Source organism: Ochotona curzoniae, unplaced genomic scaffold (genome assembly GCF_017591425.1).
Source record: "Ochotona curzoniae isolate NIBS_2020 unplaced genomic scaffold, NIBS_Ocur_1.0 scaffold_2587, whole genome shotgun sequence".
NCBI lineage: Eukaryota > Metazoa > Chordata > Mammalia > Lagomorpha > Ochotonidae > Ochotona > Ochotona curzoniae.
In genome coordinates, this window is record NW_024467096.1 from 19,039,939 (window position 1) to 19,112,027 (window position 72,089).

The following is a 72,089-nucleotide window of genomic DNA, read 5'->3' on the forward strand; positions in this document are numbered from 1 at the left end:
TCTAGCTCCCTGGGAAAGGAGCAGAGAATGGGTAAGTCCCAGCATTTACACCCACGTGGGAGACTCAGGAGAATCTCCTGACTCCTGGCTTTGGCCTGGCCTAGTCCAGCCCTGGCAATAGTTTTAAAACTAAATTCTCAAAAATTGAGGGGGAAATAGCCTTGTATGCTTCCTCTGGCAATGGTTCACAAGAAGAATGACACTCAGCAGTTATTTTATGTTTTATTATGATCAGTTTAATTTTAGTAAGGCCTTCAGCTCATCCACACTCCTTAAAGTCACCTGTTCTTGTTCCTTTGAATGGTTATGAAAAGGAAATTCTCAGAGTACCTGACTAAATCTCCAAACATCTTCTTTTTTTTTTTTTTAAAGATTTATTTTTATTATTTTTTCATTGGAAAGGCAGATATACAGAGAGGAGAGACAGAGAGGAAGATCTTCCGTCCGATGATTCACTCCCCAAGTGAGCGCAACGGGCCGATACTATGCCAATCCAAAGCCAGGAGCCTCTTCCGGGTCTCCCACGCGGGTGCAGGGTCCCAAAGCTTTGGGCCATCCTCGACTGCTTTCCCGGGCCACAGGCAGGGAGCTGGAAGGGAAGCGGGGCTGCCGGGATTAGAACCGGCGCCCATATGGGATCCTGGGCGTGCAAGGCGAGGACCTTTAACCACTTGCGCCACGACGCCGGGCCCTCCAAACATCTTCTAAGTGTCATATAATACCACAGCCTAGTGAAAGTTATGTGTTGTATCACTATCATTGAATACTAACATGCCAAAACGCTACTGAAATAACACAAGCATGAGCTAAAGATGGTAGCTTTTTAAAGACTCATACAGCAAATCCATCCTCCTAGGTATATGGCTCTACAAATTTTGACAAACACGTAACAATTGTGTAACTACCACCATGGTCAAGATGAAAAAGAGTTCTTAAAAGTTTATGTTTGGGCTCATGTTTTTTTAAAAAAGATTTTATTATTTTGCTTGAAAGGCAGAGCCACAGAGAGAAAGAGAGGCCTAGAGACACACACACAGAGAAGGAGCTGGAGAGAGACCTAAGGAGAGAGAGAGAGGGAGAGAGAGAGAGATATCTTCCATCTGATGTCTCACTCCCCAAATGGCAACAGCAACCAGACTTGGGTTGTTCTGCAGCCTGGAGCTAAGAGTCTCTCCTGGAACTCCCACATGGGTAAACTGGCACAAGAACTTAGATCACTCTCCACTTCTCTCCCAGGCACATTAGCAGAGAGCTACCCATGGAGCTGTGGGATGCTGGCACTAGAGGCAGTGGACTTACATCCTATGCCATAGAGCCAGTTCCTTGAGTTAAATTTTATGTGAATATTCTGCAAAAAGCTTTTTAACATTAGAAATCCCTGTAAGCACAAGTGGATTCAAGATTTCAAACATACTATGAAAGTTGGGTAGCAGATTTTTATTTACTAATCTATTCATTAGAAATGTATTTGCTGAGTTCTTCATATATATATTATCTTGCTCTCAGGAGAAGTAGGGAAGAAATTTTGCCAAATTTTCTACCCTCGGAAGTGGAAAAAAATATTTTAATTTTACATTTCTGTTAACAGACAAACCAGGAGAGGAAAATAACTTGGATTTTCTAGAATTCACTTTTAAAGTAGGGTGTGAAAAGAACAATAAGAGTGTCAGTGCCTGTTTAATTAGCATGTAGTAACCAAACAATAAAAACAAAACAGTATCTCTTGCCTACAAAACCTACAACTCAATTTAATTCTTCAAATATCCATTATACACACAGGATACCACTGGGTAGCCAGTCTCTGTCTTTCAGCAACTTATAGCATATGAGGCTCCTATAGAAAGCTTCTGGGAAAATGGAACTAAAAGATAAGATTGTTTTGATGCAAAATATTTTGAGAAGCATGTGTACTGTTAGTAGAGCTGATAACTATAATACAAGAAGGAAAATGAGCATTGATATTCAAACAGTGCATATTCTGAGAAAGGGAATGTAAACGTGGGCAAAATCAACGAAAGTTCTATCAAAGAGGGACTGTTTAAACACCATCTTGAACAAGAGGTAGAATTTTAACAAGCTGTTGCTAGGACAAGTTTAGTATGTTATAGGGGGTGCTGCACTGTCCAATATGGTAACCAGTAGCGACATGTGGCCATTCAAATTAATGTTAGCTAGAATTAAATAAAATTAAAGATTCAATTTCTCAGTTATATTTATCATGTTTCAAGTGCTTTATAGCCACATGTGGCTAGGGACTATAGTGCTGGATTGGACAGCTTAGAACATTTCCATCCTAACAGTAAGTTCTATGGGGCACTGCTGCTACAGAAGGAATGGGAATAAAGAAAGGTCAGGAGGTGGGAACAATGAATTATCCCAATCTCTGTTCAAGCCCTTGGACAAAATACCAGAAATAATAATATGTCCATGTATTTCCTCCTCAAATCTAAATTGGAAATGCATGCCTATGTAAGGATCAATGACTCAATTGTTTCACTGGCTGGTTTGGTTCAATAATCATGCTGAGTTCATACTATAAATCAATAATGAAGACATAAGATTTAACAGGCCTATCTAATTGCTCCATCTAACAGGGCATGCAGATCGCAGTGGCTGAAAGCCAGGCCTTAGGGCACAGCCAAGTGAGGGTGCTGCTGTTTCTTCTGGCAAGGACCTGCTAACAGACTGGCTCCAAGCTCAATGGCTTGGGCTGTCACGGTGGCAGATCCCAAAGAGCATGCTCATTATTAAACCATTTACTTCTTTAGAAATACTGACAACATCCACTCAAAACTTAAAAGGAAGTTAGGGATTTGAGGAATGATAACTCGGAGAAACAAGTCCTGTTACATGAATATGGATGAATCGAGTGATGTGTGACCGCAGTCATTGATAAAGTTGTGAAGTGCAGACTTCATCATTTTGATCAGAGCTGCTGTCTGTTCTGTCCGGATGGTGCTTTGTCTCAACCATCTAAATGAACTGTGGTGGTATTTTTCAAATTCAGGTCAGGCTGGCAAAAACTTCTCTTCCTTTTGAGTTCAAATGCATAAAAGTATGTAGAGCAGGGAAACCATGTAACACGATTTTCTAACTCCATGAGACTCTAAAGTATGTGCTTTTATTGGTTAAAAAAAGAGACAAGAATGCCTAGAATATCAGATCATCTGGGGTAATTAAAGCCAGCCCAAAGTGTACTTCGTTCTTACTGTTTCATTAAATAGTTATATAATAATTTGGTGCCTCATCATTGCTTACAACTTGACTTTGGGTCCTTAAAATAGTATTCAATAAAAATTGACTTTCAATGTGCAAATGGGTTTTTTTTAAAGGGGGGAATATAATTCTTTGGCAATTTATTAGTGTATCACATTAATTAACAGATAATTATTTCCTCTGGAAAGAAACTAAGAGTACCAGGGAAAGAAAGAAGCAAGCAGTAAGTTGCCAACTTTAAATAACCCTTTAAATGTAAGATGCATTATACAGGTAATTTACATAATCTACATCTATCATCTATATCTACATCTTTTTTTTGTTTTTCTTATGAAGAGAGCTTATTAAACTATATTCTTCCTCTCCAAAGAATGACATTTAGAAGTCATCTAAGCATCTTTATTGTTTCATAATGCTGTGAACTTGTGTCTCCTGAAGAAAGCAATTTCTTTTTCATAAAAAAGTATTGCAATTATGGTAGCACATGAACAACTATTTTCATGTAAGTTAACCAATAAAACATTAAATGAAAAAAGGCAAAAATAGTGCATACCAATGAAACCTAAACAAATACAGATTTAATCTCTTTTAATTTATTAGGTTGTGGGGGAGTTGTGTAATGCCTATAATTAAAGATGGTCTTCAATGATTTGATGTTTCCCAACTTCAGAGTCGTTTGGGACTGTTCCCTCAACAAATTTGGCATTTTCAAAGGATTGAAGGAAAGACTTATTTTTCCTTTTGAGAACACAGTCAGATGAGGGAAAAAAATTAATTTCAGCTTCCTTTATTTTCTGATGGCTCTGTGTGCTTCATAACCAGGAAATGACACTAATGACTCAACCATTCGCAGCAATATTCTGCTGGCTCATGCTATCTCAGCAGATGTAACAAGCCTAATTCTTTTCCTAAGTATGACAAAAATCTATTATAATTATTGGGGGGGGGGAGGTCTACCATCTTATAGGTGCTTGTTTACTTAATCTAGTAAACAAATCTAGTTCCTGAAATACTGTCAATGACATTTACTTTCAAACTATACTGCAAGAATGAAATATGCACAAGTCATTTTTTTCCCAGTCTCCTGATTTTGACCTTCATTTATTATTTAGATTAGGTTAGTCTGCCTTGTGTTGCCTAGGATAGGAATTTTAGAATATCTCTGACTCATGAATATAAACAGTTGTGCAAAAATAAATTTCATAAAACCAGAGCTGGTAACAAAAATCACCTGGAGATCAACAACCCCGAAAGAATCTAGTGTCACATTCTTTAGAATGTCAGATTAAACTAACATGTGCCAGTCAATATTGCTACACTGCGACCCTTGATGCCTTCTAAGCAAAACTATTAAGTGCAACATTCTCTCCTGTAAGCACTTATCGGTAAGGATGGCTAACATGTCCTCTGAAGCAGATATTGAAACTGATTGGACAATAGGTAGATACCAGACAGGGGCCTGGGGGCCGACCTCTAGAAATAGGGGGAGAAAATCTTAATCTGCAACACAATGCCGTTCTCTTGAAACCCTATCATTTTCACTTCCCATGTGTCTGCTGCCTGACTGTGAATGGATTTGAAAAGGAATGGTTAGTGCTGAAAATTGGATCAGAGCTAACATTCTCTCATTTTTATCAGCAGCTGCCAAAGGTCATCTGACATAATAGCTGATGAATTCAAGCCCAGTGGATTTCATTTGCAATTTTCAATTTACTGAGGCCTCCAAACCCCACGGTGATAAAAGCTTCCCCTATCGTGGCCTGTCACAAACATCAAGAAACTGCACAAACCCACAAGAAAGAAAAAAGAGAAAGCTGTGCATCATCGCAGCTACAGATAAGCAGAACTGGAAGAAACGGTATCATGCAGGACGGTGGGGCGCAGCCTGTGTGGCTGGTTCTCTAAATGCCAGTTGAAAGGGAGAGACTATGTAGAACAATCAAACAACTTCCACAGAATAACATCATGCTTCTTTAAAGCTTCTTGGGGAAAATTGCCCACTAATCTCTGACTTGACATGCCCCCGCAACAAAACTGTGACTGCAAATATGCAAATAAATAAATAATGCTTGTTTGGTCTGATGGAAAGCACACTCCTTATTTTTCCCTGGTTCTGTTATACACAATATATACTTGTAGAAGCTATTTTATCATAGAAATGTCGGTCAGGGATGAGGAATCATTTGTTTCCTTGCACAGAAGTGGTGGATTCCTTGATTGATTTGCCAAGCAGTCAAAGGACTGACACAGCAACTACATGTAAGTGGGCCTAGACACAGTGTGTAGCAAAGATGTATTAGCAAAGGGAGGAAAGCTATTTCCCCCTTTGTCAAGCTATTTATTTATGGTGAACTTAGGGAAGATCCTGTCCCCAGCAATTTTTCAAATTGAAGAAGCTATCTGCCTGTTTCTTGAAGAATAGCAAGATAAAGAACGAAGCAGGCCATATTCATCTTATCCCGCTCAACTTATACCATAGCCCTGCAAAACAAAAAGTGAGAAAAGATGAGCAGTGCTTGATTTATAAGTGTTGTAAGAATCTATTTAGGGATGTAGATATCTGAATTGCATTCCTACCAAATAGATTCAGTAAGCCGAAGAGCTCACTGTTTAATGACCAAACTTCACAAACCTTGGCAAGAAAACTCAGGAGTGACATCAATAGGGCCAAGTTATTGGCAACTGTTTGATAATCATAGTTTGGAAAGGAAAAGATGTGCATTTCCGATTGAGTTGATGTGGTTGTGAGCGGTTGTCTACTGTAGAATTGCTATTCAAATAAAATATACAGGTGATTTGTCATAATTGAATCCTCAGTTTTTGAAATTAAACTATTCCTTAAAACGTTCTGTTAGCAAAAATTTAATAGCCACTTAATTTTCCATTCAGAAAATGGTTGCTTCAGCAGATGAAGATGACGAGGCTTGCCATTTTGAAATAAGAGCGGTAAAACTATTCTAAACCCGTGGAAATATGGAAGGTAGTCATATTTCTGCATGTTAGAATTTTTATCTTACACCAAATTCTCAGGATGCCATTTTCAAAGAAACAAAAATTTCTACAGATTCAAAGACACCGTCCTCTACGTTGCAGCTTCTGTGGCTTCTTCTTGAATACTTAGCATAATTCTGAAACCCCAGTCACGGTAAAAGCTCATTTAATGGAATCTTAATTTAATCAGGCATCTAAAAAATACATATACATTGCTGAGGGTTTTTCATAATCACTGCTCTTCTATTGCACTGATCTAAGGCAACCTGAACCAGCTGATCGACCATTACACAGCAAAGAGGTTAATCATTTTAATGTTCCTTTGATTAGACAGAGTGAATCTTTAGGGCACAGTCCTAAACTGTTCTTGTGGAGTGATTGGTTCGCGGAGCTTGTTCTGTCTTTTGCCCTGGGGCGAATGCCATTGGGTGAGGCCAGAGTGCCCACTGTACTTTGCATAGTGCCACGTGGCATTTCCCGTTTTGTTAATCAATTCTTTGCCTTCTTTGTGAAGCATTTACTTGGGGCTTACTACATGTAGTTATAATGAGACCTATGAATAAAATAAAACTTCCCCACTTTGAAGTAGATCATGGAAGAGGGGAACAAAGAATATTTTATATTTATTTTCTTTTGTTGAAATGAGTTGATATCTTGTAAATGTGCAAACTAACATAATAGAAACTATCAAGGAAGTCTGGTCAATGGAATGACACCTCTGATATCTGGATTTTTTAACATCTTATTTTGGCAAGTTTTATTTCTTGCTTGGTAATACATTCATCATCAAAACTTGCTGAGTCCACAAATAATCTGTACTTCCTTACTAAATGCTTTGGTTAACAAAACACAAGTTTTACAAAGTAAATTTAGTTAATAAGAGATCATGAAACATACAGACATAGATAAAATAGAAAATCTGTATAAGCCATGAATAAAATCATTCTAAATATAAATATGTAACTGTTATTGTGTTAACGTATGTACCACCTCTAGGTATCACTGTATTACCTGTGTGTGTTACCACCTGTACCACTGTGAATTACCTATATGATCCACTCATTTTCCATGAGTGACAGATCACCATCCTTCGGAACAGAGTGGATAGGTGCAAAGTGTTATAGGTTTGATGTCTTTTGGAATGGAAATTCCATGAGAACATAGTCTTGGCTAATTTATTTTTTCTTGTAGTACCCTTAGCTCCTTGACCGATGCCTAGAAGAACATTTTACGTACTAAAATAATATTTGCTTAACAAGTAAGCAAAGGTGAATTAGTTTCTCAGCAATCAAACTGTTTTACGTAGTTGTACTCATCATTCTTATCATAATTATTTAAAAACCCTTTCTTGTTCTTGTATGTCCCTGTAATAGTCATCAGTGCCTAGAATCATGTCTGGCAGACAATAGGTGCTCAGTAAATATTTGTTGAATGAGGAAACTAACTAACACAGAGGAAGACCAGTTAAGGAAGTGCAAATATGACACAAATTAGAACATGGGTCTAAAACTAGTCAATGGGACTAAGAGGGAAATTTCCACAATATAAACTAAACAATATATCATGATACAACAATTTAAAATTGGATGTATTTAAATATGAGACCTTTGACATATGTAAAGCAAAATCATAGAAATTTAAGTACTGGGGCCCAGCGTGGTGGCATAGTGGTTAAGGTCCTCGCATTGCACGCCCAGGATCCCATATGGGCGCCGGTTCTATCCCAGCAGCCCCACTTCCCTTCCAGCTCCCTGCCTGTGGCCCAGGAAAGCAGTGGAGGACGGCCCAAAGCTTTGGGAACCTGCACCCAGCTTTGGGATCCTGCACCCGCGTGGGAGACCCAGAAGAGGCTCCTGGCTTTGGATCGGCATAGCATGGGCCGTTGCGCTCACTTAGGGAGTGAATCATCGGATGGAAGATCTTCCTCTCTGTCTCTCCTCTCTGTATATCCGCCTTTCCAATAAAAATAAAATAAATCTTAAAAATAAAAAAAAATTTAAGTACTTATTTTAAAGCGCACATCCTATTGGAATAGCTTAGTATAGCATTTTAATAATTTAAAATAATGTTTTCTAACTAAAGTGCCCAAAAGAATATAATAATATTTACCTAATTTTGTAACTCATATCCAGCAAATAAAAAGTAAATATTTATCCCACAGAATGACATTATATATCTTTTTTAACTTTTCATTTTATTTTAAAAATTGTTTACATCCCTGCTTGTAAATCAAGGATGGATTCCCAATGAAAGTGTTGTAAATGTGTAGACAATGGGATGCTGGACTAGCTGACACTGTCTGTACCAGCAATGTCAGGGCACACCTAAATAACAGACTGATGGAATTATGACTCTTTATGAAGGACTATACTATTGTAGCAACGTAGGGAAAATCTGTTGGGGGAGGGAGTTTTTGGGGAATCCCAGCCTACACAAAATTGTACCACACATTTCAAAATTCAAAATAAACATTTAGCAAAAATGATAATATCACTAAATGAAAAAAAGTTATTCACATGTTCGAGAGGGATGCAGACCTACATGGGTCTCTGATTAGGGTGGGGACGTTCAGGTATGGTGGAAGCGGGTGGGATAAGTTTGTTTTTTCCTCCTTTGTCTGCAGGGGAGGTGGAGGAGGGGATTGCTTCTTTAGGTCAAACTCCATCAGCAGCCAGGGATGGGGATGATCATTTGATGATGTCTTAGAGACCCTGATGTGGGGAAGAGGGTGTTACGTAGGTGGTCTTAATAGCTCTGAGAAACTGCTGGTTTCATTACTCAAGATTTGAGAAAACCTTTCCAAGGACTGTTGGCTGACAAACTTCACCTTAGTGCAGATACAAACAAACTCAAGAACATGCTGAATAGCTTGGCCCGGAGAGTGGTCCAACCTGTTCTTCTTTCCCTTCTTCTGACATGGCAATGATGTCCCCTGCTGGCCTAGATGAGCTGGCAGCCATGTCTCCATGTGAACCTGGACATGCCGTCCACTGCACAGGCCTCAGCAACTGAGGAGGCCCGGTCCTGATACATGCACTCTAATGTCAAACCACATATTCTGTGATTTTCCCTGGGATCTGGCTCTGAGTCCAGTGGTTTACTCATGGAGTTCCCTAAGAAGCGTTGCTTGTGATGACCTCAGACTTTTGTATGAACCAACCAATGCAAGGTCATGTTCGGTACGTCACCTGCACTAGTCAGTGCATACACTGGTGGATGCAAGTTGCCTTGTCAGTTGTGCCGCAGCCTTGTCTCTCACATGAATTGACAGATGCTGCGGCCTAGCCCGGGCATTATATATAAACACAGACACACACACACACACACACACACGTAAAACCATTCTGGTATTATGTCTCTGGAAATAATCTCAATATATTTCAAAGAAAAAAAACTTACACCCATATGCTGTGGCTTTTGTTCAACAGAGCAATAAATCAACAAGCTAATGGCTAAAAACAATGCAAAATACTTACAATTTCTTTTTAAAACATTTGAACAATTCCAATATCTATAATAACTAAGGTAGAAAAATACTGACCAGTCATGGATAGAATGTTTCAATAAAATAAACCTGATAATTCTCAAATCCACACGTATTTCAAACAATGCCAAACAAAAGCTTAAAATGTTAAGAAGGCAAAAAGAATAAATCAAGTACAAAAATGAGAGTAAAATATCTTGGAAGCCATTCTACAATACTGCTTAGGTAATTTTAATTAGTGGCATTCAATTGACCAACATTGATCTAGAGCTATTCAGTAATTGGCACATTTTTTAAAATTTGTGGAATAAATGAGCATTTTTGTGACACCAGAAAAGGAGTCAATTCCATATATGAAAAATGGAACTTGAAAGGAGAATGAACAATCATTTTTCAATGCTTAATGTAGTGGCAATTTTCAACTTTTGAGTAAGTTGCCCTGGCAAAGATTTGTTACAATTTTACAAATTAAGATTACAGTAGCATTCATGTGTTTTTAGAAAAACTGACAAACACTGGGGTTAGCAAATTACACCAAATGATACTATGCAGTAACCTGATGGTATATTTTCATTTAGATAGCTTTTTATGAATTCCTTGACTCACTTAACAATCAAATGTTCCCAACTAGATGAATTACATTTACAAAATCTGAGTTCATGTTTTTCGATTACAAGGACACCCATGAGAAGAAATAGTTACTGAGGAATTAGCTGCATTTCTCTGGCCCCACCTCCAGCAGAATATTGTCAATCACTGCCCCAAACACAAGCTTTTGTAGGTCTTGAATGCTTTGAACTGGAAAAATGACTATTTTAGTGGATAATTAAAGGGTGTTAGGACTGATTGAGCTTGTGTAGAATCAGGAAAATTGGTGGGACTGGAATGGCCACAGAGGTCACACCACTTTTCTTTTGTAATATTTTCTACTACAAAGGATTCTTCTGTTGAAAATCAAACCTTAAACTAAGATACCAAAATGAATTGATAAGCTATGTCTTAAAAATTATGAGACTGACGTGCTGCCTACTGTGCTAAGGAGGCATTCCTTATGTCTTAAAAATTAAACACAAGTATTACTGTGTTATTTGAGATGCTAGATTCAGCTTAAACAATGAATTATTTTTTATAAAAATATTCAAAGTTAACTAATCTCCATTTTATTTGAAAGGCTTAAAGTGATTAGACAGAGATCGAGCTTCTGTTAGGTCACTCCTCAAATGTCTGTGACAGGTGGGATTGCACAAGACTGAAGGCAGATCTCAGAACTCCATCCATCATCCATGTGGCTTGCAGGGACCTACATACTTGAGCCATCAGTTGTTTCCTCCCCGAGTGTACATTAGCAGGAAGTAGGTCTGCAAGTGCTGATCTGGATGCTGACATCACAAGAGGTAGCTTGAATGGCTTCACCACATCCTTCCCCCAGGAATGATTATTTCTTGTAAGTTTACTGATTGAATTATGCATTTCCTAGCAACTTACCCGAGTTGATCATCAGTGTGTGTGCTATAAGAAATGGGATCCAATAAGACGTTAATAGCTATTTTATTGAAAAAACAATCTGGTTCAAAGAATTTGGGAAATTTTGAGTGGCACAGATTTTTGAAGTCATTACATTCACTTTTCAAAATACGCCGATATATGAAGGTACTTGAAAAATTTGTAGAAAAGAAGAATTACAAATATAATTTTTTCCCAAAACATTCAAAATCCATGCACTTTTTCCGCAACACGCATTCTCCACATATTAAGTGAAAAATATTTTACACCAGTAATTTTTTGCTCCCCAAATTCATGCTTTTGATTTCACTTTTCAGTAACTTTTTTTGTTTAAATTTGAGAAGAAAAAATAGAAATAAAATCTTCAGTTTCCTCCTTCATACCCCAAATGCTGGAGTAGGGTCAGGGGGAAGCCAAGCATTCGGTCCCTACTTGTGTCATGGCAGCAGGGACCCAACTGTTTCAAGCATCACCCGCTCCCTCTCAGAGTCTGCATAAACAAGAAGCTGGAATTGGGAGCTAAACCTGGAATTTGAACCCAGGTTCTCTCATACGGAATGTGAGTGTATAAAGTATCATATGCTTGCCCTTTAATTAACTACTCACTTTTTTAAGGATTTATTTACTTTTGTCAGAAAGTCATATTTACAGGGAGAATATACAAAGATCCATCTGCTGGTTCACTTCCCACGTGGCTGCAACAGCTGGAGCTGAGCTGATCCAAAGCCAGGAGCCAGAAGCTGCTTCCCGCCAAACAAGGAGCTGGAAGGGAAGTGGAGCAGCCAGGACATGAACCTGTGCCCATATGAAATTCAGTCTCGTGCAAGGTGAGGACTTTAACCACTAGGCTACTGCACTGGGGCTTTAACTACTCTTTTGTAAACATTTTTGAAATATCCTCTGCTACTGTGATAAAATTATAAAAAATAATATTATGGACATTTGAGTACATGTTACTCAATTCAGTCAACCGTTTTACATTTTTGTGAGGCCTCTTAAGAAGTAATAAAATATTATGTTACGTTAAATTACCCTGTAAGCCTCTTCCCAACCATGTTCTCATCTTACTCTTTCCATGAGTAACACTTTGAAGTGACATATTTTCTTACGTATTATTACCAAATACATTTGCAATAGTACTTTATGTCTTAAAAGTTGATATAAATTACATAATCTTGTATGATAGTTCTGCTATTTGTCATTGAAAATTTAGGAAGAGTTCATTTTAACTCTTGCTTAGCTGTTGCATAAATATATTTACCTTTTTTTTCCATTAGTGAAATCTCCTTTTTATATTATAAACAACATAGCAATGAACATTTTAAAATCCCTTTCTTAGTTCCAGGATATTTTTGTTCTATCTTGCTTTGGGCTGCTAGGTGGTTGTACTTTTGTACATCCCGTGGAGCTCTATTCCAGTAAATTCCAGAAATCTTCCAGCCCCTCAGTCCCCTTGAAGGTGACTTTCAGCAAATACTGCAGCTGCTCTAGGAAGCAGGCTTCTGCTGAATTTCTCCGGCACCTCCACCTGAAGCTTCAGATGCACACCTCACGGGAAGCTTCCCCGTGGGCTCCACGTGCAGGCTCATTTGTGAACCAGCGTTGGTCCAGATCAACCTGGCCATTCTGTCCTCTTTGCAGTTCCTTTAAACACATCTCCAGTGGTGTCTGGAGCACAGTTCTGGGCACGTCTTCCTTTCCACTTCAAGTTTCTTCTTTCCCTGCAGTGATCTCTCTCAGCTTAAGAGTATTCCTTAAAATTCCTTTCATTGTAGTACCTTATCTTCTGTAAATTAATAATCCCTCTTATTAACCTTCCTATTGCATGGCTCCTGTGTCCTGACTGACCACCACCTTTAAGGTTGATCTTCCTCTTTTCCATTCCTTAACTTTGCTTAGATTAGAGATAATTTATTAAAGATTTGGTAAAACTATCCCATAAAATTTTTCTCTGCCTCCATCTCCATTTCATTCTATTTTCTTCTCCCTTTCTCTGGCTGTCCCTTTTCTTCACTTTCTTTTCCCCTTCTTTTACTTTTCTGCCTTGAGATGTATATAAGAACTTTTACAAACACATTTAATTTCTTTAATGCTTATTACTTTATTAAGAGTTTTGAGGCATCATGAATTTATTTTTTTAAATATTTATTTATTTGAAAATCAGAGTTACAGAGCAAGATGGGGAGAGAGATCTTCCATCTGCTGGTTCATTCCTCAAATGGCCACAATGGCCAGAGCTGAGCCTATCTGAAACCAGGAGCCGGGGTTTTCTCCCAGTTCCTCCGTGTGAGTGCAGGGTCCAGGCGGTTTGGGTCATCCTCCACTGCTTTCCCACGCACATAAGAGGGAGCTAAACTGGAACTGGAACAGATAGGCCTTGAACTGGTGTTCAACTGGGACGCCAATATCACCGGCAGAAACTTTACCAGCTGTACCACAGTGCTGTTCCCATGAGTTATGAAACCAAAGAGATTTAAAAGGCTAGTTTGGAAGCTAGAACTGCTATTTTTTCCATCCCAGAATTCTTATCCAAAACTTCTTCCAGAAAAACACTTTTATAACTAATGTATATGTCCTATCCAATACATGCAGGTAAAGTGTGCTTAAGCTTAAAGTATACATAAAGGTAAAAATGAGAATATCAGATAGAAAGAAATAAATACATGTATTTGAACAAACTCACTCTTCAGCTTAGAATATCTCTTGCCTGTTAGTTCCTTGGCAAACCCTTGGTTGTCTTTCAAATTCTATTATGGCATCTTTGAAATCTGAGCAAGCTTACTTCCCACACAAGGATTAACACTTGGTTTCATTTACAGGAGTATTAGTGTGCAGCATCAGGGACAAGTGCCCTGGAGTCAGACTCTGGGTCTACCTCCTTGTTCTGACACTTCATAGTTACTTAACTTTGCCCAGTATCTCGGTTTCCTTATTTGTAAAAAGGGTTAATAAGTATAGTATCCACCTACTAGAACCGCCGCAAACATTAGGTAAGTTAATATCTGCAAAATGCCACAATAGTGCCTAGTACAGAGTTAGTAGTAATTGGGTGAAAATTACAAAGAATATCATTCAAACTACTAATCGAAAATCCACAGGATGCCAGCGATGTATTAATGGGCAGAGAGGAAAATAAATAATAGCAGGGAGACAATCACCCTTCTGCCTTGTGGCAGGGGAGATATAAGTACACAACCAGACAAGATAACCTCATATTTACACATTTCTATAAAGGAACTAGAGAGAGGGATGTAGCAGTAGCAGGGGTGCATACTGTTTCCTTTAAATAGGATGGTTGGGAAACTAACACGTAAGTGATCTGAGAGGAGTGTAACTCTTCATTGTTAATAATGTATAATGAGAAGAAATATGATGAAATCTAAGTCTCAGGCAGGGGAACACGGAGTGCAGAGATGCAAAGATGAAAAGGTTGATGTGTCTGAGAATGGCAACAGGATCAGTGTGGCAGAAAGAGGTAAAAATCACACACCAGCAACCCCTCTCCCATCATCTTGTGTCCTCAGCCTGGGGCAGCTGCAGTGCCAGCATGATGTGTGGGTCCCCGGCCGGGAGCTCGTTCATGCTCACGTGACTTCGGACTTTCAGGGAGTCTCTATAAAGGGAAGAGCACTTGACAGTCGCCTGTAACTGTGGAAGTAAGGCAGGTGTTACATAAATGTGCCACCTAGGCTGGAGCTGCCTGTCAGGATCTGGCCTTGGGCGTACCAGGCCCCGATGCCTCTCCATGGCTGCCTGGGTGTTTAAGTGCACACGCTGTGGCCTGCCCAGAAGATTCCAGGGGGCTGTGCAGGTGGCATATGCTGCCCTAGCATGGGCTGCTTTTACTTCCTGCCTGTGTGTTTGTTCTCCCCCCGTTGTGGCTACCACTGCTAGCCCATACTCCCTGTTTGAAAGGCCCCACCTAGGAGCTAGGAGGCACTGGGCACTGTGGCCTTGGGTTGACAGGGCAGGGGCACACTCGTCACGTTCCCACTTCACCTCGGCAGATGCCCTCTCGCGCAGCTCACTGACCCCCGGCATGCCTCAGCCCCAACTCATCAAAGGTGGGCCATGGAAGCAGTGGCTTGACCCTGTCCCCAGCTGCTGCTGTCCTCAGGGCCTGGTTCACTATTTCAGAAACTCTGCCTTCCTTGGGGACAGCTGGCGGGATGGCCGGTGGGCTAGAGCCACCACCAGCCCCAGGTGGGATGCCATTGTCCACTGCCAACATTTTCGGGCTGGCTTTACCAGGAGAGTGGGCACCCTGTTGGTGGGCGATCAGGCTGTGCTGCCGTGGGGCGGTGGGCTGGAGTATCCCCTCTAGTGGCAGCCGCTGCACCTCCTGGCATAATGGCTGGGCTGGCTTTTCTGTCAGCCTTCGGGGAGTCCAATGCGGGCACCTGGCACTCAAGCCCCAGCCAGCCCCGGAGTGTGCCGTGCCTCCCTCAAGGGGCACTAGGGTGATGGGGTGCTCTGGAGTGCAAAGCACCTGCCATTGTCAGATGAGCCCGTGAGGAAGGGAAGGTGTTAGAGGGCTAGAGGACGGGTCCTTATCACACCCCAGCCCTGGAGCAGCGCCTGGTTGTGTGAACTGTAGTCCTCAGTTTAAAGCAAAACTTCAGAAATTGCTCATTTTTCAGAAATTCAAAGAATCGGTAAATTACTGCTGCTTCTTCAAAAGCAGCAAATCAGGAACAGTGGAGTGAAAGCACGTCCTGTGGCCCATCCCTGTCCCAGCCCACAGGGCCCTGCTGTGCGGATGTGGCCTCTTGCCCCGTCCCCACTCGGCCTGCAAAATTATCGTGTTCTTCAATGCTGCCTCAATCTGCTCGAATAAACACACACATTTCCATCGGGCTCTAAGAAATGAAGGAGAACCTCTTGGCGGCCACGCAGAGCATGCCTTTTTTAGTCGCTAGCTAAAGAGCCAGCTCCAAGATTTCCTTAAAGTTTCTCACCTGTGACTGAAATTCCCCAGCAAAGATTTAGCAAGTGAGTTTCAACACGCGTCGTACATAACCCAGCCTGGCTGACCGAGACTGACGGCTCGCTGCAAAGGCATGGCCCGAGCAGGTAGAGCCAGTGAGCGGCTGGCGTCAAGGACGCCGGCTTTCACAACGGAGGGGTGATGGAGGACAAGGTCTCAGAAGCCAGGTTTGTGGGGATTCGTGACCCCTCCTGCCCTGTGAGTGGTGCTGGGTGGCCTCCTCGCCACGGGTCCCTGCAGCTGAGCTCTTGCCGAAGCTGTCAGGATCACTGCCATGCTCCGTCAGCCTTGGGTTCTGGCATCCCAGGAGATGCCCTCTCCATCCTCCCCGAAACCTTTGCCTCCAGCCGCCCTGACGCAGCTCACTCCTGCCAAGCCAACTCCATCCCCTGTCGCCTGCTGTCTTCGGTCCCTTATTTCTAGCGCTCTCGCACAGCGGGACCTCGAGGTCTGCCCAGCGGTCCATGGTCGTCCATCCTAGTCCTTCAGAGTATGCCAGGGTTGAGGTCCCCGTCACACCTCAGGGCTCTCCCCTAGCATCCGGATCACCTACTCTGCCCCTGTTGACCCTGATAACCTTGAAGGTGGCTGCTTGCACCTCTAGATTCTCTAAAACCTGGTGGGGACTTGCGCATTCCCACCGTAGTAAACTTCAGGATGCTCTGTCAATAGTTTCTTTCCTCCTATTAAAAAAATTTTTTTTAATTGAAAAGAGTTAGATATACAGAGAAGAAGAAGACCTTCTGTCAGTTGATTCATTCCCCAAGTGGCCATAACAGCCAGAGTTGAGCCAATCCAAAACCGGAAGCCACAAGGGTCTATCTGTCTCCCACGCGGGTGCAGGGTTCCAAGGCTTTGGGCTGTCCTCTACTGCTTTCTCAGGCTACAAGCTAGGAGCAGGGCTGCCGGGATTAGAACCTTACACCCATATGGGGTCTCAGCGTGATCAAGGCGAGGACTTCAGCTGCTAGGCTATCGCACCAGGCCCTTTTTCATTTCTTCATTGTCACATTTGGTTATTCAGTAGCATGTTACTTAACTCCATGGTGTTGCAATGTTTTTTTTTTCAACTTTACTGCTACTGATTTTGGTTTATGACTTTTCATTTAAAGGAATGTATAGTAACTGTGTAATAGAGATTATCATATCCAGATGTGAAGATACAATGCAGTATGCATCTGTACTTCCAAATCAAAGATAGACTCCTAATGAAATTCTTGGATAAATCTTGACAATAGGACTCTTAACTGTCTGCCATTGTCTTTACCCGCACATTCAGAATGCACTGAAATAACATAATGATGGCTTCCTTCTGCCCAGGATGCTCTGACAGTCACACTCTACTTCTTTCACAATTTCAATTTAACTTTTCTGGGAGCCACTTTTTCATCTCTGGCACAAAGTTATGCCTTTATAAAGATTTTGTATCTTTGATTCCCAAGTAGCTTTCTGATTGCTTCTTTAGAAGAAATTTGCTTCTTCTTGCAGTTTTTCTAGCACCCAAGGGGGATAATCAAGGAAAAGTCCCCTTCCATAATCTGTAGTTTTGACTCAGATTCACTCCATGTGGGTAACACAGATACATTCAACACCTGTGACGTTGAGACTGTCACCAAACCAGAAGACTGAAAGAATTCTTCTGGCTACATAGTTCCATAAATTTCACACCATCTTAACTACAAATAAACTGCTCATCTCCACACCCTGCCTTGCCCCAGGTTTTGGTGACCTAAATGACAAAATATTCACTGTTGGAATGATGTTCAGATTGGAAACTGAAGAAACTGCCTTTAAGAATGCTCTAGCTACCAACTGAATATTGTAAGTGTATAAATATACTAAAATTAAAAACATTGCTGAAATGTCATCCAAACATTACCTAAAATATTTCCTTTGTTTAAAAAGCATTATTTCCACTATGCATATTCTAGAAAATACAGAAAAGCCAAACAAGAATATAAAAAAGATCACCCAGAGATTTTTGTAACATGTTTAAAAATATATGAACATGAGCAACAAAATAAAACAGAGAATGAAAGTTAAGAGTGAGAAAGAGAGAAAATCTGCTGATTTACTCCTCAGATTTAGGATCCTGGAGTGTCTGCATTAGCAGAAAGCTAGAGTCAGAAGCCAGTGCCAAGTACTGAGTCCAGGCACTGCCTGATGTAGATTTGCTAAGCTAAACACCTGCTTCATGTCTATGTGTTTGTCTTTCAAACTCAACCCCATTAAAACCTGTAAGACAAAGATCATTTCCTTTGCATCATTGTCTGTTTTTGCCATATCCAGCTTTTATTCTTCATAGTCTAACATGGTGTTTAATAAATGTGATTTGAATGGAACCAGTTCCTATTAATTCCATGCTGCCTTTAGCCTACACAATACATTTCTGGTCTATGTGTTTTATTCTGAGTGCCCCCAATGTTTTTTTTTTTAAGATTGATTTATTCATTTGAAAGGCAAAGTTACATAGAGGAAGAGACATATAGAGAGAGGAGTGTCCTAAATTATTTTTCATGTACAAGGCATATGAAGATTCTAAGTTAGTCTTTGCTTGATTCAGCAACCACCCTCTTCCACATGTGCCACCTGTTTTTGAATAGCTCTACTTTTCAAATACTAAAAATAACACACTATGGTATTATGTAAAGGGAACTGGTCAATAAACATTTTTTGATTATTAGCAAAGATGGTAATACAGAAGGTTTATTAAAATCAACCCAGCAGTTGAAGTAGTTAAAATCAATTCCACAGTTTAAGACACAAGTTTAAGGATTAAGATTTTAAAGATTAAGGATCTTTGTCAATCTTTGGCTGTGTAGAAAGTTTAGGAAACTGGATCCTAATTTTATTATCCATCCCCACAATTTTTGCATGGTTTATAGAAACTTTTCCCAAGCAACTTTGGTAATAATGGTGCCCCTCACTGAATTCACACTGTGAGCAGGCACAGTGCAATTGGCTTGACTTACATCATCTCACGTAATCTTTAGAGTTGTCCAAATATCAGTTTTTTAGATCAGAGAAGTCAGGCTTAAAGAAACAAATTTGCCCACATTCATAGAACTAATAGATGGAATTGATATTTCTGATAAGGGATCGTCTATTCTTTTGATTTATCACCCCCAGGGATGAGGAAATTTTATGTCATTTGAAAGCAGCGTTCTTGTTGGGACACTGCAAAAAGTATTGTACCCTAATGTGCAGCTTCCAGCTCACGTGCATGTAGGCCCAATTCTTAAATCTTATGGTGGCTCCATTAATTTTAAAATCCATTGTTAATTTTTCCAATTCAGTATTGTTTTTATTCAAGGCCAGATGTCTTCAGATCTTTCATATGCTCCTCATATGATTTGGCTTCAATCTCATATTCTCTGAGTTGCTCTCATCTGGATAAGCTCCAGGTGTGTCAATCAATGTCCTTCTTAAAACTCAATGAAGTCTAGAGCTGAACACAATGCCTGGTTCAGACCAAATGAAACTACCACCTCCTTTGTTCACTTACTTGTATTAATGTAGTCTGGAAATGCATTTGATTTCTTGGCAACTGAGCACCTTTTGGTTCACTTTTACTTGTTGTGAACTAAAATCCAAGTGCTTGTTTCCCCTACGTAAATTATAAGTATTATGAAATTTAAGAATGTGAAAGCAATTTGTATCCTAGAAATGACTATACTAGTATGACTTAATGATAGTAACACACACACACCTATATGACAGATTTAACCTACATTTAAAAGATGTCAAAAAATGAATTCTAACTGGTACAGACTCTTAACTTCCTTCTAAAATCCCCTCCACATTTTTAAAAAACAAGATGGCTTAAGTCCTTTTATCATCAAATAATGGAGGCACATTAATTAGAAGTTTTGTCACCATGGACTCCAATATTTCTAAAATGTTCCAATGGTTAACCCAGAAACCAGGCAATGCAATTTTTATTGTGCAGGTTTCTCTGGACAATCGCTATCAGACGAAAGTCTTTACAATTAGAATGACGTCACTTCACCAGGTATACGCATGGAAAGTACAGCATTTCATAGCTGCTTTAGACAATACAACCATCTTAGGGAAAGCAGAAAGCTCCTTGCAGAAGAAGAGAAATGAACTGCTCATTTCCTTTCAGAAAGTTTTACTGATGAAGAGCAGAATAGTACTGTAAAGGTAGCCTTTGCAGGAATGACTGCAAAGACAACGAGGTTCTTGCCCTTATTTGGGGAAAGGAGACGTATTTCAATAAATAAACAGGAGTATGTTCATTTGTAAAGTCATTGCTAATGAGTTCACTTCCATTTTTACAGGGTACTTTAGGGAATAGTAAAGAACATTTTGGAACAACATCAACTATTTTAAATTATTTAACCCAGGAGGTACCAACTTCTCATATTCGGGCAGAAACAACATAGAGATACTGACAAAGTTGCTCATTAACTCAGGCAACAAATGTATGAAACTCATGAAATTCTAGTAATTGGGTCTGACTAGTATTAATGTATTTATGAGGAATAAGAGTTGGCAAGACTATGTTGATAGATGGGAACTAGACATCAGGGTCCTAGATATGTGGCAGCAAAACATGTTGCTTTGTGTACCTATTCTAACTTCTACATTCTCCCGGTAACAAAATTTTCCTAGGGAAGCTTTTTTTTTTTTTGAGGAGTAGAGCTGAATTAGCTGGGATAGTGAGTTTTAACATAATCTGTTAACACTGAGTGGTTAACACAGACCTCTTGCAAGGAAGCTCATGAGGCCCCCGTACAACCACGTCTTAACTCTAGCAAACTCAGTGCCTCCTTAGCTTCCAGCTTTGGATGAATACACAAAATCTGAAATTTACTACCCAGTGCTCTATTCACAGAAATAAAGAACATTGCAATCGTAAGCCTTGTTTCACGGTTGCTTTTCATCATTTTATGGTACATGATAATAAGTCATGTCTGAAGTAAGTGTTCTGTTTTAGATGGTGCTGCATTTTCTATCAAACCCCACTTTATTGCAGAATCATTTCCAGTATACTTACTGGTAAAGACATAATCCAAAAGAAGGAAATAATTTGCACATTTTTCCCCTGATTGAACAAGGTCTCTAAAAACAAATACTCATCTATAATGCATGGAGTCTATTGCAAAGTAAAAATTATGTTTCATTTTGTCATGAGTAAATAATCATGTTTCAGTCTCATCCTCTCTTTTCAGCCCCAGTAATATTTTAATCAATGCACAGAAAAGTTATTTTAAATTTACCCAACAATTTAATCAGAAATAGACATATTAACGTATAATACACACATCTTTCATGCAGAAACCAGGACACTTGCAGTATTCTGACCAGCTAATGAAGAAGGTTTACTTTTTAAAATTTACATAAAGAATCAAGCAATTGGCTTCAGTACATTTTGATTAAAAAAAAAAAAAACCTGGGCTTTGACTGTTACAACTAAAACAGATCTAAGACACCAAATAAGTAAATAAATAAATAAATAAATAAAAGCTTAAAGCATCAAATAAATAAATAAAAGCTTTGCTTATGAGACCTGAACTAAAACTTTACTGTCAACAGCATCAAAGGTCTGGTGTTTATACAGGCAAAAATTTAGCCACATGAAGATAAGTTGATACTTCCAGCAAACAGGTACCATAAATCAAATATGTGGATTGTTTCCATTTGTATTGACCCATAAACTCCATTGTTTCCATTCCTCTTGACTCACAAATATTGGTATTGACCCACAAACTCCATGGGTTAAATTGAACTCAGTTTAGGAGATAAACTCTTTACTTATACAACATGCTATATACGTCCAACAGTGAACTGTTCAATAATTGCCTTGTTATTTTGAAATGCCCACTGTCTGGCTGTGTATTTTAAAACAAATAAACACAGGAGTAAGCAGAAACTGGAATTTATATTTTATTTGATAGCTGGGCTAGCAGTTCATGCCCCTGGTTGCAAATGAAATCAGATAAGAAACCCTTTTGTTAAAAGATTTTATTTATTTGAAAGGCCGAGTGAAAAAGAGAAAGCAAGAGAGAAGGAGAGAAAGAGAAAGTCACATATATAGACAGAGGTCTTCCTTTTGCTGTTTCATTCCCCAGATGGTCACAAAGGTTGGTACTTGGCAAAGCTGAAGCCAGGAGCTTTTTCCAGGTCCCCCACGTGGGTTCAGAGGCAGAGGTTTCTGCTACTTTCCAGGTTCATTAACAGAGAGGCTGATTCGAAGATAAGCAGCAGGGGACTGGAACCTACATCCATGTGTGACGTAGACAAAGGTGGCAACAGAATAACTCTCTATGCCACAGTGTTGGCCCCAGATGAGAAACTTTTAAGCACATATCCATGTCTAGATTTGCTTCAAGAGATTTTGATTTATGTGACCAGAGATGGAGGACACATTATTTGTAGTTCTTCTCAGGTGACTGTAATATGCACCTAAATTTGAAAATAACTGATCTAATTTTTACTCTTTTGAGACAGGTAATAAGGATCAGGATAGTCTTTTCCTACATAAACAATTGTGAAAATTACCCAATTTCTGAAACCTTTGGTTTCATTGTCTTTAAAACCTGGGTAATGCCGTATGTCTCATGGAATATTTTCAAGGGTTTCCGGGACAAGAGATGTGGCCAAGACTGATGCCCAGCATACCAAGCAGCATGCAAGGGAACAACCAGGTTGCTGGGCTGGGCATGAGAGGATGGGGTGGTAGGAATAGAAAAACAGGAGAGAGTTCATTTGAAGAAAGCACTCACAGTTTAGTTTCTGCTGAATGTCACGTAGAAATATGGGTTGATGAACTTGATGTTTTTAAAGAAAGGACAGAGCACCCAACATGGTCAGCTAGTGGCTAAATTCTCACTTTTCAACCAACGGGATCCCATATGGATGCCGGTTCAAATCCTAGTTGCTCCACATCCCATCCAGCTCCCTGTCTGTGCCCAGGGAAAGCAGTAGAGAATGGCCGAATGCCTTGGGACCCTGCACCCACGTGGGAGACCGGAAGAACCTTTTGGTTCCTGTCTTCGGATTGGCTCTTCTCCTCCCTATAAATCTGACTTGCCAATAAAAGTAAATAAATCTTTTTAAAAAGGACAGAAATCTAGATAGTTCAATTGGAAATTTTCCTTACTCTTAAAATAGCAAAACAAAGAACCAGTATGTGTCACCAATTTTCTACTTCAGAAAATGTAAATTCCCTTTTATCACATAAACATATCTCATGTGTCATATGTTGTGATTTATTCTTGTTTTGGGTTACCTATAATTTTTGTCTATTCTGTCAAATATTTCTTCTTAAATGGAGCAAAGATTCCCAAGTTTGACTTGTCGCAAAATAAGGGTAACTTCAAAAATTTCAAAGAAAAATTGAATTAAAAGATACGGATTTTTGGAGTAAACATGTTTGAAATTCATGCATACAAGTATAATGAATCTGTTACTCTTCAGTTCTTCTGTGGCTGAAGCAGAATCAGTTCATGATATACTTTTCCCCGTGTTATCTATGGCACAATTTTATATTTTTCTGTTTATATCAATCCCACTTCTCAGGGGTGAATCTGATGATATAGGATACTATAATTCTTCATTCATTCTCAGCTCCAACAACTTTTTTTTTAACATACTGGGGGGGTTAATATTTGTTTTCTTTTCTTTTTTTAATTACATTTGATTTTGTGACACAGTTTCATAGGCTCTGGGATTTCCCAAACCCCTCCCTGTACCCTCCGCCATGGTAGATTGCTCCACCTTATTGCAGTATTACAGTTCAAATCCAGTCAAGATTCTTTCATTGCAAGCATGTACTTTGTATAGTGTCCAGCATCTTATTGTCCAGATAAATTCAACAGTTTCTTGGGAGACCATCCCTGATCTGAAAGCAGAGCTGGCAGAATATCGTCCTGAACAATTAAAAGCCACAACACAGCATCAACAACGGTTTACAACCTTATGGAGCTAATTGACATGGTATTGAGTAACCAATATGATTAGAAACTGCAAGTTCTTATCCACATCCTGAGATTACTTCATTGACATTTCAATTTTAGTATCTACACAACTGGCTGCTATACACCCTAAAATGGCTATAGGGTACTATACAGCTGTCTCGTGTCTATTTTCATTTTAGTGTTTAGTAGTTTGTAGTGTTGAAGCATAATTTTTACTGAACTTGGTAGATTTTGGGATAGTCCATGCTGGCTTCTAACTCTAACAAGGCATTTGTCAAGAGTTGAGGTGCAGAACAGTTTTAGGAGGGGTTTGCAGAGAAATCTTCAATACCTTAATGAGGAGTAACTTATCTTTGTGTCCTACCTAGTAAAGTATATGTGAGCCCAGGCTAACCGTTTTCTGTCTGGTACTGAGCTTTCTTTGTTCTATGTCTATCTAATCTAACTTTTGGGGGGGAGGGGCGGAGCTCCAGAGCGACCCTGATAATCATTGCAAGAGAGGGTGGGGATCCAAAGTTGGAACTAGGTAAGGACCAGAGAAAGTTCCTCACCTGATTCCCGAAGGAAGTTCACTAGCTCCAATAACTTCTGAAAGTAGTCATGACTTAATGCATATTTTTCATTTTTTGCACATAATAAGCATTATGTTGAGCAGTGGAAATAACGCTTACTTTTTCTAAAGAACGTCACATTTTCTTGTTTCATTGTGTTCAGTAACACCACTTAGCCTCACTGTTGTAAATTAAAGCAGTCTTTATCTAGCCTTAGAAACCCCCAGACCTTTTTGTTTTTAAACTTTGAATTTTATGGTACAGTTCCACAGGGTTTGGGATTGCCACTACCCCCACATTCCTACCTCCTGACTGATTTTTCCCATATTATCACATTGCATAGTCCTTCATAAGGAATCATGATTCCATTAGTCTGTTATTTAAGCGTGCCCCAACATTACTGGTACAGACAATGTCAGACAGTCCAGCATCCCATCGTCTGGATATGTGTAACAGTTTTACTGGGAGTCCATCTTTGATTTGAAAGTAGGGATGCATATGGCAGTGTATCTTCACGTCTGGATATGGTAGTCTCTGTTATGCCATCGCTATATATTCCCTTAAATGAGAAGCCACAAAACAAAGTCAACAACAGGTATGAAGATAAAACAAACAAATGAACAAAAAAAGTACAGCACCATGGAGTTGGAAAAAGCCAACCATTGAATAACCAATGTATGAGTGAAGAAAAGAAAACACAAAAGCCTCTTGGGCAAAATAATGCCACTGTGCAACTCATGAGCCAGCGATGAATTCAACAAGAGAAAAGAAACTATTTTGAAGATATGAAAACGAAATAAAAAACATCAAAACACATGGGATGCAGCAAAAGCAGTATGGAAAGGGTTATTGAACTTAAATTTTTATGATGGTTTCCTTAAATTAGAGAGAATATATGGTATTTGTCCTTCTGGGATTGACTTATTTCACTGCACATAATGGTTTCTAATTGAGACCATCTAGTTGCAAATGGTATGATTTCATTCTTTTTAATGGCTGAGTAATATTCCATGGAGTAGAAGTACTACATTTTCTTTAACCACTCCTCTTTGAATGGGCATCTGGGTTGTTTCCATGTCTTTGCTAGTGTAGATTGTGCTGCTGTAAATATAGGATTGTAGATCCCCTTCTCATATGCAGTTTTCATTTCCTTTGGGTATATTCCTAAGAGTGGGATAGCTGATTCACATGGCAGGCTTATTTGCAATTCTCTAAGCACTCTCCATATTGTTTCCATAGTGGTTGTACTAGCCTGCATTCCCACCAGCAGTGAAGGAGGGTGCCTTTCTCTCCAAATTCACGCCAGCAGGTGTTGTTAGTAGAGTTCTGAATGTAGGCCAACCTCACTGGAGCTAGGCAGAATCTCAATGTGGTTTTCATTTATATCTACCAGACAGTTAAAGAGCATGAGCATTGTTTCAAATGTCTGTTAGCCATTTGAATCTGTTCTTTTGAAAAATGTCTGTTCATTTCCTTCACCCATTTCTTCACTGGGTTGGTTTTGTTTACTGTCCCTGGGTGAAATGCCCAAATCTTATACTATACTAATACACCTATGGCCATTCAAAAGGATGAAAAGTACATTCCATTCTTCCAATGAGAGCATTGAAGATTCTCATTTCCTACTGTAGAAGTTAAAAGTAGAAGTCAGGTTTGTCATTGTGCATGATGGGAATCTTGTCTCCATTTCAAGACTTGAGGATAACAAATCATACAATTTTTTTTTTCTCAAAATTACAGCTTAAAAAATCACATTTAGAGTTTTAAATATTTAGCAAAGTCAGAAGAAGTCTACAATTGTGTGAAAGTCTGAAGTGTGTACCAAAAGCACAAAATGAACTCGTAATTGAAGATGAGATTTATTTGTAAAAAAAAATGCCGTCCTTTGAATATACCTCCAACAGAGCTGTATATGAGACTATTTATGGCTTTGACTTGAGTTACATTCTCCTGAAAACAATAAATTGATCCCAAAGACCTCCTTGTGTGAATGCAGGGTTAAACAAATCAATTACAAAATGCACAAATATCTGAAAGGTCATGAGAAGTGAGTGATTCCATTTGACTTGATAGTGATAAATACTGCAGTAATAAATTGTTTCATAAAATTGATTCCTGTTGTTCCAATATAGGATGTAGGCCTCTTGGATAACAGCTAAACTCTCTCCGCCACAATGGCCACCTCTGCAATTGTTTATTGAACATATTGTAAATATGAAATGTTCCCAGAATCAAACATCATCTAAACAGTGCCTGTTTTCAAGTACTAGAAGGTTGGTTAAAATGCAAATAAATAAGAGATGTTCTGAGACGAAATAGATCAAAGGAATGCTTGGGTTGGAACTAAAATGAATAAAATATCTCCTGTGTTAGGTTCTTCTGAAAATAATAGGAGAGCAGAAGAGGAAAACTAGTTTCTTACCTTGTTAGTTACACAAAGTTTTAGAATCATATTTGAAAAGTTGGTAATGATGCCAAAGATTACAGCTGATGACATTCAGAGTAAAGTTACTGGATCCCATACAGGAACTGATTTGGGCTCTCACTGTTTCAGCTTTCTGTGACTGCATCTGGGAAAGTAATGGAATATGCTTGGGCCCCTGCCACTCATGTGGAAGATTCAGGAGCTCCTGGCTCATGACTTCAGCCTGGTCCAGTCCTTGCCGTTGCATTACTTGGGGAGAAAACCAGCAGATAGAAAGTCACTCTTCTGTCTCTGTCTCTCTCTCATTCTTTTGCTCTCTCTCTCTCTGTCTTTCAAATGAATAAAATAAATATTCAAAAAAATGTTGACAATAAAAGATGCCTGCATTGTTGCCTAATTGTCTGGCTGCTGCCTGTAATGCTGTCATCCCATGTGAATGCTAATTCAAGTGATGGTGCGCCTAGGAAAGTGATGGGAGATGGCCAAGTGCTTGGGTTCCTGATGCCCAGCTGGAAGACCTGGATGGAGTTTCTGCCTCATGGCTTCTGGCCTGTCCAATCCTGATTATTGCGGTTATTTTGGAAATGAATCAGTGAATGGAAATTGCCTCTGGTATACCAGACCAGGATAGACTCCAGCAACCACTGGTACTCAGGAGAGTCAGGGTGGATGTAGAACAGGCTGGGATAAGTATTGGCTCCTGCTAAACCATGTGAGAACTGTGTCTTGGAATGGACCATGTTCGGCTTGGCTGCAACACCCAACAGTAAAAACCAGAAAGGGTATGGGCTGATTGGGCAAAGACATCATTCCTGCCAGGGCAAGAGGTACACAAAGTCAACCTGGGCCAAGGACCCACCAGTATGTGCAAGATGTGCCACTGGGAGGAGACTGGCTAGAAGATTTGGTGAACTCCTGTGTAAAGTTGCAGTCCCTGCAGGTAAGCACAAGAATCAAGGGAAGGAGCAGTGTAAACCAGGCCAGCATACAGTATCCACCAGCATTCATGTGGGTCAGGTCAGGGGGTAAGCCAAGTTGGGCCAATTGACAATATCTACTGGCAGCCCCAAGAATTAGGGTGTGGTATGGGGGTGGGTTGGGCTGCAACACCAGCAAGTTCACACTGGAGTCAAAAAGGAGGCTGATTTGGCAAGGATAGGCTGTAGCACCAAACAGCATAAGCTGGAACTGGGGACAGGTTGGTTCGAAGTAGGTTAAAGCACATGGTATTGGATACTGAGGTGAGATGAGTCATGCCAGTCTGGGGGTGGTAGGTGCTGGGTCTGTAAGCCCCAAGGACAGAGGGATTGTTAAGTCCACCTGTGAGGTGGGTGCAAGGTCTGTGAGCCCAGTGGTGGGGAGTTTGGCTTGGGTCATCTGGTCCTAGGGCCCACCTGTGTGTTGGGTGTTAAGTTGTGAGCCCCAGGGGTGGGGTTTGGTGGGACCTGGGTTGCATGGCCCAGGCTCTTTGGCCCACCTGCACAGTGGGTGCTAGGTCTATGAGCTTCACAGTGAGGGATATGGCAAGGCCTGGTTCATCTAGATTGACTCCTTGTCTCACCTGTGTGCTAGGTGCTAGATCCCTTAGCCTCAGGGGTGGAAGTTCTGTAGGGGCCTGAGTTTGCTGGCCCAGGTCCTAGAGCCCACCTGTGTATTGGGTGCCAGGTTTGTGAGCTCCGGGGGTGGAGAGTCTAGTAGGACCTGGGTGGTCTGTCTTGAGTTGTTGAGCCTATCTGTGTGGTTGGTGCTGAATCCATGAATCCCAGGGGTAAGGGTCTAATGGGGTTCAGGTCACCTTGCCCAGGTCCTTAGCCTACCTACAGGATAGGTGCTGAGTCCCTGTGCCACAGGGTTGAGGGATCTGGCTGGGTCCAGATTACCTTGCCCAGGTCCGGGCTCACCTATGAGAACTGGTCCTCCTCAGTGTAACGGATGGAGTGCTGTCTGGCAGACCATGGTGCACATAAAGGATATGGTAGCCCTTTGGGGCGTGCAGAGGACATCTGGCACCATAGTAGAGAATGAAGAACAGAACATAGGTACAACCACCCCATCCAAACATTGACAGCAACATCTGGGTGAATGGACATTCTAAGGTCAATTCTGTCAACCAATGGACATTGGAAGGGGTTCCTTATTTATAGTCCAGCAAGATCAATAGCATTTCAGAACAATCGCACCCACCTAGGCAGAACCCTTGGAGCACATGCTGCATTGTGACCTTTGGTTGATGTCAGGTAGCCATTCCCCATTTTCAGGTACTAGGATGGTTGAGAGGCTGGGTATGGCCTCTCCCTTTATCTCTCCCCTTCCATCCTCTCCCCTCAGAAACGGGAAGAAATAGAAAGCTTGGAAACAATGATCACACCCACTTCTCCCTAACCCTAGATCTTTCTCACCATGATCAATTATTTAAACATCACCTAAAATAACAAAAAAGTTAAGAAAATAAAAAAAAAAAGAGGATTTGGGATTTATGCATATGCACATTATATCTAAAAGTAGGCAACTGTTAGCTTTTTTCAAATGATTACAGAAAGCTAAATCTGGAAGAAATCAGGGTTATCCTCTAGATTATCTACTTAATTTTAACAAGAGACCCCAAACTGTAAAGCAAACTTAAGAAACAAAAGCAAAGCTAAAAGGTGAAAGACTTATACGATCTTGATGCATTGGTCATTTTGTAGCATGTTGTTCAACTTCATGTTGATGTAAATTTCCTGTTTTTCTCCCTGTTGTTTATTGTGTTTTCTGGCTCTGTATTTAAAGGGATGTGTAACAGAAGTGTAGCAGAGACTGACATGTCCGGATGTGGAGACATAGTGCAGTATGTCTCTTTGAATCCAGATCAAAGAAGGACTCCCAGTGAAACTGTTGAATATAACTTGTCAGTGAGAAGCTTTATTCTCTGACATTTTCCATGCCTACAACGCCAGGAAATACTTCAATAGCGGTTGATGAACTTTTAACTGTTCATGAAGGACTACCCATTGTAATACTAGAGGGGAAATCAGAATGAGAGAGGGTTGTTGAGGAGAGGGAGATGATGTCCCATCATTTATGATGGAACAGTATCATGAAATAATAATAACAACAGTAATAACAACAAAGCTACAAGTGTTACAAAACAGATTCTAGGACATACTATAGGGCAATAATAATCAAAACAGTCTGTACTAGCCCAAAAATGGACATGTAGACCAATGGAACGGAAATCAGACAGGACACCTACAATCACCTAGTTGTTAATAAATAAGTCAAAATCAGTTGCTGGAGAGATGCGAGTCTCCAACAATTGATGTTGGAAAACTGCATCCATGTGCAAAAGTATGAAATCTTACACCTTATACAAAAATCAACTCAAGATGGGTCAAGGATCTAAAACTAGCACCAGGCACAATAAAATTTCTAGAGGAAAACACTGGAGGAGTGTTATAAAGACACTGATAAAGACAAAGATATCTTAGAAAAGATCCTAGAAGCACAGACCACAAAAGCAAAAATAGGCAAATGTGATTGCATCAAACTAAGAAGTTTCTATAAAACCAACGATCAATAAACTGAAGAGGCAACTGATAGAATAGGAGGAAACATCTGCAAACTATGCAACTGGTTAATATCTAGAATCCACAAAGAGCTGAAGAAACTCAGTAACAACAAAATAACCCAGTTAAGATATGGGCAAAGGACATGAACAGCCATTCTTCAAAGGATGAAATACAAATGGCCAACAGACTCCTCAAAAAATGCTCAGGCATACATATTATGATCATGATTTTACCTCACATCAGTTTGAAGGGCTATCACATGCAAATTAAAAAACAAATTCTGGTGAAGACATGCGAAAAAAAGTACACTAATGCTCTGTTGGTGGGAATGTAAATTAGTACAACCATTAAATCTGAAAATGTATTTACCATTATCCAGCCATCCCACTCTTGAGAATTTATCCAAATGAAATGAGTCAATATATGAACGAGTTATCTGCGCTCCCATGTTTATTGCAGCTGAATCATGATGAGTCAGATATGGTATCAACCTAGCTGTCCCTCAACTGGCACATGGGTCAAGAAAATGTGTCATATATACACTATGAAGAACTCCTCAGCCTTTAAAAAAATGCAGTCTTGTTCTTTGCCATAAAATGAATGTAAATGGAAACGATTATGCTTCTTTAATGTTTCCAACTGCAAATCTGTGAAATAAGCCAGTCCGCAAAAGGCAAATGTTATGTTTTCCTTGATTTGTGATAACTAATACACAGAGTACAGAAAAGGAATTTATATGAGCAAAATTGTCATATGCTCACATACATTTGATTGTTGTTTACAGTAATTATCTATATCCTTAATGAACAGTTTTTTTCACACTATTTGTTGAATTCCTTACCTAATGGTGGGGTAAGCCCGTGATTACAAAACAAACTGAGGGTTATGGCTCAAAGGCTAAATCCTCGCCTTACCAGCACTAGGATCCCATATGAGTGCTAGTTTGTGTCCTAGCTGCCCTATTTCCCATCCAGCTCCCTGCTTCTGACCTGGTAAAGCAGTCAAGGATGGCCCAAAGCTTTGGGACCCTGCACTTGCATGGGAGACCCCAAAGAAGCTCCTGGTTCCTGGCTTCGGATTGGTCCAGCTCCGCTGTTGCGACCACTTGGGGAGTGAACCTGTGGATTGAGAATCTTTCCATATCTTCTCTCCACAAATCTGATCTGCCTTTCCAATACAAAAATAAATCAATCTTTAAAAATAAATAAATAAATTGAAAGTGTGTCATCAGAAACATTTTTTAAAAAATAAAAAAGAAATAGGAGGATGAGTGGGAGTATAGGGAGGAGGGAGAGTAAGGTGGGAAGAATCACTGTGCTTCAAAATCTGTACATAAGAAATGGCTGCAACTTGTTCCCATCTTACACAGATAAAATAATTTAAAAGAATTTATCATTTTACAGATGAAAATATTGACACCATTACCAGCTAAGTATCTTCCATGGACAACCAGGCTTTAAAGTCAGGGTTTTGGGCTGTACTCAAAGCAATAACTCTCAGCATAGGTTTAATTAAATATGATAAGTTTAACAATCTGTTTTTTAACTTGATGCCAAGATTAACTAGAGTCACAAAATAAATGAAGGAATAGTTTTGGTCATTTTAAAGCTGTTTTTCATTTTTAAAAAAATTTCTGCTAATTTAAGGGGAAAGTGGTTGCACAAAATTCAATCTGTTCTAGAAATGTTTAACTTTCTCAGTTCAAAACATTCCACATAGCAAAGTACACTGTCAAATAAAAATAAGAATGAGGTCACAGTACTGAATTTTAAAACAAAAAATAGAGTCTGGTGCGATAGTCTAGTGGCTGAAGTCCTTGCTTCACACTTGCCTGGATCCCATATGGGCTCTGGTTCTAATCCCAGCAGCCTCACTTCCCATCCTCCCTGCTTGTGGCCCAGGAAAGTAATTGAGGACAGGTCAAAGCTTTGGGACTCTGCACATGTGTGGGAGACCTGGAAGAGGCTCCTGGCATTGGCTCAGCTCTGTCCATTGCTACCACTTGGGGAGTGAATCGGTGGATGGAAGATCTTCCTCTCTGTCTCCACCTTTCTGTATATCTGACTGTCCAAAAAAAAATCTCATAAAAAATTATAAAATAAACTCCATTACAGTACAACTGGCAGATGGTTTGCAACATGCTCCAAACATGGCTTTTCAGCACTCTCATTTGAAGAACACATCAATAGTGTTGTTACCGTATATGTCATTTCGTCCTTAACTCCCACATATTAAGGTGAAAGAGTACACCAGATAAGTATTTTTCCTCTAGAAAATGATGAACTAAATCATCTCAGTTACTTGTGGTATTGATTTTCATGACCCCAAGCTAGATTAGATTATATTGAAATATTAAATCTGTGCTATAAAGAACATGTGAATGCAACATGTATTTGGCATAACAAAACTTGGAGTTTAATCTTATCCAGCTACTTTCCAACTGGATCATCTTTGGACACATGGCTTTGCTTCATGTAAGCCATTCAGTTTTATGTCTTTGACCAATAGGAAATTGTTTTGGTACTCATTGCTGACTTGTGGATTGCAAGGAGAACCAGATGACCTGATCTAGTGTACATAAGGCCCTTGGTGAAGGAGTTCAATTGAACTTTCCATTGTGCGTGTGCTTGGTGCATGCTCTCACACACAGTCCTTGCCTGTACTGTTGAGGAATTGTGAAGCATGTATGAGAGTAAATGCAAGTGCTGGGGTGTGGTTCAGTTTGCTCACAGTAATATCCTTAGTGCTTACAGAGGCTTAATATTAAAGATAAAAGGAGGACTCCCAAAGAAGGTTTAAATACATGTTGATAAAAGGATGCTAGGCTTTCTACCATTGTCTATACCTACAATGTCATAATACACCTAAATAACAAAACAGTGGACTTGTGACTATTGTTGGAGGATTTTAATATTATAATAATGTGAGAGGAAACAGCGTAGAGGGAATGGAGGGCGAGAATTGTGGGAAATCCCTGAACCTATGGAACTGTATCATGAAAAATAAAAATTTTAAAATGGACTCTTAAATATGCAGTTAAAAATGTGTTGAATAAATGCATGAAAGTCTCTATGTGTGTGTGTGTGTAACGTCCCACCCTAGACTGAGCAAGAAGCAACATATTAATAGTTATTGCTTTACAAAAGTTTCCTACCTGAAAGTATGCATCTAATGAAAGGTTGAGAAACAATAGAATAATCAAAAAGTGGTCTACATTTCCCTTTCTCAAATATTTAAGTTGCACATTGTTTTATAACCACTATCATTAAAGGAAGAAAAGTGAGACAGTTCCCAAATCTAAACTAAAATGAAAAATCTTGTTCTTACAGACCTTCTTTGAGAGAGGTGATATCAGACACCAGACATGTGCAAAAGATGACCTTGTGTGTTTGTGACCTCGCCTAAGTTTATGAACAGCATAAAACAAAATGCTGAAGTTTTGTTTGGTTTACATGCCAGTCTCCCCTGATCAACTGGAGGTTTGTTGAGTTTGAGCTCTGCATTTAGTTCATGTCTGCCATCTCCCGGGCTGATACTATCTGATTTGTGCAGATATTCAATAAATTCTTGCAACAGCAAAACAATGTTTGTTCAAATAAAATTTACTGAAGTAGTGAAAATTACATTTGCAAATTAAATTTTAAACCTCTTTCATGTTTATTTTACATACTATTTTAAGTCAAATATCTTTTTTTAAAAATATGACTTCTTTGGGACAGAATTTAGTCATTTTAAAAGTATTGAAACAGATGGGTGCATACGGACAGCACCTATAATACAAATAGAATTCTTCTGAGTTCCCAGGGCACCACGTTGCCACCAAGTGTACACTGGAGAGGATTGGCAGGCTCCCTTTCCAGTTCTTCTCTCATTCTGTGCCAACTGGGCTCTCGGTCTTATTGGTATCCCATACTCAGCCCGATTACAGCTAGCCCTGGGAGACATGACAGAAAGAGAGTCCTCATCTCGCATTAATTGCTCCTATTGAAACTATGCCACATCTCTCCAAGCTAGATGTTGCTTAGTATCCCTTTGATATGATAATGACATGCTTCTTAGCAGATGAATATGCAAATTAAAAGCAGTAATTTGGTGGCATGCACCTGCTGACACTGCACGGCTATGCTTATGTGCTTTGCTGTAACACTGCAGCCACACAAAAGCATCACAGAGGTAAAATTAAATTCTAATGTCGTATATATTAAACAGATGCTTCCACTTTTCTTTGTATATCTACTTTTACAGATTTTGCCATTGGAATCTCAGTTCTCTCTCTTCGCGCAATTAATGGACATTGATGTGTCATACACAGAAGCATACTCAGTGCCATTTAAGGGGGCTGATTTTAAAGAGGTGGCTTACATATATGCACATTAGAAGATGAACATTTCTTCTTCATAGCATAGAAGCTGATGACTTTACTCTTGTGGTACAAAGACTCCTATTCATACATGGAATGCATCCTTGAGTTGCAAAGCTGAAAAATCATGTTTCTATAGCAAAGATGTGCATTAGAATATAGAGCTACTTCATAACGCCTGAAAAAGGATTCCAAAAAGACTTGAAGAGGCTAGCAAAGCACCCAGAATCAATAAAGTAAATTTCTCTGCTTCGTGAAGCTAGCTGACTGAATGAGAAAGCCTAACGGCTTGTTACTTAGGTGTGACCTATAATTACCCCCAGGAGCCTATAAGTCTTTATCAATGCATCATGTGGTGCAAACAGATTGAATTAGTTATTTTGAAGACAAGATTTTATAAAAAATGCTACTTACTGTTTTTCTTCCTAAGATTAGATGCAGGCATTATACACATAGCTATATGCATATATACGACCACAGCTGACTGGATTGAGATGAAAATATTTTATGAAGCACATATGTACAATAACCATTTTATACTGTGCACTTAATGATTACATATTGCTATTTTCAGTGAATAGATTCCAACTTAAGAACCCCCTATTTTTGGAAATCTTGGTTTGTTTTTTTGTTTCTACAGTTACAGATAAAACTGTAATGAACATATTTAAATGTTTAGTATTTTCTTTTCTTTTGATTATTTTTTTGGAGTAGACTTCTGGAAATAAGATTTCTATTCAAATTATGAGGACTTTTAGGGAAAAAAGTCTGTGGTTAACCATTTGCCTTCTTCCCTAATGTTTTGTTTTTCAGGAACTTGGCAAAAGGGACATGTTTACAATTACATGACTCAAGTTTTACTTTCCATACATACGCATGTTACAAGTCTCCATCTATGCCAAGTTAAATGTCCTTTCTATGTTATTGGAGAAAGTTTCTAGTAATTGCGTTTTAACAAGTTTATAATAATTGCTCTTTAAGAAGAGATGTATAAATTCTCTGGCCATAGTAGGAATATTTCTCCAATTCTTGTTAGTTATAGTTTTGAATTATGAAAGAATTATGAAAGAGCTCTAAAAATCTGAGCTAATACTTTCAGTTCTCATCTTTTGGGCAAAAATTCCCATTTATTTATAGATGTGAAAAAAATGTCATTGTGAATGTGCTGTGAGAAATTCACATGCAGATGGACTGGTGTGGTGTTACGATGGGTAGAGTCATTTATTGCTACTTAATAATGCCGCTAAAATCCAGAAGTAAATGCTTACAAAAAAAATAGAATTCTTCTCTTAACATTTTGGTCTTATGCTGTCTCTGGTTTGCACTTAGTTGAGGCATAAGAGATTCAAGGTTATTTCTAATTGCATAAAAAGTGCTATTGCGGGTGAACTTTCTGAAAGTATCTGCTGCATTCATACACAATTCAGCTTTTAACTGCAAGGAATGGTGTTCACACATTTTCAATTGTTTGCAGTCCTTGAAAAATATGTAGAGGTTGTATGCAACAAGAAGGTCAAGATGTGTGGTAATTTCTAAAACTTCTCTTTCATTATATTGTTCAATAAATGACTAACTCTAAAAGATCATTTATAGATTTTTTTTTCAAAACTTGCAAGTTTTAGTTCTCCTACAGGCACATTATCAACACAATTTAACTTTTTGATAGAATGAAAAGGGTTATTTTAATGATTTAGGTTGGCTTCAGATAACCTGTAGCTATCAACTATTGCCCTACTTGCCATTCTTTTTCAAGAAAAAACTCTCATAACAGTTCTTATAGTCATTGTCTCCAGTTCCACTTTCCTCACTCTCTCTTAAACATGAAATCATTCCAAATAGACATGTGTTGTCAATGAACTAAAATTACTCAATTACTTTTTGTCCATATCATAAGTGACCTTCAGGTTACTCAGTCCAATGGTCCAAACTCATTTTTTTCTTTTTTTCTTACACTGTTATTTGCTATTATTAGTGATGATAATAATCATAGCTGCCATTCATTAGGCACATGTTATTCCCTTTCATTAACTTAGGAGTATTAAACAAATGCAGGCATTTAAACTTCACAAAACTCACAGAGCATAGAAGCCATTGCAATTCCCAAATTACACATGAAGAAAGAGATACAGAGAAATGTAATAACATTTCCAGAGTCCCAAAAGAAATCAATGGCAAGGGTGGGTTTGAACCAGGCAGGATGACTTAGCAGGTTTATTTTAGCCATTACGTTGTGCTGGCTTACTGGCAGCATTTGGTTCAATTGATGGCTTCCTGCTCCTCAAATCACTTCCTTCTGTTAGTTTTCAGCACACCACACTTTCTGCATTTTCTCCTATCTTCCTGACTGCTCCTTTTAAATCCCCTAACAACTGGATTCCAGATCCCTATTCATTGCTTCAAACCGGCTTCAGGAGTCACTTAGACTCAAAACTCTGGAGTCTTTCCTGACTTTTCTATTTTTCTTATACCCCATTTTTATCCATCTACTAAGTGGGATCACCTTTAAAATATGTCCAAAATTCAGACTCAGCATTCAACTTTTCTCTACTATTTCCTCTGCCACAGTCTTATACCAAGTCATTGTCAACTCTCCATGAATTACTGCAATAAACTCCCAACTTTTCATTGCCCCTCAATAATCCAAACAAGGCAGCAATGACAGTTATCTTACTTAAATGAAACTAGGATCATGACATCCCTCTAGTCACTCAATGGCTTCTTATTTCACTCAGAGCGAAGTACCAAAAGCATTATAATGTTCTGAAAGACCCACACATATGGCACCTTATTCATGTCTTTAACTCATTTTGATTCATAGGATATCTTGTTCTCCCTTGAACTTTCCAAGCATGCTATGGTCTCCACACTGTTTTAAACGTGTCTTTTCCCCCATTCTTGGAATTGTTTGCTCTGCTGTGTCAACATGGCTTCATCCTCCTTCTCCAAGAATTTGCTCAAATGCTCTCTTTTCAGAGAGGACTTCCCTGACTATGATTTTTAAGTTATCCGATGTACTTCCAGTCTCTCTTCTCTGCTACATATATTTTATATGTTTTTTATTTTTAAAAGGTTTATTTATTTATTTGAAAATCAGGGAGAATAGAAAAGAAAGGGAGAGAGAGAGAGAGAGAGAGAGAGAGAGAGAGAGAGAGAAAGAGAGGGAGAGAGAGAGGAAAAAAAACTATCTCCCCAGATGGCTAAAATGGCCAGGCTGAGCCAGGCTGAAACCAGCAGCCAAGAGCTATATCCATGTTTCCTAAATGGGTGGCAGCAGATCAAGCACATGAGCCAATTTCCATTGCTTTTCCCAGGTCATTTTCAGGGAGCTAGATTGGATGTGTTGCAGCTGAGACACTAACTGGTGTCCATAAGGTATGCAAACATTTAGGGCAGTCTCTCCTCCCTCCCAGCAAAGTTTTTAAAAGTTCTATCTCCTCAAACAGAATGATTCAGAGGAAATGAGTTTTGTCTTCCTTACACGTTGTATTCTTAGAACCCAGAAATTCTTTTTACATAGTGAGGAGATAATCTGATCGCACAAGAGGAATTTCACCGAGTGTGAAAAGCCTGAGGGTTGTGAGAGAAAGTGAGTTTTGGTTGTTGATATTTTCCTTAAGAGTAAAAAATTTTTCAAAAAGACTTTCAAGAAAATTCTCCTTTGCCTGTCACTGGAATTTTGACTGATCATTGATTACCTTGACATTGCCTTCAGTTCAGATCTAACTCAAGAGCTAAGGGAAGGCTCGTCCTTGAGGTAGACCAGCTGTGTACTGCATCATTCCAGTAGGATTCATGATCTAAAGACATTTACTTGCATTCCAAACAACTCTATGGCTAAGGGTGTAAAATGTGTGATTTTGTTATCTTGATAGATCGTTCTGTTTATAATGTGAAAATTTTCTCTTATTGCTATTCATTATTTTGGCCCCAAAGCCTTATTTTATATCATTTTGTTATATGTTGACAAAAAATATATCTTGATAATAGCATGCTGGACTTTCTACCACTATCCATATCTACAATGTCATTATATACTTTATTGGCAGAATGACGGATTTGTTACTGTTGCTTGAGACCTATACTACTGTAATTATATAGGAGAAAATGGGGTGTGTGTGTTAATGAGGAGGTGGTAACAAAATCCCTGAGCCTGTGGAACTGTACCATGAAAAATATTTTTTAAGAAAAAATGTGTTATTTCTAAGAAACACTTCTGTTTGTTTTAATCATGTTTTGTAAGTGTACTGAAAATAGTAAAAAGCATTTTAAGAAATCTGATCATCATTGCTGTTTAATGGGAGAATTAAGATCTCACAATCATGGTGATAATTAACATGTTTGGACATATTATCGCTATTAAACATTTCACATTTTTCTTTTTTTAAGAAGAAAACTCCCCCCACATACGTTTTTTTGTAAGCTTTTATACTTTTAGAGATTTAAACATTATATAATGTTATATTCCCGTATTGGGTAAGCTTGAAAGTTTAACTCATAGTTAAATGTGCAGGTGTCTAGCTGTCTGTCATAAGAGACAGAGAACCCCAGAATGTTATCATCTTGTTCTTTCCCAACACTGGTTTCATCTTAAAATAATTTGGAGTTTAGTTATACATTATTAATATTTTAAATAATTTACATGACCATAAGAATTTACACTTACCCATAAATTATAATGGTTTCTTTATATTTTCTTGTTTTGTTATTCAGTGTCACTTCCTTGAATACTATTTTTTGAACTGGATCCTTAGTTAAATTTTGATTATCCTCACATTTCAGTGCACATTTGGCAAGACTTGGAATCACACACTATTCAAATGAGAGGGTGACATTTGGGTAGAGGCTTGCAGAGAGCTGGGGAAGGGATAGTCAGGAAACCTGGAGGGATAGCAGTTCAAGCCAAGGCAACAGTCCGTGCGAATTCTCCATAAGCACGGCATGCGGGGTGTGTTCCTGGAGAGCGTGTGTGTGTGTGTGTGTGTGTGTGTGTGTGTGTATACATCTCTTTTTTTTTTTTTTTTTTTTTTTTTTTTTTTATTATTGTTGCTTACATTGTATTGTGTAGTACAGTTTCATAGGCGCTGGGGATTCCCCCCACCCCTCCCATACCCCTCCCCCCATGGTGGATTCCTCCACCTTGTTGCATAACCATAGTTCAAGTTCGGTTGAGATTCATTGCTTGCAGACACATGCCTAGCATAAAGTTCAGCGTCTTATTGTCCAGATAAGTTCAGTGGCCTCTTGGGGAGACCTTCTATGGTCTGAAAATAGGTCTAACAGAGTAAAGATCCAGTCAGTTAAAAGCCCCAACGAGGCCACAGTATCAATATACAACATTATGGAATTAATTGACATAGTATTGGGTAAACAATATGTTAAAAATAATGCAAGTTCCCTTCTTCGAAACATCTGGGTTGAGACAGTATCAATGACAGGTTCAAAAAAAAAAAAAATAACAAACAACCAAACAAAAAATTACAGGTTAAATCAAGGCAAACATGTGGTATCTAATCTTTTGGGATTCGCTCATTTCCCTTAGCATTATAGTTTCCAGTTGTACCCATTTAGCCACAAAGAACTGCATTTTGTTTTTTTTAATAGCTGAGTAGTATTCCATGGAGTAGATGAACCAAAGCTTTCTTATCCAATCTTCTGCTGATGGGCATTTCGGTTGCTTCCATGTTTTTGCAATTACTGATTGTGCTGCAATGAACATAGGGATGCATGTTGGTTTGTCGTAAAACAGGTGTTTTGGATATATTCCTAGGAGTGCTATTGCTGGGTCATATGGTATGCAGATTTTGAGTTGTTTGAGTGTTCTCCAGACTGATTTCCATAAAGGCTGTACCAATTTGCAGCTCCACCAGCAGTGGAGTAGGGTTCCCTTTTCCCCGCATCCTCGCCAGCAAGCGTCGTTGGTGTTCTTGTTTATGTGGGCCAATCTTACTGGTGTTAGGTGGTACCTCATCGATGTTTTAATTTGGATTTCCCTTATTGCTAGGGAGCTGGAACATTTTTTCATATGTTTGTTTGCCATTTGGACTTGTTCCTTTGTGAAATGTTTGCCCATTTCCCGTGCCCATTTCTTGAGTGGCTTGTTTGTTTTGGTTTTTTGGTTGTTTTGAAGTTCTTTATATATCCTGGAAATTAGCCCCCTATCGCCTATATCGTGTGCAAAGATCTTCTCCCACTCTGTGGGTTGCTTTTTTACTTTGTTGATTGTTTCCCTTGCTGTACAGAAGCTTCTTAGTTTGATGAGGTCCCATTTGTTTATTCTGTTCTCAACTGCTATTGCTTTTGGTGTCCTTCTTAGAAAGTCGGGACCTACTCCTAGGTCTTGCAGGGTATTTCCTACATTTTCTTGCAAGAGTTTGAAGGTTTCTGGATGTAGGTTTAGGTCTTTTATCCATGTAGATTGGATCTTAGTGTATGGTGATAGATGTGGGTCTATTTTTTTGTTTCTACAGGCTATCAGCCAGTTGTCCCAACAACATTTACCAAAGAGGCCTTCCCACTTGCTTGAGCTGTCATTGGTCTTTTTGTCAAAGATTAATTGGCTGTATTTGTGTGGGTTCCCTTTTGGTGCTTCTATTCTATTCCATTGATCTTCCTTTCTGTCTTTGTGCCAGTACCAGGCTGTTTTGATAACCACTGCTCTATAGTATGTCCAGAGGTCCGGGATTGTGATTCCCCCTGCTGACTTCTTATTTTTCAGGATGGTTCTAGCTATTCGTGGTTTTTTGTGCTTCCAGATGAACTTTTGAATCATTGTATCCAGTTCCGTGAAGAATGTTTTGGGCAATTTGATTGGAATTGCATTGAAAATGTATATTGCTTGTGGTAGTATAGACATTTTAATGATATTGATTTTGCCTATCCAGGAGCACGGGATGTTATTCCATCTTTTGAGGTTTTGTTCAATTTCCTTTTTAAATAGTTTGTAGTTTTCTTCGAATAGGTCTCCTACGCTTTTGGTTAGATTTATTCCCAAATACTTCATACTTCTCTCTGCTATTTTGAATGGTATCCTGTTGGTTAGATCTTCTTCCATCTTGGTGTTATTTGCGTACACTATGGCTGTTGATTTTCGTTCGTTAATTTTGTACCCCGCCACTCTGCCAAACTCTCGTATAAGTTCTAGCAGTTTCTGTATTGAGTCTCCTGGTTTTTCTATGTATAGGATTATGTCATCTGCATATAGTGAAAGCTTGACTTCTTCGTTTCCTATACGTATGCCTTTGATTTCTTTTTCTTGTCTTATGGCCTCTGCAAGTACCTCTAGGACTATGTTGAATAGCAGTGGTGATAGCGGGCACCCTTGTCTTGTTCCAGATCTCAGTGGGAAGGGTTCTAGCTTTTCTCCATTCAGTATGATACTGGCGTTGGGTTTTTCATAAATTGCTTTGATTATGTTGTGGATTTTCCCATCTATGCCTACTTTGGCTAGAGTTTTTAGCATGAAGAGGTGTTGGATTTTGTCGAAAGCTTTTTCTGCATCTATTGAAACTATTATGTGGTTCTTGTTTTGCTGTTTTTGGATATGGTTTATAACATTTATGGATTTCCGAATGTTGAACCATCCCTGCATCCCAGGGATGAATCCTACTTGATCCGGATGAATGATCTGTCTGATGATTTTTTGAATTCTATTGGCTAGGATTTTGTTGAGAATTTTAGCATCAATGTTCATCAGAGAAATAGGTCTGTAGTTTTCCTTCTCTGATGGTTCTCTGTCCGGTTTTGGGATTAAGGTGATGTTGGCTTCATAGAATGAGTTTGGGAGGGTTGCTTCCTCCTCTATTGTTTTGAAGAGCTTGTAGAGGATTGGGGTTAGTTCTGTTCGGAATGTTTTGTAGAATTCTGTAGTGAAGCCGTCTGGGCCTGGGCTTTTTTTCGTTGGGAGATCCTTGATGACTGTTTCAATCTCTACCTCGGTTATGGGTTTATTTAATTCTGCAGTTGCCTCCGGACTGAGTTTTGGTAAGTGGTGGGAGTCCAAGAACTTTTCTATTTCTTGGTGGTCCTCAAATTTGTGGGAGTACAGTTCTTTGTAGTAATTTCTAATTATTTTCTTAATGATTGCAGTGTCTGTTGTTATGTTGCCTTTTTCATCTTTAATGCTATTAATTCTCACTTTCTCTTGTTTTTTTTTGGTCAATCGGGCCAGTGGAGTGTCTATTTTGTTTATTTTCTCAAAAAACCAACTTTTTGATTTGTTGATTTTATGTATAGTTTTTTTGATTTCTATTTGGTTTATCTCCTCCCTTGTTTTGATGATTTCTTGTTTCCTATTGTGCGTGGGACTCTTCTGCTGCTGTTTTTCCAGATCCTGGAGGTGTGAGGTTAGTTCCTGTATTTGGCGTCTTTCTTGGGCCTTGACATGCGCTCCGATTGCGATGAATCTACCTCGTAGCACTGCTTTGGCGGTGTCCCACAAGTTTTGGAATGTTGTATCAGAGTTTTCATTGGTTTCCATAAATTTTTTGATCTCATCTTTGATTTCTTCTCTGACCCAATGTTCGTTTAATAGCATATTGTTCAATTTCCAAGAGTGCGTATACTTCTTGGGGAGTTTTGAGTTGTTGATTTCCAGTTTCATCCCATGGTGGTCTGAGAGGGTACATGGTATGATACTAATGTTTTGGAAGTTGTTTAGATTCGCTTTATGTCCTATCATGTGGTCGATTCTGGAGAAGGTGCCATGCACCGCTGAGAAGAATGTATAGTCTGTGGCCTTAGGATAAAAAGTTCTATATATGTCTACTAAGTCCAGTTGTTCTATTGTTTGTGTGAGCTCTGTTGTTTCTTTGTTGAGTTTTTGTTTCGTAGACCGGTCCATTGTTGTTAGAGGTGTGTTGAGATCGCCTACAAGAATTGTGCGGGTGTCTATGTCTTCCCTTAAGTCTGTAAGTAATTGCTTTACGTAACTAGGTGCATTAAGATTCGGTGCATAAACATTAATGATGGTGATTGCTTCTTGATGGATCATTCCTTTCACCAGTATAAAATGGCCTTCCCTGTCTCTTTTGATGTTAGTTAGAATGAAATCTATCTCGTCTGAAATTAGGATAGCTACCCCAGCTTTTTTTTCTCGTCCATTAGCGTGAAATATCTTTTTCCATCCCTTCACTTTCAGTTTCTTTGCATCCTTTCTGGTTAGATGCGTTTCTTGTAGGCAACAGATGGTTGGGTCTTGTTTGATGATCCATTCTATTAATCTCTGTCTTTTGATTGGTGAATTTAGACCATTTGTGTTGAGAGTTAAAATTGAGAGGTTGCAATTTTGCCCTGCCATGTGTTTGTGTTGTGTATGTGTTGTTGCCTATGTAGTTGTCTTGTTTGTGCGGCCTTTAGTTTGGAGACCTTCTTATTTGCCAACTTTGTTTGTGATTTGCCTCCTTTTTGTCCGGGACTAGCGCATTTCTAAGGAGACTTTGCAGGGCTGGTTTTGTGTAGACATATTCTTCTAGTTTTTCTTTGCTATTGAAGTATCTGATTTCGTTCTCAAATACAAATGAGATCTTTGCTGGGTAGATTATTTTTGGTTGACAGTTGTTTTGTTTCAGGACTTGGAAGATCTTTGTCCATTCTCTCCTTGCTTGTAGGGTCTCTTCGGAGAAGTCAGCAGTAATTCTGATGGGTTTTCCCCTGTATGTGATCTTTTCTCTACTTCGTACTTGTCTCAGGATTCCTTCTTTGTCTTCATTGGAGTAGAACTTGAGCACCGTGTGTCTGGGTGAAGATCTCTTTGGATCATGTCTGTTGGGAGTTCTCTGTCCATCCTGTATGCGGGGTGGATTCGTGTTCCAAGTGTTTTGGAAGTTTTCCTGTATAATTTCATCAAGCACTGCTTGCATCCCAGATTCTCTTTCTACTCCCTCGGGGAGGCCGATGATCCGAATATTCAATTTTCTAAGGTAATCCTTCATCTCTTGCATCATTTTATTAGTTTTGCTGAGGTTTGTCTCTAGCTGTTTAATTCGCTGGGCACTTTCATTTTGTGTGTCTTCTGTTTCAGAGATCCTTTCCTCTGCCGCATTTATTCTGTTGATGAGGCTTTCAATTTTATTCTCTTGGGCATCCAGTTTGGTTTTGATTTGTTGTATTTCGGTGATTATGCGGTTCTGGTAGTCTTCCAGCTTTGTGTCCACGTCTCTGAGAAATTTTAGCATTATTTTCATCAATTCCTTTGCTGGTAACACGTCCATGTCTTCATCTCGCATCGCCGATATTGATAATGGCTTTTGGCCCATGTTTGGTGGGGTGCTGGCTCTTTCATCTGGAGCACAGCTCTTTCTAGTGGTTTTTCCCATTGCGTTGGTGTATTCTGGTAAGGCAAATGGACCCGTGTGTTGAGGGGCTGTCAGGTGCTTTCCTGTAGAGATTGGAGCCTGCAAGCGTGGTGTTGCCGGGCGTGGTAATTTTCAAGGCACCGTTGGTGCGTTCTCAGGGCCCGGGGCTGTAGAGCACCACCTTGGGGGCCCAGTGGATTCCAGGCACACTCTGGGCACCTCTTCTACAGGTGTGCCACCGCAGGGCATGGAGGGATGGAGGCGCTCTCTGGGCGCGCCCCCTGCACGGGAATCCACAGGACGTAGAAGGTTTTATGTGCTTTCTCCCTGCGTTCTCCTTGTCAGGGACTGCAGGGTTTTTCAGAGCCCGCCTGGTGTGTCTCCCACACACAAGACTGTGGTTGAGGCACTTTCTGGGCGTGGCTCTTGTGCAGTGATTCCACCACTCGTGGTGTGTGTGTGGCTCCTCCTCACAGGACCGTAGAGGAGGTGTGACCCAGGCGCCCTGTTAAAATAACTTCTCAGCGGGATCGCACAGTGCCAGTGTGGCACAGGAGATTTCAGAGCTCTCCCGGTGTGTCGCCTACACTCAGGACTGCGGGGTGGGAGGCGAGGAATGGACAGTTCACACTATGGGAGTGGCATCTGCGTGTCAGGGACACACAGCGCTACACTTCCCAGTTCAGCACCCTCCTGACTCCTGCGCTACGGAGGCGGCTGCTGCAGGCGGGACCGCCTAGCCCAGCCCGGCGCGGCGCTCAGAGTCCTCCTGGTGCTGTCGCCCACCCACAGGGTTTCAGGGTGTCGGGGATTCCAGACTCCCACCAGCAGCCTCCGCGCGCTGAGATGCACTGGCCCACTTAGCGCAGGAAGATCTGAGGCGCTTTCCCGGGACCTTTTCAGCCACCAACACGCACCGCTGTTCCCAAGGCACAGACCTGACAGTTTCAGGTTGCGCCCCTTGTGTTCTCAGAGGCTGGAGCCTCAGCAGGGGGTGGGGAATGCGGAGGCTGCCACGTTAATCCCCAGCTCACCAAAGTCCGGCTGCTGCAGTCTGCTTCTGCTGTTGTTGAAGAATTCCGCCGGCGACGATCCCTCCGATTTCCCTGTCTCCAAGCTGGCCGCGTCTCCCGTCAGGCCGCTCTCAAAGGTGACTCAGCAGGTCTGGAGTGGGATGTCGGCTTCTCTACCTTTGCCCTGCTCCGTTCTCGTTGTTCTTCCGAGTTGTGTGGAACTTTTTGGCTCCACACTGTCCCAGGGAGTTTCACGGACCTCTCCCTACGGTTTCCTGCCGCTCCTCTTCGCTGCCTCTGCAGCACTCTAACCTTCTCTCACTGAACTCTCCCTCATAGCCTTTCTCCTACGTCGGCCATCTTCCCTTCTCTGTATACATCTCATTTAACGTGTATCTTCTCATTCATCCTTGACTACTCTGTGTGACCACATCTGCTTTATTTTCAACCGTATAGCACCTATCATAGAATTTAGTATATAACATATATTCAATATGGGTCGAGTGGATGAACAACCCAAATTTTAAAACAAAAGCTTGGATCATGCCCTTTGGATTCACCAAATATATTTTAATATTAATAGTAAGAATTACACGTACATAGCCATCTCTCAGCATGATGAACAGGTAGAAATTTGAGTCAGGAAAGTATTGCCACTGTTCATTTGCTTGCTGTAAACCCTTAAGTATATCACCTGTACTTTTTTTCTTTTGCTTTTAAAGAGTTATTCAGTTTTATTGGAAAGTAAGATTTACAGAGAGGAGAGACAGAAAGATCGTCAGTCTGCTGGTTCACTCCCTAAATGACCACAACAGCTGGAGCTGAGTTAATCTGAAGCCAGGAGCCAGGAACTTCTTCCTGGTCTCTCAAGCGGGTGCAGGGTCCCAAGACTTTGGGCTTTCCCAGGCCACAAGCAGGGAACTGGATGGGAAGTGGGGCAGCCAGGATATAAACTTGCACCCATATGGGATTCCGGTTATTGCAAGGCAAGGACTTAGCCACTAGGCTTCCACGCTGGGCCCTCATGCACTTTTTAATCAAGAGGACAGGAAATAATTCTCACTTTGCTGCTTAACCCACAGAGCTATTATCAAGAGAACTCATCATAAAATAAACTCTAAGCTACTTATAAATTAGCCTTATTAAATGTCAATCTCTAATTATCATATACATAATACATTTTTGAACAATGTACAATGCATTAATACAATGCATATCTTTACATAATACATTTTGATAAAGATAAAATCTGCTTTTATAAAATATAAAAATAAAATGATTTTTGAAGGATTTGATTGTCATTTTCTTTTATAATTGGAGTACTTTATTCATAGTATAGTCTCAATAAAATTTTGTGTTAGTAGATATCTAGTAAGATTTGTTGAATAAGAAAATATTCCTACCATAAACACTGTGTAACTAGCTCTGTTCTGCAAAATCTTAGGTTGCCTTTTTATATGATCACAAATATTTATTTCATTTCTGAAGTACTTTTACTCAATTTTAAAAATTAAACACCGAGGATAATTAATTTCCTGGCTGTCTGTTACCAGTACACCCCCAACACACACACCTGGGAATTGTTCCTGGAAGATGAATCTTTGCCAGTAGTCTATATTTCAGTCTCCCAACTCCCTTTTAATGCTTCTTACTGGAGATTATGTTTCCTGTCCATGTACTGTACTTTTCTTCCTTTTAATCCAGGAATGAAAATTGATAGAAATGACCTGAGATCATCCACAGGGAGAATGAGACGTAATGTTGCCATCCAGTGCTTGCCAGATCATGTGCGAGGGCACAATGCTTCCTAATGAAGCGATCCTCCTGAGCATTTGGCTCCACACAGTACAAGTTCTGAATGGAGAGCTGCGTGTGATGCAGGCCAAGAGCCGGGATTGCACAGGGACGTCATCTGAGGGGGACTTCGCTGGCTAACCACAAACATATCAACAGTCGCAAGAGGAAGAATGAGGGATGGGCATATCATCACTGTTTTCTCTAAAACCTAGGGCTAAATGTTTATAATTCATCTCATGAGTCTTCGGTTTGGATTACACGGAGTAGAGTTTTCCAGTACTTCCCATAGGTTACAATTCTAAAAACTACAAAATTCTTCTCAGGCAGTAATTACACTAAATGGATGGCCCCATGAAAAGAGTATTTAGTGCCCCATTGAATTCAGATCCAGTCATTAAAATCGCAGGCAGACGTCTCCGTTTCTACCAGGTGCCCTTCTCTCCATGTGTGTTTATGGTATTTTCTTAAAGAAAAAAAAAAAACCACCAAAGGAAAAATATCCCCAGATGTTGTAGTGGCTGAATTTCCATGAAAGATGCAGGGTCCGAGGAAGGAAAACCTCTTGAAGGGAGTACCAATGTGTAAGTTCCCTTGCAAATAGGAAAGGCATTTGTAGGTGACGCAATGTTAGCCAACAGACCCCAGCATCGCCCTCCCTGCCACGCCGGAATGCTCAGGATGCTGGCTGTCTTTAAGGAGCTTCCATCTGAGCCTGCTGCAGCTCTGATGTCTGACGGCCTCTGGGCTGAGCCCAAGGCAGCCTGAACCTCTGCAATCTTACTTCACAGAACCTGAAACAAACTAAGAAGTCAAGGGTCTAGAGAGAGAGGCTCGGCGAGGACAGGGCGGCTGGGATAAGAAGAGCCTGGCGCTCTGGCCAAGATTACCGTTTTCTCACTGTTTTCACATGGTGCCAAAGACGCAAGAAACATTTCATTTCTTCCTTCACGTGGATTTCTGCTAGTGAGGGTGGTAGGAGGAGAGGAGGGGAGGGAAGAGGAATAAAACAATGTGACCATTTCCACCCAAAGAGAATGGACAGCTGGACAGCCCAGACACAACCTCACCCTCTCAGCCCCCACCACTGTCACCATTGCTCTGTTTGAAGGGGTCCAAGGCCAGTCGACTATTCTGAGGGACTGAGAGAAAGAGGCTTGATGTGGTGACCTTTTAATAAGAACTGAATCCAGATTTTACTGTCACGTAAACGCTCCTGGTCATTTATTTATAACTGCTGTGACGTTTGAAAGTTGCTTATAGGAGACCCACCTTTGGAGGGACTCACTATAATGCACAAGTTTGCCATTTCCATAAGGCTGGCAATTCTGTCTGCCTTTGGGTAAGGTGAGGAGGCTCCACTGCAAATCTTCCCTGCATTGTTCTCCTCTGCTTTCTTCTTCTCTAACCAATACCTTCACACCCAGAATCATCAGCAGAAAAGAATAGTCACCTAAGACAACAGGCCGGAAGTGAAAATGGAAAGAAAAAAATCCTAGACTTGTTGCATGGACATACATTGAGGTAAAGTATAAATAATTTCTGAATTTATGACATGAATTTATTGTGCGTTAAAGTGATCAAATTTGTCAGAGAGGAAACTGTCAACATATTTAGATAATATCACTCCCTTGTTCTGTTAGGTCCGTTGTTAATTTCACAAAAGTCTCATATTTGCCTGCTAAATTCATGTAGTAGCAAAACCAGACAAAATGAAACCCCAAACAACAAACAAAAAGGCCATAGCCTTAGTCTTATCTAGTAGAAGTGTGAAATCACCAAGACCAATTGATTTGGAAAGTAGCGTCTAGAGAGTTTCAGTCATGATAAGATTTTAAAACAGAAAACACCAAATACTATGAAACATTAAGCAAATCCTCAGGCAGAAAGCAGTGACTCATGGGTGAGGTGAGCAGTAAGCACACAACCCCTCTGGCTAGTTCCCAAAGACTGAACCACTCAATTGACACTTGTCCGATACTACAGTAAATTTTGTTTTTCATTTTTTTAGTCCCTCAGAAACCTTTCTTCTTGCATAATGGCCAGGGCTTATGGTTACCTGTTAATTTTCTTGGCGTGGACTTCTCCCCTCATCCCCACTTGTACCTCTTTTAAAGGGACACAGTGACAAGGAGAGGGGACGGAGTACACTGGCAGACAAGCATTGTGCTTAATACAGCCCTCCCCAACTTCACAATGCCAACGATTTTTCCGTCTGCAGCTTCCTGTGCACCAGCTCCACCTGACTGCTTTCTTACCTGGTGCGTGACCTTCAGTTGAAAATTCCAGCAGCGTGCAACTTGTCTCTGGAAAATGAATTGTAAGTATGCCAGCTGCCAGATGTCTTCATTTTTAAAACACCTTCAAAACTGCTTCTGGCACGGTTCCATAAGCAAAACAGGCTAAGCTGTAACTGTAGTTTCCATGCTGTGAGCAAAAAAAAAAAAGCGGGGGGGATGCGGGAGCAGAGCAGATGGAGGCAAGGGGGAAATGTATCGCCTTCACATCTTGAAAAAGACTAGAACACAACACGTAAACTGAGTCCAGCTACCTTGATCAGTAGATATTTGGATGAAAAAGATCTGTGACCTATGATGTGTTCAATTTGCACATGAATAGCCACCTTGGACAATACAATGATTTGAAATACGATAGAATTTTTCTGCTTTTATTTGACTAATAATAATTAGGTATATTTATGGGATACAATACAATGTTTTAATCTATGTGTATGTTAGAGTGAGATTTAGTCAGGCCAATGAACACATTCCATTATCAACATTTATGTGTCTCTGTGAGGGACTGAAAGCATTAAGAATTGCTTTGTTAAATATTTATTTATTTGAAAGGCAGAGAGAGAAAGAGACAGAGGGAGAGAGAGTTCCCATTTTTCAAACGTGTGCAACAGCCAGCACTGTGCCAGACCAGAGTCAGGAGCTGGGGCTTCATTGCAGGTCTCACATTTGGGTGGCATGAGCCTAATGACCTGAGCTGTCATCTGCTGACTTCCACTGTGTACATTATCAAGAAGATGGAAGGAGGAGCCAAAGCTAGGTGTAGAAACAGATAACTTCAAAAAGGGATGCAGGCATTTTAACGAGTAGGTTAATCAGCAAGTGAAAAGTCCAAACCCTAAAAATCCATTCTTTCAGCAATTTCTGTTATTACAACTGTGATCCCCATTTAAAGTAATAGATCACTACAGCTTATTTATACCATTTGAAACATTGAATCCTTTGGCCAACGTCTTCTTTTTCCTAGTTCCATTTTCTCCCCAAATCTACCAGCCTCCAGTAGGTCAACTCTTTAAATTTCATAAATCAATGATAACATACAAAGAAATACTGTATCTTACTAGTCCAAATGTAATGATGATAACATTTTTCTAATAATGAAGGCTTCTGGTTTTAAGATAATAATTTTATTGTATACGTAGGAAGAATTATCAAAAATTAAGAAATTTCTTTTTAACTTTTTAACCCTTCAGTAAAGTTTAATTTTCTTGTTAAAATTAAGATTTTGGGCACAGGTTCTAATCCTGGCAGCCCCACTTCCCATCCAGCTCCCTGCTTGTGGGCTGGGAAAGCAGTCAAGGACAGCCCAAATCCTTGGGACCCTAGACCTGTGTGGAAGACCCGGAAGAGAATTTGAACTCCTGACTTTGGATCAGCTCAGCTCCGGTCATTGCAGACAGAAGATTTTCATCTATATCTCTCCTTCTCTCTGTATATCTGAATTTCCAATAAAACAACTTTTTTAAAAAGATCAAGATTTTAAAGCAAAAGAATAAATAAGGAATTTCCAACTCCTTGTATGGCCCTCACTTTCTGTCTTGTTCCCAGTCTCTTTCAAACCAGCTAACAGAGTAACTATTATACTATCAGGAGGCAAATTTAGAGAATAAAGTGCTTGGTATAAATTCAGAATGATAGGCATTTCAAAAATATGTGATGTCCTAATAGACAGAACGTATTTTAGTTGATACAAATCAGGATGATTCTGAACTTGAACCTCACAATGTCTATAAAAGAAAAAAAAAGATATTAATGTCTGAGACAGGGAAAATGAGAATATGATACTTGACATTCAAGTCAAATTAATTCAAAGACAATCCTTTAATCAGTTTATTTCAATAGCTCTTGTAAAAAAAAAGAGGCCACATCCTATATGAACCACAATATATAATACAATACAAAGCGAAGAAGAAAAAAGAGAAAAAAAAAGAGACATATGACGTATTTTTGTTTCTATTAAGTCCTGACTATATAGTGTTATCCACTTAACAATTACAACACAATTTTCTTAAAGTAGATAGAATACTAATTTTAAACAAGCATGGGAATTTCTTCTTGGCCTTTTGGCTGAGATCTAGTTTCTGTTCTTATCAGTTTGATGTCCTCTGTCTGAGAACAATATATTGAGTGGATTTTTGGAGCTAGGAGTTGGAGAAGGTGCTTGCTCCGTCCACTCTGCACCTCAACCTGGAATTGCAGTACCTCCCGAAATGGTGCAATAGAAGAAAAAAGAGCATGAAACGTAAAGCAATCCCTGAAGAGTGATGGGGCTATAGAGGAGACACCTTGGTGTGGAGAGAAAAGAAGACCTTCTCCCTTACACCTATTGAGAGAGACAAAGTCCTAGGATGTGCTGCAATAATTCTCAATCAAGAGGACTTATGGAAATGAAGTACATTTTCAAAAACAGAGAGAAGCTTTGCTCTTGAGTATGTACTACTAGCAAAATCATAGAAAGGTCTGTTTACTTTTCTAGCTTTCAATTCTGCAGCCTTATGGACAACTTTCCATTTAATCACAGATTCCCTGTGCATTCCTTTCATTTTTCCACCCTTGTGGTTTATAATAGCAAACACTTTTTACTATTAATTCCTGATTATCAAATTCCTGCCCACCTTTTAAGCTTTTGCGCAAAAGCGATCACATCCCTGAACTTTTCCCAATCCCCGTTACCACTGAAAGAAATTTCTTTCCTATGTTAATTCCTGCAGTGCGACTTTCCATTTCTTTAATGTTATCCATCTCCCTATCAACATTGTGAGGATCTTGAGGACTGAAATCATGATTTGCATGTTCTTAAAATCCCAGAGCACCTAACATTACTATGCATATTCCAACTCCTCAGGAAATGTCAGGATTAAAAGCGTACCTTCCAGACTTGAGCCAACCAACAATGCTCTCATTCTCTCCTCTCCCAAAACCAAATCACAGAGTAGGCCTTTGTCATCCCCCATGCTTAATGTCACCAACATTCTATTTTAACTGCATTTGTTCTATTTGGTGTACTGTTAATTTATGCCAAAATAAGCATTATAATGGCTAATATGAAATGTGACTCTAAGTAACATACATTTAATTTTAAAAGAATTGAGGCTCTTAATTAAACTGCATTGTGGTAGGTTAGAAACACATTTTCTGAGTCTTGTGGTACTCTCATTCAGCACAGAGAACAAACACATGTAGAGCTATCTGTGAACACAAAGAGACAAAGAATACTGACAGCAAAGGAGGGATCAATATGGCACAAACCAAGTACAAAGGAAATGAACTGAAGGTCACACATGTATCAAAACAACTTGACCACTAGGAAGTATGAAAAATCAAACCCTTGAAATAAGAAATACAATCTGACTCCTTGAAACTGTATGTGTCTTTAGCAGCCAAAGCACATCTTGGTTTGGCTCCAAGTTTCCCAGAAAAGCTTGAGCATATCACCTTTAAACCTCATGAAAACTACCAGAGTGAGTCTGGCCTGAGCTTTGCTTCAATGGAACTGAAAGAAAATCCTGGTGGCAACAGGAAGGAAAAAAAAACACTCAGAACACCCAGAATTTAAAATAGAAGCAAATTACAGCACACACAGAGTTCCCCCTGGTTCTGATTCTTGGTCTCTAACAAAAGAGAAAAGCTCTCAATATAACCTCACCAGGATGATGCCTTCATTACACCTAAGCCTGGTACTGGGGGTCGGAGGATGGGCAGGGAGAGAGGAAGTTACTCCTGTTGTTACAGCTGTTTGGAGAATCTGGGATAAGAGTATTTGTTCCTCTATAGATAGTGACAGAAAATAGATCAAGAATAATCTTTCATATTTGTGTATGCAAATTTTAATGTTTTTCCCCAGTACTCATAAACTTGACGTGAGTTTTATTCCCCCAAGTTTTAAACATGATCTGAGCTTGAGGTATTGATTCATGTGATAGAAAAACAGTGTTTGTCATGAGGCATTTTTATTTCCTTTAATGTGATGCAGCGTGGAGTCTGATGACTGAGATCAAGGCAACGGTATTTACCACCCACTACCTGCCTGACCTCAGAAACAACCTGTACTCTTTGCTCTGACCTTGTGTTTCCTTACCACTGAGATGAAGATGATTATCTCAACTTCATGGCACCACTATGTGACTCTGTAAAGTGTCTTTCAGTGTCTTACAGCTTATAAAATAGACACAGTAACAAGATATATTTATAAGTAACTTAAGCTATTTGTATCTAGAATCACTAGGAGGACAGCATTTGATAAATCATTGTTTAACTTCTTTTCAATTATATAACTTGGAAAAAGCTTAGGAAATAATGTCATTCTAGACTTTATTCTGGTCCCAAAGAACTGACTGTTATGGTGCCATGCAGCTAAGTGACCCAAGCAATGTTGGACTTAAAATACTCTAAGGCCCAGCAGCAGCAATTATGGTTTAAGGATGAGCAACACTGAGTAACCTGGAAGTATGCTAACAATGTAGAATCTCATCTAGGAAAAATAATCCTAACATTCATATGGAAACATAGCTATCAAATAGTCAAAAGTAATCTTAAACAAAACAAACAACAAAATCAAACTCAAACCCAGAAACATAACAAGGCCAGATTTCAAGATAAAATTTAGGGTAATTATAAGCGAGACAGTCTTATAATCACACAAAAATAGACATACAGACCAATACAGCAAAATAGAAACCCCAGAAGTTAACCCACACATCGACAGCCAACTAATCTTTGATAAAAGAGCTGAAATCATTCCCTGGAGAAAGGGTATTCTCTTCAAAAAAATTTGCATTGGGAAAATTGGATCTCTATAAGCAGGAGTGCAAAGCAAGACCCCCTACATTACACCTATACAAAAATTAACTCACAGCGGATCAAAGACCTAAAAATAAGATCTGAAACCATCAAATTCACAGAGGAAAACTGGGGAAACTTTGCAAAAACATCGGCACTGGCAAAGATTACATCAAAGAGAGAAGTGCAGGAAACATTCAACCAAGTGCATAAGAAACCAAAAGTATTGGAGAACATTTGGAAACTACACATCTGATAAAAGTTTAATATCCAGAATATATAAGGATCTCAAATAACTCAACAATGAAATAAACAATGCTGTTAAGAAATGGGCAAAGGACATATATAGCCAAGCATTTTTCAAAGGATAAGATAAAAATGGCCAACAGACAGATGAAAATATACTCAGGATCACCAGTCATTAGGGAAATGCAACTAAAACCATAATGAGGTACCACTTCACTCTGATCAGAAAGATTATCATATAAAAAGAGAAGAATAACAGACGTTGACAAAGATGTGGAGAAAATTTTTCCTAATACTTGGCTGTTGGGAATGTAGGCAGGTACAATCATTATGGAAGACAGTATGGTGATGATCACAAAACTAAAAACAGATTAATCATGTGACCTGGATATCCTACCCATGGGAGTCTATCCAAAGGAAATGAAATCAATATATGAAACAGCTATCTTTACCCCCATGTTTATAGAAGTTTAACTCCCATTAGCTAAGACAGAATCTACTTAGATGTCCATCAACTGATGATTGGATAAAAAATGTAATACACAGATACACATATGCAGTAAAATACTACTCACCCACAAAAAAGAACAGAATTTTGTCTTTGGCAACTAAATGGATACAACCAGAGATCATAACGTTCAATTAAGTAAGCCAAACAGAGAGGACAAATGTCTGACTTGTCTTTTCTCTGATTTACAGTAACAAATACATAGAATATTAAATTTTAAAATTTATTTTTGTTTGCTTTTGAGAATATTAAATTTTTAATGTTTATGAATGAAATTGACAGCTGTTTGATTATTGTTTATAGCCTCTGTCTATATTTCTGCTAAATAGTGGTCTTTCTACTTTTTGCTTATTGAAACTTTGCTTAGTAGAATATAAAGCCTTTGAGTACAAAGTAAATTAAAATTACCACAAATGTTTAAAAAGAAAAAATAAAAGGTGAGAGTGGAAGTATCAGGGTATTCTTAGAATTGTGTCTGTGAGCCACATGAAATTTATTCTCTTCATATTAATGGAAACTGTAAATTTAACAAAAGAGACATATATAATTTCAAGCTCATCCCAGACCTCTAGAATCATAATCTGCATATTAACAAGATAACCTGGTGATCTGTGTCTCTAGTAACAGTTTAGAAACATGGTTTATTACTGAGGAAAATGGATTTTTTTGAAGGTGAGGTACAAGATCTAAATTATTCTGTGGAGAAAAGTTTAATCCAAAAAGGAAAGAAAGGCTTTAAGATTAAGAAAATTGTCTCTTACACTTATTGGGAAAAGGTAAGTCAGCCTCTGAAACTTTAAAGAAATAGGGAGAAGCATTTGGTGCAGCAGGCAAGCTGTTTAGGACTCCCACAACCTCTACTGGCATGCCTGAGTGTGACTGCCCATCTTTCTCTGCATTCTGCTTTTCCACAGAGGCCCATCCTGGAAGGCAGAAGGTGACAACTCAAGTATTTAGGACCCTGAGACTCACATGGCAGATGTGTGTGGCATTTTAGACTCCTTGTTTTGGCCTACCCCATCCTTGGCTGTTGCAGGAATGCAAGGAGATAAGCAGTGCATAGATCAGCTCTGTCTCTCTGATTTTGAAACAAACAAAAAAAGATATTTTCGAAAATTAAAAGAAATAGTATAGATGTCTGGATTTTCTGTTCAGTTTATATTTTAAAACAAACTTTCTGAAGAGGCGAGGAGGGTGTAGAAGATTAAAGATGAGCATAAACTCTTTTCTACTCTTATTGAAAGGTAGAATCTAAGCTCCTCTCCTTGGATCTGCAGTTGGTCATTACTTCCGTTTAATCTGCTTTGCAAGTAGGTTGTGAATTTGTTCTCCCACTTCCTTCCCTTGGTGCTGCCATAGTTCAGGCTTCACTAACTCTCCCCTATTTAAACAGAAAGTGTTCTAACATCCGCCCACTCTTATGCTTGTTGCAGTTCGAGACTGTTCAATCTAAACAGAGAATCAGCTCAATGCATATGTAATGAATGAATGGCAATTTACAAGCTGAATATGCTTTGTGAGCTAGTAACTTTCCTATAACTGGCAGTGTGCAATTTGAATGACTGTACATCTCCCAGCATTCTAAAAATGCAACCATTTAAAAGTTGGATTCAATTTGATTTTCTTGGTAACATCATTAGTGTCCTCTTATTCCAAAATGAATTAAGAAAGCACACAGGAATGGTTTTAAATTCTGAAAGGCTGTACTTGAAATTGTATCTACTAGGGAAAATATCTCTGTCACATTCTATGTGATAACCAAAATCATGTATATAACCAATAGACAAACATCTTTGGGAAGTAAAAGTATTCACAGACTTGATACTTATTTTTTAATTTCATTTCAATTAGCCAAATCAAATATGACAAAAATTGTGCAGAGGGGAGAACTCACATATTTATGCTTTAATACAAAGTTTCATTTGTTACTGTTTTGTGTGTATATGTATATTTACATTTGCATGCATTTTATACAACTTATCTATATGTGCACATACATTAAATCTACCAATCACAAATTATGTCTGCACAATTTCACATCTGACTTTAACAAATACATCATAATATCTGACTATTAAGCCACATGAGTATGGTAATCATTATTTATTTAATGTTTCATCTGTCCTACCAAAATTTTACTTCTTATTGTTTATTTGTTAGAACTTAGGCTGCTACCATTTATTATTATTATTATTATTATTATTTTTTGCTGGCTAAAAATAAAGTTATTGGGAGTATCCTGAAACTTTTTTGTCCTGAATGATGTCCTCCCCTCAGGGAAACCTCAATAGTAACCTTAAATATCCTTACCAAAGATGTACTTTACTAATATATTGAGTGGAAAATTGGCATTTCATGATTGTAGTTATTTTGTCTCCAATAATATACACAGCTTTTTCAATTTTGTCTTAACACAGATGCTCCTCAGTTTATGACGGGTTCCATCATCCCAAACCCCTCATAAGTTAAAAATATCTCAAGCTAAAAATGCATGTAAGAACTCTGGTGGAAATCATAGTTAGCGACACAGCACACTGCAGGGAAGTGGCTGCTTCCTTCCCTCTGAAGACTGAATGATGCTCAATGGCTTCTGTCGTCTGCTCTTCATCACAGAGGACCATGGCACTATTACCAGCTCAGGGAAAGCTCAGAACACAAAACTTTATTGAATACATATTGGTTAAAAAAAAACATAATAAAGTTTAAAAAAACATTAGCTGATTCATGGTAGGTAGGGTATCTGTAATTTGTTTTGTGGATAAATTACCTGTTGATGTGTTGTTTCCAGTAGGCCATAAATACTATCTAAATGTTTAATGTTAAAAATCTGCAAACATGAAGTTAGTGACCAGACAAGTGACATTAGCTGCAGAAATCTACGACTCTCATCATAAATCTATGCTTGGTGGATATTTCGCCTCTTAGCAGTGACCAAGATCACCACTGAACCACGGACTGTCCTGGTCACTGAGGACATTGCTTTGATCCCTGACCCTATATAATTCACATCTGTGATCTAACAAGAAATATACTCAGGCCCAGCGTGGTGGCACAGTGGTTAAGGTCCTCACCTTGCATGCCCGGGATCCCATATGGGTGCCGATTCTAATCCCGGCAGCTCTGCTTCCCTTCCAGCTCCCTGCCTGTGGCCCGGGAAAGCAATCGAGGACGGCCCAAAGCTTTGGGAACCTGCACCCGCGTGGGAGACCTGGAAGAGGCTCCTGGCTTTGGACTGGCATAGCATGGGCCGTTGCGCTCACTTGGGGAGTGAATCATCGGACGGAAGATCTTTATCTCTGTCTCTCCTCCTCTCTGTTTATCTGCCTTTCAATAAAAATAAATCTTAAAAAAAAAAAAAAAAGAAAGACATATATGTAGTCTCTGAGCACGGCTCCTACAGCCTTGCATTTCACGAATACAAAGGTTCTCTTTTTGTATGAGGTGACTTGTGGGAGACTTCCGGGTATTTTCAGAATAGGGTCTGTTCACCAGATGATGCAACCATGATTAGAAGTTGGGGCCTTTCAGCCCTACAGCTCAATCACCACAGATGGGAGAAGGCTGGGGAAATGAGTTAATAACAAACCACATCTACATAATATCCTTGGTCAGAATCCTAAAGGATAGAGTCTGGAGAGCTGCTGAGCCAGGAGCACATCCCTGTGCCAGGAGCAAGGTGTACCCCATCTTTCCGTGGACACAGTCTCTGGTGTGCAGGACCCTTGGATACCAACTTGTGGACATATTAAGCTCTCCTGTTCCTCTTAACCCTCCACTGTCTCTTTTGTAATAGGCCAGTAAGGGTTAAGTCAAGGATTCCTTTAGTTTCGTGAACACTGCTGTCAAAACTGAGGAGACAGTGGTGGGACCCACCAATTTGAGTCCGTTGCTCAAAAGTATAGATGACAATCTGGGACCTGTGGCTGGTGTCTGAAACAGGAATAAGCCCTACCTTGTGGGGTCTGTGCTAACTCTGGGTTGTTAGTGTCATAACTGAATTGCAGGATGCCCAGCTGGTGTCCAGAGAGTGAGAGAACTGCTGAATGTGAAGAAAAACCCTCCATGTTGGGAGTCATAAATGTTGTGTGAGAGTGTGTAAAAACAGAGTGTTTCATTTGCCATTCTATAAAGGACAGACGCCGGGCTACTGACTCACTTTCCTAAGGCTTGCCACCCTGGTTACTCTATTTTTCTCTCCTGCCTTCAATCATTCTGAATGGATCCTCTGGTGAAAAGTTTTCCTGGGATATGAAACCTACAGTGCTATATACCTTTGATAAAAATCTAACAAAACAACACAAGGGCAGACACAGCAAGGAAAAGAGATAGCAATATCGTGACTATGACCAATGAGATGGCGGTCTGAGAGGAAAAGGATGTGTCTAATTGTCCATCTCTTTGAAAACATCTAGCAGCTAGGGCAGAATTTCTCTGTTGGACACCCGTTCACTATGGAACTTAACCTCCATGGACCTCAGAACTGGAATAGATATTTTTCACATTGCTTTTAGCTTCGGTATTCTTAACCCTATCCTATGCAGCTGTAATTTGGGAAGTTATGTCCATAAAACATGATCCTCCAACTCTTAGGGGCAGTTTCTGATGGCAAAATACCTAGATGAAACTATATGTGACATTCATCTTTTGTTTAACTTTACTCAGATGGCCCTTCTGGAAGTTTGCAATGATTCTCATTCCCACTAACATTGTAACAGGAGTCTTTTGAACCTTAAGTATATAGTCTTTTAATCTATGTGATAAAACACATAGACGTTGAACCTATTGATAGTCTTTCGACATTATGCCAGGGTAAATGCATACATATTCACTTGGCTTTGTTTTTAACAGCAAGGAGAGAAAAATAGCCCAAGTGTCCCCATGTAAGGGACAGGTTACTATGTTAATTAAGGTGAAGTTATAAAGAGGAATACAACACACTGGGTAAGAAGAAGATAAATTTGAACATACCACCATCATAAGAGTTCTAAAATGTAGTGCTATTATTTTAAATATTTTATTTAAAGGCAGAGAATCAGAGACAGATAAGACATCCAGACAGAATCATTGTTCTGCCAGCTTATTCTCCCAAGGCCCGAGACAGCCAGCGCTGGACAGGCTGAAGACAGGAGCTTAGAATTCAGTCTTGCACAATGGACAAGGGACCAAGTATCTGAGCTATAATTTGTTGCCTTCCAGGGTATGTGTTATTAAGAAGTGTGACAGGAAGCAGGGGAACTGGGACTTGAGCCAGACAGATGACGATGACATAACCTCTGTGTCAAATGCCCTGTCCCTAACATATTTTTAAGTAAAAAAGGCAAGGCTTAGAAAAGTGCATTGTATGATCTTCTCTGGGAAATAAAAAGGATATAGTGACAGACACTGTGGGGCAGAGAGTAAAGCTGCCATTCACGTTGCCAGCATCCAGTATTGAAAAGGTGGTTTGATTCCTAGCCCTCTGCTAATGTGACTAGAAGCAGCAGATGCTGGCTCAAGTACTGCAGTACCTATTACTCACATGGGAAACCAAGACTGAGTTCCTGGCTTCTGGCTTCATGGTTCAGTCCTCACTGTTATGACCATTTGGGGAGTGAACAGGTTCATGGAAGAATCTTCCTTCTGTTTCTGTCTTTCTCTCGCTCTTGTTATTCTTTGCTTCTCTCTGTGTATGTCACTCTTTCAAAAATCTTTATAAAGCACAAGGGATATATATACATATCTTGCATGTGTCTATACCTGGCACATTACAGATTTTTTTTTTCCAGGAAGGAATGGTGACAATTTGCAAAGACAGATTTGAATTTTTGCTTCTATCCTGCTTTGAGCATTTTATGAAATATGTGACTCTATTTTATAAAGTGATATAAATAAAATTTGATTTTTAAAAATAAAAAATATTTAATACATAAAAGCTAAATAAATTTGAAGTACAACATGATGATTTGAAATGTGTATATCATGTGATGATTTCCACAATCAAATTACTTAACATTTATATCACTGTTCCTGCTAAATATGAGGTCCCTAAAATATATTATGTCACACCTGGAGGTTTCCATTCTTTGATTAACACCTTTCTGCATCATGTACCCAACAGCTCTTTGCAGCTAATATTTTGTCAATATTAAATATAATCTTATAAAGGAAATGACCACTAATCCCTTCAAATAAGTATTTTGATTTAATATAATTTTTTTAACTAACAGTATTGTATAAATAAGGTAAAAATATTCTCCATTACCTATCCTACCAAACAGGATGAAATAGAAGAAAGAAATGATTCTGTGGAAAAACATTCTCTCTCTCTTTCTCTTTTTTTTACAGGTCTACCTTTTTTCCTTGTTGACCATTATTGTTATTTATTTATTCTTTTTTTTAGTAATAGGCAAGAGATTTATTCAGTCCGAAGAGAAACCAGAGTATGTTGCTGACCATTATTTTACAAAAGGAACAATAAAAGTCTTGCCAAAGTGAGAACCTCTTTTGTTTTGTTGTTGTTTTGATGGCTTGACATCCCCACACATTTGCCTTATAAAAATTTTTATCTCACAGACTCATGAAGCGGGGAGCAGTTATTTATTAATAGGAATTACTAATAGAAATTTTAGCTATCAAATAGGATTCACACCCGCTTTGCTGTGAATAGTAATTACATGTAGATAATTTAAAGGGGTTGAATTGTAAAAAAGTGTTTGTATAGAATCTAATGGTGAACACCATTTGGCAAACTTACAACTAACACATGAGACTACATCTTCATGTAATAATGTGTAGACATTATTAACTAAACAAATGCCCCCCAGATGTTTAGGCAAACAGTTTAACTCATTTGAATTCCTAATAAGATTGTGCCCAGGTGTTATTATTTATATAGTTCACACGATGTGCTTTAAATATTGTGAAAGGTGCTATAAGAATTATTTCCAAGGAAATTCAGAAGCCATAAGCAAATCAGAGACAAAAGTTAATTTTAGAAGAATATGCAATACTGTGTCTTTGTAAAAAAAAAGAATCTGTTTATGTTGCATATGACATATGATAAACATTGTGTATATTAAATATTTCCTCCCCGTGTATTCTGTGTGCACACATATACATAATAAATAGGGAGCAAAGAGCATAGAAAGAAATATGGTAACACTGCTGGGAAACAGACAACTTGGTAAGAACAGGGAGTCTACTTGATTTTCACTGTATACTTCATATGCTTTTATTCTGCTACATAAGCTTAAGCCATACACTTTATGAATAAAACAAACCCAAATGAAAAACTGAAAATAGCATGAGACAGAGACCAAGATGATGACACTGCATTATCTACCAAAATTTATATTAGGATATTTGAGATGGCTAAATTTTTGTCTTTTTGAAGAGCGAAGATTTTTAAGTTAGGATACTTTTGGCTAAACAAGATCTGGTATCTCAAAACTCAGATTGCCTCTTGCACCACTGGGTCTCTCCCAAACAGGTATTAACACAGGGATAATCTGCCAGCGGTCTTTTACTCTTTAGCTCTTCACTGATGACGTAAATAAGTGAGTTATGGCAAATCTCACCAATTAGTGCTTGTATTTGCCATGTAGAAAACAGTCATTGTCATGCCCCCCCCCCCTTTTTTTTTTGTCTTGAAGCGCTTTCCAGCATGCTGGATTTTTTTGTTTGTTGTTTGTTTGGTTTTGAAGAAAGCATTCTGTGAGTAAATATATTTAGAAAATGATGGGTTTCACAGTATCAAATTTCTTTATAGTACCACCTCTCTAACGCGCCAGAGCAGGAGCATGAAGTATCCAGTCTCCCACAAACCCCAGGCCAGCCAATGACTGGTCATTGTGGGAGCTTCAGACAGTATTTGATGAATGGGGTAAGGAGTACCAGTAATCTGAGTGTGTTAAAGAAAACAAAACAAACACGACGGCATTCCTCAGATCTCAGAGGTTGATTTGTGATTCACATGATATGAAGTGGGATCTTGGACAAATATCTGTAACAATGAGGGATTTCTAATCTTTGCAATTTAAGGATTAGTTTGAGAAACACGGATTAATTAAAAAAAGATTTAGTTATTTTCTTTATTAGCTAATAATAAAATAGAACAAATTAATTTGTCTCCAAATGATTAGGATTTTCAAAGTGGGGCACACACAAAGAGGAATCAATATTAGCCTGATTTTGTGCCACATAAGCACATGATACAATTACAAAGGAAAAACAAACTTGAAATCCTCTTCTTGGTTACAAAATCTCTCATTTGAATATCATGTGTCTTACAAACCAAGTTGATCCCAAACCTTCAGTCTATGCTGTTCTTTTCTCTTGGTGTAGGATTCTAGTGTTTACAATTGTGAATCCAAAGCATTTTAAAGTTAGCTGAACACTGTTGCAGCTTGAACTAATGTGGCCCAGGAGAGTTAGGAGTCATATTCACTTGTGCCTTTTGGTTATTCCAATTGTAAGTTATATGATTTTCATAGTTATTGAATTTATTTTCTATTCATTTTTTTTTATCTGAAAAATTAAGTTTTATTTGTACTTTTGTGAGATAATTTTTCTGAGTTAAACAAAATAATTTATTTGACGTGCTAAGAAGTAGCTCTTAGCTGTTACATACACATTTATTTAACATGTTCTCTGTGTGTGGTTTTTAAAAAGTGATTTTAATGTTTCTCTAAATTCTAACAAGCACATTCTTTTGTGCTGAAGCACAAGACAGTTGAGCAATGTGTTATTACACAATATATTATTTATTTCATTAGTATTTATCTTTAACACTTTCTATTTTTAAAAAGTGAACAAGAGTCTAAAAAATGACTTAGGATCCTTATAAGACAGTTTTGGTTTCAAATGTTTTACTTGTTGCACCCATAAGCTATGAAAAATGCTCTGTATAGTTGAGGAATTTAGTATTCATGCAACATTTTCCATATTCCTTTTCTGGGCAGAAGTCAAGTAAGAATTATTGTTAGGCCATATGTCCTCTCCTGAAAAATTCACCCACTGTATTCCTTATTTCCTCTGTATCATCAAAACATAAACATCAAATGATCAATTTATGATTCATGTTAATTGTATTTGTAACTATCTAAAAATGGCTATCCTCCTTGAATCTCATATACAATTGACTTTTTTCCGATGCTGGGAAAGAGAAGCAATAAGACAAAAACACATAAACAATTTAAACATTCAGTGTGTATACATATGATAAATGAAATATTCAGAAAGAGTCAAGATTATAAATGCCTTGACTAAAGGTGTTGATTCAATGATTATCAAATTGGATATTCAAATTTCAACCAAAGACGCTTTGCTAAATCATTATAGTTTCCAGCGATGTAAAGAAGAAAAATTTGAGTAAACTCACAAGAACGCAACCATAGAGAGATAGGAATTATTTCAGATTCATGTAAGCAGTTGGTAAGCCAGTCAGGATTCCAGACTATTGAGTTATATTTAGTATCATTGACTTACAGCTAAAAGAGCTAACTGAAATTTTGGCTTAAATCATGCTGTTTTCCAAAAATCTCTAAAAGGGGAACATTTTTAACCAATACATCCAAAGAGTATAAGATGTATATTCTTAAAGATTTATGTAATTTAGATTAATTGCATGAGCTTAATTGTTTTTTATTTTATCCGTTTAATCATAGCACACAAAGCTAGCCTATATATCTAAATCTTTTAGACATTTGTACCTGCTTCTTAATAAAATTTGAAGTCAGTTTAATGAAATGAAACACTTTCATATATCATAACCATAATATATACCAGTAGGGCCTTTAAAAAGAAGAGGAAGCATTTAAATGACTGACTTTCAACTTCAATTGAACTTCAGGTAAACTTTAAAAATACGTGATTCCTTGTGATTCATGCCTAGAGCTTTGATGTTATTGTTCTGGGGCATCAGAATTTTATAAAGCTTCCCAATTCAAGTGGATAACGAATGATTTCAACACCATTTGGTGATTGAAAAAAATACCTGCCCCCCTCATTTTTCATTGAAGTGAGAGAATGTGAATGGATGAGTAATGCAACCCCAGAGATGCCCACACACTCATTTCCAGAACTTCTGAAAGCTAACCGTGGACGGCAGAGAGGCACTTTGCAGAAGCAACTGAGATCTTGAGACAGGATGTTTATCCTAAATCAGCCGGATGTTTTGATGTAGCTGCAGAGGGTTTCTAAAGCACAGTAACAGAGAGAGGAGAGATGGAGAGAGCTTTACACACTGGTTCATTCCCCCAATGACTGCAACAAACAGGGATGATGAGCCAGGCCAAAGACAGCAGCCTGGAACTTCATTTGGGTTTCCCACACGAGTGTCAGAGTCCTTGGACTCAAGTCATGTGCTACCTTCCCAGGAATTTTTAGTAGGGAGCAGGATTGGAAGTGAAGTAGTTGGGGCTTGAACTGGTGCCCATATATGATTGCAGCAAAGTAGGCACAGATTGTGTCATAATACTGCTTCCAAGAAAGAAATGTGAAGATTGTATGCTGCTTACCAGCTTTGCAAATTAAGGAAAGAGCCATTGAGGAGAGGGCTAGAAATGTCAAGAAAGATCTGCCCTAGTATAGAAAGAATACAACCTGGAGTCCCATCTTATAGTCATAGTGACTATATATTTTAGTTATATGATTTCCAAAATTGTGGGGTAATAAATTTGTGTTATTTTAAACCTCTGAGTTTGTGGTGATTTATTATCATAGAAAAGGAAAGGGCACATTCTATCCAGGATCAATTTAAAATGGTCTGAGGAGAAACTCTTTGCCATTTAAAAATTTCCAAACACGAGAACATTTAGCAAGAAAAGCCAAGATCGAAGTGCCAGGACCTATATTCTTAAAAAATTTCAATGTCCTAAACGTTTTCTAATCCTAATTTTTAAAAATGCAACAACAGTTTTGTTGTAAAGAAACGTGTTACATACAAATCAAGTGATACATGTTATGACTGCCAGCCAAAACCTCAAGTGAAAGCAAATGAAAATCTGCCCAAATAATTCTAAAAAGCTGTCAACTATGGGGAGTATGACGGTCTTTTCAACTGTGCAGGTCTAGACTTGGCTGTGGTACCACTTGGTGGATCTTCAGGGTGTGAACGTTTGCTGTTATGGAGAATACTGAATGCAATGTGCATATAATCCATGTTGCCTTACCATTCAACACCAGCTATTTCTGTGAATGAAAGGTGAAAAACTGCATCATAAGTACCGGTCATATTTGAATTTTTTTGACCATTGCTGGCTTAGCTTAAAGAAGTTTTCAAATCCAGATTCCAACACAGTTTGAGTATTAAGGATCTAAAACACATGGTCTTTGTCTTTGGCCCTTATAATTATTCTTTTCCAGTTTAGACCTTTAGTCTGAAAAATAATTGGATGAATTATATGAAGTGCCTAGGGAAGTGGTCTGTGTATATATGCCTCTCAGAAATTTTCTTTTTTTTTGCTCTTTACTACAGACTATGAAAGTATTAAGAGAGGGGAAGATCTGAGTTAGAAGCCAAATTAAATGATTATAATTTGTATACCTGTAGGCAATTTATTTAACTTCCTTGGGTTTGGTACAATTCATAGATGTGTACAACACAGCACAGGAATAGGTTCTACAACCTCTTACATAATACGTTTATTTTCTAATATTTCATAAAATAACATTGTGATGAGAACTCCATCTGGACCAGCCAACCAGTTTCAAAGGAGGCACAATCTCTTGAATCAGCACTTACAGAACATTCTTAACAGAACAATCACCTGCCCATTCTAGGAAAAGTTTTACCAGCATATTTTCCTCAGAAAAAAAGCTATGTATATCCTCCTATGGATTATATTTTATTGCAATATTTCCCTCTTTTAGTGAAGATGAGCAATAACCCCCTCAGCCCCCCCAAAAGACATATCAAATGTTGGATAACCCCCTACACCCTCCCCCCACCAAAAAAAAAAAAAACACATCAAATGTTGGTTAGAGTCTATAAACAAAGAGCAGCCCAAGACTGGTACGTAGTGATAGTTTCAGGGACAGTAGCAGGTCAATGTTGCTGAGGGAGAAGATCAGGCTGACCTGATGAAGCAGGCATACTGTGAGAAAATCTGGCATACCATGATCTCAAAGGTGTCACCATATTTTACTTTTTTAAAAAAAGCACATTTATTTATTTCTTTAAATACAATTTTACATGTGTTTCAAAATTCCATAGAAATTTATAATGAAAATTTAAAATCAGAAAGTGGGAGTTTGGATCCCTACTAGAGGAGTTAATTTGGACAAAAACAAACACAGATATATAATTGAAATGAAGAGGATTTCCTCTCTGACCTTGAAAAGTTTAGCATCAAAAAAAATAATCTAATCTACTCAGTAATAGCAACATACATACTTTGCATAACTTGTTTTCTGAGGAAATATGGAAATTTGATTTATTTTCTTACTATTCACATGTTTCTATAGCTAGAACCCTTTTTATTTCACTGGGGAGAAATTTTAGCCTGATAAACCTTTTTTATTTTCTCCTGTTTTTGAGTTCTTGAGGGGCATATTTTCTTCCCAGGTAAACTTAACTCCCCAAAAACCAAGATCCAATTAGATCAGATTTTTAAGATGCTCATGTGTCATTTGTAGACTAAGTGAAAGCCAAGAGATTATTTTCACTATTAATCTTTCCAACTAATAAAGATATAAGCCAACAGCCTTAAAACCAGAGGTGGGCATTTCACCATTAATGCTTTTTCACTGCTCCCTGATGAAGATGATCAATAAAGCAAAACTTCTGCATGATCTATTAATAGAGAATGAGGATTAATGAAGGATTATGTCATAATGAGTCTGCCTGCAGAGTAGCTTCAGTTCTGGTCCTTTGCTGCCAAAATACAGTTCTCATTTCCAACAAACAAAGTCTATCCGAGAGAAAGCACAGAGCCCCTTTAGAACTGGAAAGTCCTGTGCATAATAATGAATGTCTAACTCTTCTTTTGCCAAAGAGCTTCAGCACTTTCAATGTCATAGGTCAATGCAGTGACTCAGAGGGGGCCTGATCCTTATCTAAGCTTTTGCAACAAAATTAGAATGTGCTGTAGTCTTATTAAAGAAATGTTTGTTCCTCCATCAATGAGCTGAAAAGAAAGCAGCTCAATGTACTTTTGCAAATTACAGCAATAAACTGCTTGAATTAACTGCTTTATTACAAATATTTAATTATTCTGAGGGTTAAATATCCAACATTTTGGAAAAGCAAAAAATTAGCAGTCCACTTGATAACCTACTTCATTTAAAATCTGTTGACAATGATATATTTTTGTTTTTATTTTTAGACAATTCCAATTTTCAGCTGTATTCATTATGAATTCATTTAGTTCCCTTCTATTTAAAATTTAAAAGAAAAAATATATGTCACCCTTAATTTTGAAGTTGCCAAGAAAATCAAATATGTAACTGGTGAAAATGCAAAAAAGCAAAACTTATTTTCATATACTAGAAACATGAATAGTTATTAAAATGAAATATATCTCAAAATGCCAAGTTCCATCACATTTAAAGTAAGCCCTACTTCATACTTGATGAAACAACACTATCATTATCATCATTAATAGTAGTAATACTAAAATGCTGGTGTTAAAATGTTGTTTAAAGCAGATTGCCATTAGAAAATACTACCATGAATTAGAACTTCACATTCAAAAAGAAACTGTACAAATGCTGATGCAACAAAAAGCAGATGTTTTCAAAGGAAAGTTTATTCCAAAAAAATCCAAATATGTGTTATTTTACTTGTTAAGTTGCTCCAGACCAGATGAAAATTATTTTTAAGAGCTGATTCTTTTTTCCAGTTTATATTCTTAAAAATAACAAAGTAGATTTTTGCCACAGAGTAAAGAAAAACATTACAATAACAGAAAATGGATCAACCGGGGTATACTTCAACAGAGGGACATATGAAAGCATTATTATGGTGCCTCTCCACCGACTGTTTGGATTCACTAATCTACATCACTAAATTGACCATTCAGTGCCAGAAAATCTGCCATGTAGGTCTCGACTTTTCATAGCAGCTCTTAAATGTGTATTCGGAAACTACAAAGTGCTGAATATATTTTCAGCCTTTTTATGGTACGATTTACAACTAATGACCTTAAGCACTGTCATGCATGTAAAACAAAATTATGAGACCACCCTGGTTTAGAGCCGAAGAAAGGTATAGATTCAAGCTTCATTATCATTCAAATTTAATAGGAAAGGAGAACAATAATAAAAAAAAATCCATAGTAATACAGATAAATCTGTTTTGTAGTTTTACTTTGTAAAAATATCCTCCTTTATTTCTATTTTGCTATTACCGGCTCAGAGTAAGTAGACAATTACCTAAGCTTAATGCCCAAAGTAATAATGCAGTGCACACATTCACGATGCTGTGCCACCTTAGCCAGTGCCTGCAGGGATAAAGCATTTACCAGTTGCTCCTTAGAGCAGTGGCAGGCATGAAAATTTGGCTACCCATGCTGAAATTTAGTAAAAATGAGTTTTAGCTTGATTCAGAATCCAGCACAGGAGACCCTAATACAGGATGCTCTGCTGGCATCGGGCCTCCTGATACCCACCAGAACTGCGGGCTACTTTCTGTCCCACTACTTCCCATGAAAGAAGTCCTTTTACTTCCCTGCCATAGTTGGCACACTGCCCTTTTCACAGGCCCAACGAACCGTCATCTTGGATGTAACAAATTAGTACAGTCTCAGAATAATAATAAGTGCAGGCATGAAAACACTATTGTTTTTATTTGGAAATGAAGTAACTCATTTTAACCGGGTGACTTTTTCAGTGGAGCACCACAGGCCAAAAAGAAAAAAAAAAACCTTTTCTGAAAAGAATGGTCAATTTCAGGAGAGATATGACACATCATGTGCTGTCAAAATCAGGGAAAAGCTCATGAATAGAAAATATCAGCATTCATTGTAGTTAAAAAGAAAATAGATTTGTAGAGAAATATAAATGCAAAATGAGAACTGTTTATTTCAGAGCACAATTATCAAAATGAACTTGCATTTATTTAAGAATGGACTACGAGTTGATTTGGGGCCTTCTGCTGATTCTAGTGGCAGGATAGCATTTAAGAGGACTTTTAAAAGAAGGATCTTCAGGTATATTAGATCAATAATTGAACGTGGACAATGTTAAAATGTAACAAACCCATTATATAGGATAATAATTATGTCAAAATTTACTTTTAGTTTTCAAAAAGATTTCTGGTACTGCTGTGTGCGTGAGTATATGTGTGCGTGTGTGTACATCCATGCACTCCTAAACTCAGAGGTTGTTTTCTGTTTTTTTTTCCTTCTTTTCGCATTATGTCAATAAGCAAAGGGAAAAGTTAGTATCTCCACACAAGTCAATGAATTGCACCAAATCCATATGAAATACTTTTTCCCTTTATTGTTGCAAGGCCATAATCACTTTTCAATTGCAATAATTCTGACAAATACAGCAATAAAAACAACTGTTATGGTAGTCTTTACGATAACCTCAACTGAGATTTGAATAGCAAATATATCTTTAGGCATTCAGCAATATCAAATTAGGAGAGTTGCCAAGCACGAAGTAAAAAAGTAAGTGCAATTATTTCTGATATTTTATATACTTCACAAGATGGATGTCAGCTCAAAATTATAATATATAATTCAAAACAATATCAATCTATCCTCCCTTTAGTCCTGAGCCACTTAAACAAATCATGATATTTTCTGTAAAAATGTACCACAAATTTACTAAACTTTCTGGTTCAAATGAGTTCAAGAATATCTCATTATATATGGAGACAGTCCTGAAAAGGCAGCCAAGCATGACTAAAAAGATCACTCTTTTACACAGAAAATAGCCTTCTTATTTTACCCTTTGTTGAAAAGACATTTGGCCAGCCACAGGGGAAATACATAATCTACTTTTATATTCAAATAATTTATTTGAAAACTCTATGGCTACAACGAACCCTAAAACAATTCTGGATTAAGTATACATATCACATGGTTTATGGGATTGTAATCATTGACTTGTTTTCACATGTTAGCATTGATTTTAGTAATTCTTTTTAAAAGAGAAAAACATATTTGCTGACCTAAATAAGCATTTACCATCAAGTAAAATTCTATTTGAAGTGAAATAGTCAGTATT

At 38.7% G+C, this 72,089-nt stretch overlaps 1 long non-coding RNA gene and 1 pseudogene across 1 annotated transcript; one reads left to right on the forward strand and one right to left on the reverse strand.

The window, feature by feature from the left end:
• Positions 1–24,555: 24,555 nt before the first annotated feature.
• Positions 24,556–35,431, reverse strand: LOC121171375. The gene is made up of 3 exons (XR_005886115.1): positions 35,419–35,431; positions 25,192–25,193; positions 24,556–24,696 (listed from the first exon to the last, which is right to left on the reverse strand). It is a non-coding gene; the product is annotated as an uncharacterized LOC121171375 (long non-coding RNA).
• Positions 35,432–52,448: 17,017 nt separating this feature from the next.
• LOC121171406 lies at positions 52,449–52,625 on the forward strand (annotated as a pseudogene).
• The last annotated feature ends 19,464 nt before the right edge of the window (positions 52,626–72,089 follow it).